Source organism: Mixophyes fleayi, chromosome 1, assembly GCF_038048845.1.
Source record: "Mixophyes fleayi isolate aMixFle1 chromosome 1, aMixFle1.hap1, whole genome shotgun sequence".
Taxonomy (NCBI): Eukaryota; Metazoa; Chordata; class Amphibia; order Anura; family Limnodynastidae; genus Mixophyes; species Mixophyes fleayi.
In genome coordinates, this window is record NC_134402.1 from 393,252,508 (window position 1) to 393,324,596 (window position 72,089).

At 40.6% G+C, this 72,089-nt stretch overlaps 1 protein-coding gene across 1 annotated transcript; it reads right to left on the reverse strand.

Annotated features, from left to right (window-relative positions):
• Positions 1-1,542: 1,542 nt before the first annotated feature.
• On the reverse strand, positions 1,543-12,371 carry ARRDC3 (arrestin domain containing 3). The gene is made up of 8 exons (XM_075180897.1): positions 11,851-12,371; positions 7,722-7,803; positions 7,040-7,187; positions 6,246-6,348; positions 5,835-6,091; positions 5,019-5,178; positions 4,618-4,766; positions 1,543-4,174 (listed from the first exon to the last, which is right to left on the reverse strand). Exons 1-8 carry the CDS (start codon positions 12,128-12,130, stop codon positions 4,118-4,120), a joined length of 1,236 nt encoding a protein of 411 aa, XP_075036998.1. The 5' UTR covers positions 12,131-12,371; the 3' UTR covers positions 1,543-4,117.
• Positions 12,372-72,089: the final 59,718 nt, after the last annotated feature.

Consider the following 72,089-nt stretch of genomic DNA (forward strand, 5'->3'; position numbering starts at 1 on the left):
GGCACTGGCCTGTTACTTTCAGTGTTCACAGGTAACTGTGGGGAGTGGAGAACCCAAAGCAATAAATCAGATTCCTATAATTTGCTAGGACATTTTATAAAAGTAAACCAAACCTTTTATCATCGTAGATTTGTAAGGCGCCACAGTGCTCCGTAAAGTAAGGAAAACAGGGTGGTATATTTACTAAACGCCGGGTGTGAAAAAGTGGAGATGTTGCCTATAGCAACCAATCAGAATCTAGCTGTCATTGTGCAGAATTTACTAAATAACAAGAATCTGATTGGTTGCTATAGGCAATATCTCCACTTTTTCAGACCCGCCATTCAGTAAATATACCTCCTGGGCTTTAAGAGAGCATCTAAAGATTTGAAGACCGTGGGAAATTTGATTGGTCAAGGGAATTCCATAAGTGGGAAGCAGCATGGAAGAAGTCTGTAGATGAGTGAGAGGTGGTTACCAGGGATGAGGGGCAAGTCAGAGGTAGATGGGCTAGAGAGACATTATCATTTATGAAGGTGTGGTGTTGAGGGATTTGTAACCGAGTAATTGGAATATGGAGGACACAGGAAGCCAGTGTAAAGTGGTACGGCAGATGTGGAACGGTGATGAGCCTTGCAGTGGCATTGAAGATGAACTGAAGTGGGGATAGATGGGTGATAACCAGATAGAAGGTTGCAGCAGTAAAGGCAGTAGATGACAGAATGGATATGGTTTTGGTAGCATGTTGGGTAAGAAAAGGATGTATTCTGGCAATATTTGTAATGTGCAGGTGAAAGGACTGGGAGACTAGGGGGTAAATGTATCAAGCTGAGAGTTTTCCGGCGGGTTTGACAAACCAATCAGATTCTAGCTATCATTTATTTAGTACATTCTACAAAATGACAGCTAGAATCTGATTGGTTGCTATAGGCAACATCTCCACTTTTCAAACTGGCCGAAAAACTCTCAGTTTGATACATTTACCCCTAGATGTGAGGAATAAAGCAGAGGGCAGACTCCAATGTGACACTGAGGCAGTGGGGCTTGGGAGATGGAGGAAATTGTGGCATTATTGACTATGAGGGAGATTTGAGGGGAAGAGGGAAGATAAGTTCTGTGTTGGACATGTTGAGATGGTCTCTTAAGTAGTTTAGAGACAAAGGGAAGGAGATATTTAGGGCAGTAGTTGGATTGAGAGATTGTTTATTTAGAGTTGGTAAGCTGAGTTTATGTTTAAAGGAGGATGGAAATGTGCCAGTGGAGACATGTTGGAGAGGTGAGCTAGAGGTGGATGTGTAGTGGGGGAGAGGGAGTGAAGTAGTTGGAAGGGAATAGGGTCGAAGTGACAGACTGTAGGGTGAGATGAGTGTCGAGACTTTGAGTTTCGCTACTGGAGAGAATGAACTAGGGGTAACATTTGACATATACATCATGACCCTTTACAGAAAACGACCATGTGCCATTCAAAGAAAGGGTGTAGTCATTGTGAATGTTTCCTATTGCTAATTTAACTTTCATTGATTTCACAAATTAAAAAAAACAAAAATGAGCTCAACACAGGGCTATAAAAAAATTAAGTTTTTTTATTTATTTTTTTAAAACAAGGAAGAATAGGAAAATTAAACATTTTCCACAATTTTTTTTGAACTGGAGCCTACAATAACATTTTCAGCACCAAAACGAAAAAAAAAAAAAAAAAAGTACAAACAGCCATAGATTAGTATCTATAAGCATACACTTAATATTGCACTTTGTTTTTCTAGAAATTTGGATTTCATTCACGTATTCATATGCCAACTGTTTTATAACAAACTGACCAGTACATGGAAAATGAAACAAAAAAAACAAAATATATAATGCCTTTAAACAGAGAAAATAAATATTTTCACAAAGTTTGCAGAAGTTAAGCTTATTTGATTTACCACATTTCATGCGATACAGTGCCAGTGGCCCTAATAATGCTAAACCTCACATACATTTGCAGTGGCTATTGATATTGGTCAACCCTATGTAGACATAACTTTTGCCTTTAGATCCCTAGGCAAGGCAGGAATTGTTCCCAGTTTTTTAAAATTATGGAAAAAAAAAAAATATATGGAACAATAGTTTTGAACAAGGAAATGAAGGAAAAATAATGTAAAAAAGGAAATGTTTCAATGCCAACTCCTCAGCACTGAAACAAAATCGTGGAGGTATAAAGTCATCCACGTAGAAAACGTGTGTGTGGGGGGAGGGGATTGTCAAAACTACTGTCACTTCCTCAGAATTATGTCATATAGAGAAAACCAAACGTCAGATCAATCACTTAAAACGTGACTAATAAAGTTTTATATCTTCACTCCGGAAGGATTTTTTTTTTTTTTTTTTTTTTTTGTATTTACTGAAACTTTTTACTAAATTAGCTTGAAAAATAAAAAAATAAAATAAAAAAAAGGACACTTGCAAAAAGCATGGATGTTAAGTAATGTCACAATTCTTCACGTTTCATTTCCTTAGTCAGAAGAGCATTTGTACATGTTGGGTGGGATATGCTGTACTTTGATTTTACATTAATCTCAGTGTACATAGCAACTTTCAGATGTGTTATATAGCTTAGAGCAGATTAGGTTGTGTAGATAGGTCATGACGTGGTAAAAACAAACGGCCTATACATTAGCACTCAACATTTTTGTAGGGAAAGGAGCGAATGTACTTATAGCGGCCAATCATTATTCCATGGAAAAACTTTGATTCCCAATCAATGCAATGATAACAATAGTATCTAACCAATGACACAAAGTCCATTAACACTGTTAACAGTAATGCACAAAATGTTACCAGTCCAGATCTTGTGCTACAACACAAACTATATATTGACTTGTTGAGTGCCGTTACATAATTACGGTTATTTCTGTGCATCAACATAGTGTTATACCAGTCCTACAAACTACTGTTCTTGTGATGATGGAACATGAATGGAGCGCACAAGCGACCAAGTGCCTGTTTGTCCTTCATATTCTGAAGGTCAATGTAGTCTGCACAACCTCTGTTCACCACTGGCATGCTAAGCACTGGTAGATAAAAAAAAAATTTTTACCCAACTTTTTGCCACAATTCAGTATTCCTTGAATAAAAAAAAAAAAAAAAAAAAAAAAAATAATTTATATATGAATGCCCTAATTTGACCAAACATTGCTAAATAAAAAAAAATGGGAATAGGAGTTTTTTTTTTTTCTTTTAGCTTCCTTGTGCATGTTATCTGTGAACACCACTCCGTAACCCCCCACAAAATACTGTGCAACACAAAGACACAAATAGCATTCCAAAGTTTGGCAAGTGACGAAATCTCCTGAGATTAAGTGATTTGTAGGAAGTCTGTAACAAAATCCTGCTTGGGGGTGACAGTATAAAGGCAACACGTCTCTGAAAGAAACTAAGTGTACAATCTTGATGAACGCCTTGATTTTCTTTCTTCTGCATTTTTCTCTATCCCACTGGAATTCTTCCTATTCTACAAGAGTAGGCTGCAAAACATAACAGCAGAGTAGATTGGCATGAAGGCATTTGATGGGTGTAAAGAAATCCATTGCTGTATGCAAGCTGAAGATGGTGCATGTGCAGCCGTAGTGGACAGTACGAAGCATGTCAATATGCAGGTAAAGCCCAGGCTACAATAAAACAAAAAAATAACAAAAAATAAAATAAAATAAAAAATATTAGTGCATTTGTCATTGTATAGTTTCTCAAAGCTTTCATTTGCTTCTTGATGTGCACAACACAACCAGTTGAAGAAGGAAAAGAGAAAGCTGTAGTGATCCCAAGCTGCTCTACATACACACTGAAGGTGTGCAAATTTTCAGTGTTACAGTGGAACCCGGATCCTCGTTTCACCATGCCCCGGGCACCTTGTCGCTTGACCATGTACTGTAGGACTGCAGCATCTGTGTGTGCCAACAGCGAGGCGGTCCAACCTCCAGAAAGTATGGAGCACAAGCTTGTTACAAAGCCGTAAGCGCCATAATCATGACCACAGATTGATTCAGTTTGTAGCTTCCAAGGTGAGACTCAAACTGCATTCTGTGAAAGAAGAGTCTCCGTTATGGCTGCCAGGTCTCATTGTCAGCAGTTAAGTCTCATCAGCCGAATATAGCAAATCCTTTCAGCGAGATGGACAGGAGGGATGCTCCTCGATGGGCTGATCTGGGTTTGGATCAACCTAAGGAAATAGAAAGAAATAGATCTAGGTCAGTAAAACCATACAACATTCATGCATCTCTCACATGTGAATAAAGACAGAGGCAGGATGTGGTCAGTGAAGCACAAAAGACACTTGTTATATTAGTAAGGAATAAGTAGGTCACACACACTGTCCAAATTCAATGTGCCGGTTGGTGGATCAGAACATTTCAACAGGCCATTGTAATATATACTTATTGTTCTGATTTACATAGAATACACGGCTGTGTGTTCACAAGACTATTCTGCTACTGTGCTGGATTGTAGCTTAATATAACACTAGATTCTCTCTTTATCTCACTGTAAAGTGAATATAATTAATTATCACGGTTTACATAAGAGATCTAGGAGATACCATTATACTGCACAAAGAAATATCACAAAGACATGACATTCAACTATGTCTAATAAAAATGTACTTACCTCTGAGTAGAGAGGAGGAGGCAGGTAACGAAATTCTTGGATATAAGCAAACAGTGGTCCTTGGAGCGCCATCTCAAAATCGCAAAGGTTTGACGATACCAGGTTTTGTCTTTGCTCTTCGGTGACAATTTCTGCATAGCTTGGAGGTGCTGGAAGGGTAACATGAATGTATATTGTAAAAGGCCATTGCAAAAAAAGATCAAAAGTTAAGACAGACACTATTAGGCACCTGTCAGTTTTAGCTTCTAGCTTTAAGGAATGGTGCCAATTAGGACACTAGCGTTTACACTGCTATGCAATAGTATCGCATGATCATGCACATGCTTGTTGATAGTCACCAGCACGTGGAGACATTGCAACATCTGCCAGAAGGGAAATGTACAAACTGTTAGGAAATTTACCTTCAGGTCGCTCGGGCAGGACCAATCCCAGCCAATTACTGATGCTGTACTGGCTGCTCACACTGGAAGTCCGGCTGCCAAAGGGGTGCAAGGGAATTGTTCCAATAACCAATGGTAAAGTAAGAAATAAATCCATAGCGCCTGGAATATCCACATAGACCTGAAAATTAAAAAGGATAAATCATATAAAAGGTGCTAGACAACACGTACTATAGGAGCAATGACATTATGTTAGTGTCCCTTTAACAAAACTATAATATGTATATTTAAACAAGACATTAAAGGGAATTATTTATTTAATAGTTAGAATATTATATTATATCATTTTGATCAGTTATAACTTTAAATGTCACAATATGTATTTGTATTACCACTAATTAGCTGTTAGTGTGGTCTGTAGACCTGGTAGCCAGATGACATAATTATTATCCCCAGATGAGACACAGGGAATCTATACGCTCTGAGGTTCCAAATCATTAAAACTACTTTAACTTGATTGTTCATGTTGTTCTATTGTTTATAGGATACAGTATTACAATTAGCAGTACAGGACACAAAAAAATAAAAATAAATAAAATGCCCAAAAAAGTCATGTAATGTCCCTTATCACCCGCTACGATTTGAAGAGCTTAAACCAACTAGAAAATACTATTCTAAATGTTATATTAAATGGATGGACAGCATTGCAAAATTACCTATTTTACTCTTGTTGGGTCAGTGATGTCGGTCATGAATAACAACACAATCCATATAAGTAAAGAGACCATTACAAGCATAATATGTAATGTAGGCTGTGCATTATCTGCTCATACATACCATGAGAGAATATTCCACACGGATTATGCTGCAGTCGATGATAGAAGGGGACACAGGTGGGATTTTAAGCAGCTTGCCATTCCACGTCTCTGTCTTTCCGGAACTAAGCGACTCTCCTCTCAAGTTGGCCACAAGTTGCTTAACCTCCTTCATTTTCCCTTTGGCATAGAAAGTCTGTGTCTGATATATGGCTGCCTTAGGTACCACCATTCGGGAAGAGCAATTCTCAATCTCCGCGAAGATTTGAATTGATTCACCTTAAAAAAAAGATAAACACGTTTAATGATTATTGCTTACATTTATCTTGGCTCCAATTAAGCCAAGCTATAAATCAAAGGCATTTCCATCAGTCTGTAAAACAAACATGAGACAGGTGTATTTTATAGGTTTTAAAGCAAAACAACCACTTACCTGGGGTGTAGCCCTTTCTTTCAATTTTGGCACTTAAGGATATTGGACCTGAGGTACAAAACCAGCAACACAGAGTTTTTTCTTTTGTGCCGGCTTGTGGTGACTGAAAAAGAAAATGTGCTGTTTTAATAAAGTGTAACTTGCATTAAACAAACGCTATGCATGACTTAAACAAATGAAAAGAGCGCCTGCAATCCGAGCACACTCGAGGCAGCCATTTTGTGTCCTGAACCCATGTTCATGCGAAAACAGCCTGTTTACTAGAAACCCATGATATCATTGAGGCACTTATAGCTACTGTTCATGAGGCATTGGTTCCTAGTCCATTTATAAGTTGGTTTGTAATAAATATTCAGTTGGTTCACAAAATGGCTGCTTCCATTGTGTGTAGGCGACAGGTAGAAATTGATGATAATTTCAGCAACTCAAAAGTCCTTATTTTCTATTTAAGAACATTTTAGAGGTTTTTAAATGTCATTAATATAGCGAACAGTAGTTGGCCAGTTGATTAATAGTAGATCTTAGGAAATTATTAGTATATCCCATATTTTACTATGATCTTGAAAGCAGTATGCAAAATTACAATTATTACTTTTAATAAAACAGTTTTCACTGTGCCTGCATTGGTTATCCTATGTTAGCTTTATATAGGTAAGAATTTCATTTATTAATTCAAACCCAATATTTTATAGGTAAAATGGCTGAAAATTCAAAGCCCCAACCTTTTAATTATGGTAAAATATTGGAAATTTTTGTGATTAAAAAAATACAAATAAAATCCAAAAATGTCTTACCAGTAATGAAGGAGTGTTGATATCTATATGTTCAAACACGGTGAATTCCTTCTTTAATTTTACTGGTAACAGCCAGGCTCTGTGCAATTCTGCTTTCAACCAATAACGTACACTGCCATGTCTGCCTTCAAATGAGGTAGCAAGTGGTCTGTGCAGGGGAGGAAGGCAAAATTAGTGACAGTGCTTGACTAAAGGCTTATTTCTCTTCACATACAGCTTATTGCTTTTAAAGCACATAAACATCTGCCTATGAGATATAGTAGTTTTCAGCAATAGGTGGGTGAAAATATAAATACATTAAACTGGCCAGTTATATTAAAATAATGGGATTGTGAGATATATGTAGAATAGCTTTCTGCTACAATATCTTATCCCTTGTAGTATCTGTCTAATGTGTTTACAGTAAATGTGTCTTGTAAATACTGCTAGTCAGAACTACAACTATTTCAGGGAGTGGTTGAGTCTATGGGGTTACATTTACTAAACCGTGGGTTTGATAAAGTGGAATTGTTGCCTATAGCAACCAATCAGATTCTAGCTCTCATTTATTTAGTGCATTCTACAAAATGACAGATAGAATATGATTGGTTGCTATAGGCAACATCTCCACTTTTTCAAACCAGCAGTTTAGCAAATATACCCCTAAGTATATGAAAGACACAGAACAAGATGGGACACTTACGTCTGTGGAAGCTCAAAACTAAATGCATATTCATGGCGTCCTGATTGAATAGTGGTCAGTCCTTCTTCTGAATTATCATCATCTAGAAAACAAGAAAAAAAAAAAAATACATTGAAATCTTTCTTTACTACATTAAATTATTTGGTTTATATAACAGATTTACACACAGTATTTTAAAAACTGTACTATTATAGAGACATCTACAAAGTGGCCATGTAAAAATGCTTAGCCATAAAGATGATGCTAAAGGGTTAAGTGTTTAATATTACACTATGGGGCATATTCAATTAGGATTCCGGTCCGCGTTACGTGCGCACTATTGCCGGTAATACGGTACCGCAATAACGCGGATTTGCGTACGCAACCCTATGGGCTGCGAACGAAAATCCACATTATTGCGGTAACGTGGATTAAGGTCGCGGCCTGTTCCGGCGCGATCCCGCGGACCGGAATTGTAATTGAATACGCCCCCATGTATGGGACAATGAGGTTTTTAAGCCATTTCTGGTTTTAGCCTGAAAACAATGGATTTCAATATGTAACAACAACAAGATTTACTGAACTATTGCAAAACATAATTTAAATACATTACTTCCCTATGTAACTATGGATGGAAAGCGAATGAAATATTATGCTCCAAATAATAAAATTGCCTAGCAACTGGCCCAAATAGCTGGAGAGAAAGAACATTACGATAAGCCAACTAACTAGTCCTTTCAGAACAATAAAATCTAGTACATGGCGTTGAGTTCAAACCCCACCCGTATAATCAAGATACTGAGGAGGAGTTTCTATTTGCAGTAAACAACTTGACCTTCCCAATCTACCTTGGCTATTTCACGCCAGACATTTTATCTCATTTTGGGTGTGTGAAGTGCGTGTGTGATGAGTGGGGTTAATTGTACAGCTGCACAAAATGTAACAGACTATGGAAAAAATATAAATTATGATGAGCAAGCCATAGCTACAGGCATTTAATGAACTATACTTTATTAACATGGTGATTTATTAGCAGATGTTAAATGCACACACAAAGAGGACTATATCAAAATGGTTTTCTTTATGCAAGACCACTTGTGGAAGCAATCTGTGTGCTAAGGCAGAAATATGTATTTTTTTATATAAATGCTTCTTATTCTTTATTTTAAAAACATGATTCACTTTTTTTTCTGCTGCAAAGTTGCTTTTTTTAAATGCCAGCTCAGCAATCTCCTGGAAAGCAGAGCACTAGCGGCAGCACAGTGTGGTAAACAAGTACTGAGCTGTCAATCACAGACAGACTCTAGCAGGAGAGGACCGGCCTGAACCGGTGCAAGCAGATCCTCAGCCAGTCTCTAATATGCATAGACATGACGTAGCTCGCTGCAGAGACAGCTGTGCACAACCTAACCCGCTGGTCCTGCCCACACTCTGCTCTGATCCTGCCCACACTCTGCTCCCGTCCGCCCCCTTCTTCCGGGTCTACTGGAGACCATGCTGGATTGTGTGGAGCTAAAGGCAACGTGCTCCCTGTGGCCATGGATTCCTCCATGCGCAGATCATGGTTTACTGGGAAATAGTGATCAACGCTGTCATTCATTTCAACACGTTGAAGGAGGCCCTAAGGGGAACCTCTGAGTACATGTAGAAGTGCAGACATTATAAACCGTAGACTAAATCATCATTTATTTATATAGCGCCAACATATTCCGTAGCGCTTTACAATTGGGGACAAACATAGTAAACGAATAGACAAACTGGGTAACAGACAATGAGGTGAGAGTCCTGCTCGCAGGCTTACAATCTATATACAGATGTCATTCATGCCCCATTTTTTACAGAATAGACCAGTCCTGGTCCAAATCATTATTTCCTTATAAGTCTAATTCCCGATGCACCAAGATCAGGGTTTCCTGATTGATGGTAACTTGTTAAAGCACTTTATCCCATAATGTGTGTAATTCAGAGAACCACCTAATCTGAGTAAATGTATAACCAGCCACTCCTTATTACTGAAATGGTTGTACAGATACCCATTCTGACTGTATGTTTTATCCATTACTTGGTAATGTGATATTTTGAGTTGTGTTTAACAGACTGAATTACCCCTTGCAGCTCCAATACCCCCTTGGGGTGTACACGTAGGACAGGTTAAGAACCTATGTAACAGGATAGGTAAGGAGAGGCTCCTTCCTGATCTCTTATAATATTTCACCCATCTGAAAAGGAACTTTGATTAACTGAAAACTTATGTCAAAGGGGTGTCACAATTTTTTAATAAAAGCAAACTAACGTGACCTTTGGTAGGTGACCCAGTATTGTACATAATATGGTGTCACTATAGGCACTATAATACAATCTGATGGCAGATCAGGTGAAGTTCTGAGGATTTGCTATGGGGACAACAAATCACAGACATACTAGATAATGTTTTATCTCGTTTTCTAAATTATGTCTCATCAAATGACCAGGGATAAAATAGATATATCAGATCCACACGATGACAACACATGCTGGGACTTATAGTTCCACAACAGCTGGAGGGCCCACCTTTCCAGTTCACCTCTGGTTTATAATGCACAACAACTATGACAATGACTGGTAACTCATAGCAACACATTTCATTGGGGGAAATATCCAGCACTTTGTTACACCAGACTGAAGTACATAGATCAGAACGGCCCCACTCTGCCCAGCCCATCGGCTAGTAACCCCACCCACACAACGTCACTGCCACGCCCACCTCTCTCTCCACCTGCTCCCGGGAGCCCTAAGCAACAGAATCAGCCTATCACAGAGAACCGCCATCTCCTTGGCAACAGCCTAACAAAAGCCAGCTGACCAATAAACTGCCTCTTGGGTGCGCCTGTACTCCACGACCCCTCCTCGCACATAACCAGGCTTGTGTGAGAGCCGCCTGCTGAGCTGCACGTAACAGGCGAGCGGCAGAATTAACCCGGTCACTGCCGCAGCGAGCAACTTCACCCTGGATTAATAATACAGCACATACCTCGCCTTGGCTATTATTATATTGCATATTGTAGCCATGCTGCATTATAAGGAGCTATGGCCAATCACTTGCGATCCATCATAATATATATATATATATATATATATATATATATATTCTATGAGATATATATATATACATACAGTCAAAAATGCATTTGAAGATGAGCACATATATAGATATATATTGGTAGTCTTCTATGTATTGTTATCTTATATTTTACGTTTACAGCTGAATAATATATTTTGCATTATACAAGCCATACAGCTTAATATCCATGAGCAATTTACAAGTTCTTCCCAACTACATTGCAGTGTATTGGGAGGCAGATCTCATACAGTATCTGCAAAATGTGGGTCAAATTAGTCCCGCAACTAGTGATGGCAGCACCCACTGCACATCCTCTGCACCCACCAGGCACATCCACTGCCCCTACCAGCACATCTTCTGCAGGACCTGGCAGCCATATATCCCCCAGCAATGCACTTTGTTGGTAGAAATGTTATTTTTGGATACATTTTCTCTTCCACTGACTGACTGAGCCATTCTCTGGAGGAAGACATGAAGTCACTGCCACCACCTGATGGCCGTGCAGCCAATGTGTAGTGAGCTCCCCCTCCCACTCACAGCTCTCTCCCCCTCCCACTCACAGCTCTCTCCACTGACACCACTAGCCCAAAACAGGATTGAACCGCTTCTAACAAAGGCTGCTGGAAACTTCAGAAAAACAAGATGATTCCTTCACCCCCCTCCTTCCTCCCCATGTAATGACTCCTCAACCCTACGAGGTCCCATCCTGCACCCATTCCATGGCCATCACCCCCATATTACTGGGGATTTTCAAGCATTTTGCATTAAACTGCAGAGAACACACCTACAAAAGTTGGGATGGAGATGTGCATGCAGATCAGCTGTTAGCTGGGAGATCTGCATATATATATATATATATACATACTGTACACATGTAACTTTGCAATTATGCCATTTATTTATTCTGTTGGGTTTTGTATAAATAACCATACTAAAGCTCATCACAAAGACCATTTTACATTGCTAGATGATGTACTATGTAACAGCCATGTATTAGTACAATATCTTATAATATGTTGACCATCTTATATTAAGTATAGGGGCACTTACCTCTTTCATGCCCAATCAGGATGTCTTTGTGGCTGAAATACTCCACTTCTTCTGTGTAGTTTTGGGTATAGGCAGTGTTAGATCCAGCATTCCTTGATTCAGTCCACCGTACTTTGGCGTGTCCCCTCGCGTGGATCTTCAGGGATTTCACTCTAATTTCACCAGTAACTTCCAGATTTACCTTTCCTGAGACTGTGTCCCCACTGGAATAAACAGGGACAGGACTGCCATTCAGACAGTCAAAGCTGATAGTTAAACTCTTTACCTTCCCCAGCACCATGATTGTAACAAAAAATGTATAAAAATATATCTATAAATCTGGTTGAGAAAATGAGGGGAAAAAAAAAAAAAAGTTAAGATCTCATATAAAATGTGATCTTAATATTGCACTGATAAATGCTTTGCAGAATGCCCATAGGCAGCTCAGTGCTGGCTGTGCAGGCAGCTCATTGGGGTAACAGCAGTTGGATGCTGCCACAGTGATCAGCTCAGTGGTCTCCTTACAAAGACGGCTGTCTGCAGTGTGCCGGCTCACTTTATGAACAGCCTTGTGAAAAACAACCTCACTGCGCATGCTCCACTTGGCACTTTCTTTTTTTTTTTTTTTTGTTAATATGCTCTCACTCCTTGCCAATTGCCCCATTCTTCCAGACAACTTTATAGGATGTGCCCTTTTTTTTTTTTTTGCTCGTGTTTATTTAACAGCGATTTCGGATTAAACTGCTGCTCATACACTTTCATCAGAATTAATAAATGCGTTTCCTGCTTTAGGATCACCTGTGAAATTGAAGATAGTGAATGCTCCAACAGTAATGCTGCAGAGATACGAGAAAGGGAAAGTGCTGCCATGCTTGGGAAACAGACTCACATTAATAGATTTGGATGAGTCTGTGATAAGGTGTAGCCCATGTATCTGGCATGAAATGTTTGACATTCTCTTAGCTCCAGCTGTAAAATGTCTGTAGACTCCTGCTGAATGCAGAGTCATCTATTCCTGCTGCATTCCTTCTTGCACTGTAACTTACACTGATCACAGGGGTCTATGCATCAATAAGATGCAGTGCTCCTAAATATGTTGCAGCGATGTATATATTTGCACCGCTAAGATGCACTATGTCGGGGCTACTCTTGGAGCCCCTACGAAGTGAACCCTATGCTGCAATCTTTAAATTTCCTATTTAGCGGCAGCCCTTCTGCCGGGTTGGGTACACTTTAACGGTGCGGAAAATTACGACACTGAGGAGTCCTACACCTAAAGTCCGAATGTCTGAAAAAACTACTTTAATATAGGCAGACTTACCGCCAAACCGACGCTGTGGATCTCCGATCGCAGCAGGATGCTGACCGCAAGTTATTCCGAATGACAGGTGTCCGTCACTAGACTTTCACGTCATCGCGACCTCTCACTTTTAATTTTTAGCGGCAATGTCGGGTTATTTGTTTAACCACTTAATCTGCTGGGTCCTGACATTACCGCTTTAAATTATAATTGATAGAGGTCATGATGACGTGAAAGTCTAGTGACGGACACCTGTCTATTCGGAATAACTTGCGGTCAGCATCCTGCTGCGATCAGAGATCTACAGCGTCGCTTTGGAGGCAAGTCTGCTTATATTAAAGTCGTTTTTTCCGACATTCGGATTTTAGGTGTAGGACTCCTCGGTGTCGGAATGGTGGTAATTGTGAAGCTACTGCTGGTGATAGGAAGAAGTGCTGTGCACATCCATTGTATCAGATTCTGTTTCCCATAGGAAAAGACAGATAACACCATCCTGAGCAGGACCATCTTTTCCATTGGGCACGATGGGCAGCTGCCCGGGGGCCCCATGGGCAAGGGGGCCCCATAGGCACGACTCTTAATGAGAATAAATAATCCTGCAAAAGAAAAAAACCTGCAAAAAAACCTTCAAGGGTCACTGAGCAAGTACATCTATCTATCTCTATCTCTATATATCTATATCTGTATCTGTATACATCTATATATCTATATCTATATCTAGGTGCCCCTGTGGACTGCTTTGCCCGGGGGCCCATAATGTTGTTAAGATGGCCCTGATCCTGAGATGGGGTTACCTGTCTGCGCAATGCAAAGCTTCATGTATTGCAGAACATCGCAGTCACCATAGTAATCTATGGAGACTGCAATGCTGCAGGGTATTTGCCTAAACGGAGGAGATATCTGTGAAATCTCCGATAGGCAGTTAATGCATGGCAAACATACTTAAAAGATGAGGATGCAGTAGTTTACGCATCTTTTAAGTGTCAAAAAAGGTTCTTGCATAGACCCCACAGACTGAATCTTAATATCACAAATGTATGGCAATTATTTTAATATTTTAAAGGTGCCATTTTTATGGCTAGTTAGGCTGGTTTAGACCTAATTGACCTCAAATCACCACATGTATTGTCAGAAAAAGTCAACCGATTCCCATCTGCATCTGATGGAGTACCATCAGTTGTTGAGTAGGACACAAGTTCAGTCAGACGATGACCGTATGTGACCTGTATGCAATCATTGTCACATTAATGTAGCTGGAAATTGGGTGTGATTGCAAGTCTGCATTATTAAGATTTGCCCATAAATTTCTATATATCTGCCAGTGTATGAAAATCTTTACTCTTTATTGCATGAATCCAGATTATTTGTATATTCGAATGTAGGATATCACCAGGAAAAAAATCTTTTAAAATAAGCATGTCCACCTTTGTTCCCCACCCTTATAGCTTTGTCAGTCCTTTTATTGCTATTTTTATTGCTATGCTTAGGAGAACTGTTGATTATATATTGGTATATATAAATAAGTGTATTTTTCTCCCAATGTCCTCCTTATTTGCCCATTTGAGGTCCATAAAAAAAGTATATTCTAATATACTACCAAACGAAAGCCCTGTAGGCCTTCAAAAACACAGTACGCAAATTGTGTAGACTAGGAATTAAAATGTTTTTCTCTGTGAAAATGGCAGATCACCAAAATCTAAAAATAGGTCTGGTCATAAAATGATGAAAACCCTCCAAATATGAAGGGTAAAATATTGTATGCCCACACCTATAGGTCAGAAAACAAAGACACAGCGCATCTATGATAAGTTTTTCTTTCCTCCCAGAGACATATCTTGGTAGAGCGACGTAACTCGATGTCAGTATGCAGATGCTTTGAGGCCCACTGGTGAAGATACGTTGACCAGTGGCGGAACTACCATTGGTGCAGCAGGTGCCGTGTACCGGGGCCCATGGAGATAATAGGGCCCGCTGCATGGGGAACTAGTGAGCTGTGGGCCTGGTCCCCTCCTCCCTGCATCTCTGGCCCACAGCTCATTGGTTCCACCTCTGACGTTGACCTCTCACATGCTGAGAAGATTAAAGTGTGGGGCCTCCTGGGTGGTGAGGATCCTGCGACTGGTAGTTAAAGTTTAATTTTTTTATTTCATCCTGCAGAAGGAATTCCTAAGGCAAAAAGGATTTCAAAGTATACATTTATCTGAGTGCAATATTTTCATTTTCTTCTACATATAGAATGCAGTGTCATACTGAGAGAAGTATGCAGCGTCCATCAGTGAACTCCGTTACAAGGGCTCACAGTAAAAATGAAAACTATATATCTTTGATGGCACCACTATTTATACCATTGATGTACAAAAATCTATCTGATTAATTATTTTATGATATCGGAAAGCAGGAAAGTGATTTTACCCATATCTTCCTTATAGCAGCCATTTTGTAGTAGCCCAGTTACATTTTGATTCTCAACAAAGGTTGTTCTGGTAGCTTAAATTTCTAGTCTCAGCCTAGTTTCCACAAATCCTTACGTCACGTTAGAACTGGAAACTGGTCATTTAAAAATAAATTCTTGTAATGAAATAAAAATAATGAGTTCTAGAAGTATCTCATTCCCTTTTTGTATTTTGTAAACTATTTTGTACAAGTCTAAAGTTGGGGACATACCAGGCAATTTGTGAACATGTCCAATCAAATTAGACTATTGTTTGATTGGGCAGTTCTGAAGCACTAAAAAAAAAACTCGACTTGGAAAATGTATTCAATGTTTCAGGTGGACATTCACCAATTTCTCATCTTTAGATTTTTAAATCTTTAAATTTAGATCTTCAGATATATGAAAAAATACTTTTATTACTGCTTAACTGTTTAGATAAAGAAAAAGAGGGTAGTTTGTGCTTTTTCAAATTGCTGCCTAAATTATTGTGTCTTTGTGTCTCCACCAGTGTTCATAAGCATATTACCTCACTCAACGGCCTGCAAAACTCACCCCAAAGGTGTTCTTTCATCTATCTTCTGCACCTGCCTATACTGAAGTTTTTGACTTGCTACAAAATGACCAGAAAACTCTTGAAAGAGCTTTCTTATTCTGTCTCTTTGTTGTATACCAATATGTTTGTTGCTATGACTGCCTATCAAGGGTATTGTGTCTGAGTGAATGCTTTTCTCATATATTTCCCATTGAATATTGTTGTTAGCACTCCCAAAACACTACTTAAAGCTCTTTATAAGGTAGAAGTGTTTTATTTGTCTGTACGTTTTGGAGAAGAAAATATGCAGCTAGACATACATTTATTTTTTTGTAATTGAATTACATTTTTTCCTTTTTAATAAAAAGCCGTGATAAAATGTAATTTAGAAGTTCCACCTCCGCTGTCATTTTTCTGGAAATATGGTGCACAAGATCAATGTTCGGAGTTCAGCTAAGAGGCACTAAGTAAGAAATAAGAAAATTGTACAAGACAAAGCAACTAAGCAATAAAGCAGATTTATGGTCCAGCTTGGTGTTCTATTTTGGTATAGTACGGTAACAGTTTATCCAGATGCGTTATAGTAGTACATGTATGTAATGCTGTTTAAAATTAAAAACTGAGAGAGACCTCGGAGCATATTTACTAAACTGTAGGTTTAAAAAAGTGGAGGTGTTGCCTATAGCAACCAATCAGATTCTAGTTATCATTTATTTAGTACATTCTACAAAATGACAGCTAGAATCTGATTGGTTGCTATGGGCAACATCAACACTTTTTCAAACCCGCAGTTTAGTATATATACTCTGTGGTTTTCTGTTGCAATGCAAAGATTTTACATATATTTAGAAACAATGCAGTTATTGTAGGAATATGTGCAGCATCATGCAGTTTTTGTTGAATTACCCTTAGGCATGCTATATTTGGTGGTCCCAGCTTACAGTTATAAACACTGAGCCACTCTGTACATCCATTTTCAATACCAATGTACATTTTATTGTCATTGTACACAAAAACATACATGTAAGTATCCACTTAAAGCTTGACTTTATAGTGTGTAAAGGCAAACATGTTTTTTCTCATTATGGTTAGTTACTGTGGGTGTGGCTGGAGCATTCCGGGTTAACAGAAATAACTGTGAGCATTCTAAACATACTGCTTCAGAAATGCAAATATAAAGCCATATAATGTTCATATCAGTTCCTAAAATGTACCTGTCACACACTGTGGATGCATCGAGTTTGTAGGCTGGACTAATATTTATGAGAGCCAATTAAATCACTAGGAAGCAGTATCTCATGAATGTTAGTCAGGCAGTGACTGCTCAGTCCACAAAATGGATGTCTGTAAGTGACAAGTCCACTTCAAACATAAACATTAAAAAAAAATAAACAATCCCAGATGAGAACACAGGTTCCAGAGATTCAGTGAGGCTGCCAGGAACCATGTTGCGGTGTTGCCTACTTTACCAATTAGCGTACATTATAATAAGGATTATAAAGGGTCATCATCAACATTTATTCATACTTGCCAACATTTGAAAAGTTAATTCTGTGAGATCCCGGGCAGTGGGCATGGTTTGGTGGGCGCGGTCAAACGCGTCATTTTGGTGCGGGGCAGGGCCAAAATGACGCAATTCACCGCAAATTGCGTCATTTTGACAACTAAGTTCCAGTATGCTGAATACTTGCCTGCTCTCCCAGTAATCATCATTCCAGGAGAGATGGCAAGTATGCATTTATCTATCTAGCACCAGCAAATTCCGTAGCGTTTTCTAATTGGGAACAAACATTAATAAGACAATACTGGGTAATACATACAGACAGAGAGGTAAGAGAACCCTGCTTGCAAGCTTACAATCTATGGGACAATGGGGGGGTTTGATGCACAAGGGAAAGTGCTATATTACATATTGGTCCAGGTAGAAAGCAAAGGTAAAAAGTATTGAGTGGGCTGTTTGATCAATCACACAGCAATGTTGGTCAGAGGGTTCACGTTGGTGATAGTTCCTCTTTAATTATAATAGGTTGCATATTATTCCTTACAGTACATAAGAAAGCCTATTGTGTCTTTTAGGACAGGTGTCTCAGCAAAGTCTTATTTCTTTGCCATTGGACATGTTTTACTTCCAGTGTTTTTTCTCAGTCTGATAAACATGAGTTAAAAATGGGGATAGGTTGTTGTAGCTGATTTACTTAATCTGGGACCCATGAGAACGTAACTTTTATACACTGATTAAACTTTGTCACGTTTGTCCTCGTTTATTTTAGAATGATTAGAGCTCTGTCAGTAACTCTTAATAATGAATAGTGAAATTGTGGCATGACTGAGTGGATTATATGTAATTACATCACTATGGGATACACAGATGTACATATATAATGAGTGATGTCCTTATCGTTCATCAGGTTATATAAGTCTGCATTTCGGGGCATGTTGAGGGAAGGAGACCGACAGCGTCAGCTCTTTGGTTGCCAACTCTGGCATGTTGCAGGTCATGTACGGTATGTTGGTGAGAAACTTCTTCCCTCAAATAGTTTTCCTATGATAGTTATCAGGAGAGACGTTAAACAGTAGGAGAAGTGGCGGGACAGCATACCACCATATAACGGCCCATCTGCGCGTCCATTGCTACTATGTCGGTAGGAGTGTACGTCTTGCTCAAATGAAAACATCCACACTAAGCACGGCTGCTATTACATCTCACCGGCCCCTCTCATTAAGTTAAACCTTCATGCTTAATAAATGCCCTAAAAATAAAGGGACATCAAGGAAACTTTTATTTCAAGTTGCAAATATTTTACTGACCTTATTTGTGGCTTATTTGTTGGGCCTGATTCATGTTTGAACGCAACTTGCACACAACTTGCGTTTTAGAAAGAGCACAAAACTTGTGCGTAGGTCCGACTGTAGTCAAATACAAACGTATCTCTACGTTTCAAATTGAATCTGGGTGTAAGTACACAGCACTGTGCCTACACAGTACTTGCAGTATGCAGATATACACTACAGACTGCAGTACACGCACTAGCGTCCCTTCACTAAGGTCAGAACACACACACAAAAAAATAAGTTATAACGTAAATGAACAACTCTGAACAGTTTAAGAGGGATTTTTAATAGGAATTTTTTTACACTAAAGACATAAATAAAGATGCTTTTAATGTGTACTCAGTCGGCACTCACACCTGCCCTGTTGCTTGTGCTACAGTTGAAAGCAGACGTGATTGCGAGAAATGCAAGGTTAAAACCGGCCACAGCTGTGTAGGCCATACTTACCAACTTTTTGCCATTGCCTTTCGGGAGCTGCTGTGGGGGAGGTGGGTGCGCGGGGCTCCAAAAATCGCGTAATTTTGGACCCTCCCCCGTGACGTAATGATGCAATTGCGTAATTTTACAGTGTGGGGCGGGGCCAAATGCTGCAATTCCCGGAGAATCGCAGTATTTTGGCCCTAATTCTACAGATGCGGGATTTTGCCATACTCTCCCGGGAGTCCGGGATTCTCACCCAAAATGCGGGAGTCTACCGGACATTCCGGGAGAGTTGGCAAGTATGGTGTAGGCACAGCTTTACTTCACATGGTCTACGTTCATCCTCCCATTCCCTTGCCCGTTCCGCCTCCCAAGTTGTAGATGGTCATAAGTGCCATTAGACATGAAATGCATGCAGTTGGGTTCATTGGCGTAATGTATGTTCTGAGCATTGCATCAACTCTAAGAATAGGCATGGTGTCTGCAAGTTCACTCCCTGACGTCACTTGACTGCCCTTTTGTGCTGTGTCTACAGTTTATAAAATGTTATCAGACTCTCAGCCAAATGTAAAAGAGGTTTCTCTCCTCTCGCAAACACACCTAAGGAGAAACATAACAACGATAAAATGTCAGAAGTGATGTGAATCAAAGCTTTGGAAGTTATTGTGTATGAGAAGTCTGTTATTATCTTTAGTTCAGGGGGTTGATAATGGTGGGTGAATGAACACTGGAGTCTGAAGCTCTTAGTAGGCATTACTGTATGCATTTGTCTAGTCTCTACCTGGCCTTATGTAATCTTTAAATAAATCTTTCTCCTTGTTGTATATTGAAATTTTGCATTGCTTGTATCATGATAGTCTCATTAATAATTGTAATAAAAATTTGTCTCTCATTCGCAATTCCTATTTATGACTCATATATTACACACCGAAATTAAACAACCTCTGTTTGCAGTTGAGTCATAGTTTTGCTCTAAGTATTTTTCTTATTTAGTAAAGGTCATATTGCATATTGCATTCTTTCCAGTCTTAAACACCTATTTAACCTGGGGAGAGTGGATAGCTCTTAAATAAAGGGTCAGTGATAATCATCCACTTGTATGAGATAAAATCCTCACTGTTTATATGGAGAATGACAGGATGTGTGTAGACAAACTGAACAAATCCAACCATTTGTCAAACAGGATGTCCCACTAATCACATATACAGCACAGGGCAGCTTCCTCTATTTACAGGTATGTCTGAAAAGAAGATAAGATACTATCTATTCCCCACACATTTTTAAGGCCACAAAAGGGATGGGAAGACACTTTACTGATATTTCTGTGTGTTTGGCCAGCACTTGAGGTAAATGCACTGATAACACTTTGTTGAAGACCCTGCTAACAATGATTTACAGCTTAAGCTGGGTACACACTACAGAAATTTCAACCAACTTTTTATGCCGAGCGATTTTACATGCAACCGATGTTCCGATCGCTCGGACCATGGACTGCATACACACTAGCCTTGTTTAGGACGATAAAGGGAAGAGCGGACGTCCCTTTAGCGACTTTTTACAGCCATGTTGTCTGAGCAATGACTGTAATTTCGTACTCACTGTTGTGGGTCGGTCGGAAGTTTATACACACTACACAGTGGAAACGAGATTGGATTGAAAATATTAAACGGTACGACCAACCAAATGAGGCGACGATCGTCCATTTGGGCAGACTTTCGACCATCGTGTCACTGCACACACTGGCCCGACTTTTGAACGAGTGGTCGTATGTCGGCTGATTGAGCCGATTATTGGACGAAAACCGTGTAGTGTGTACAAAGCTTTAGTAACAGGGAGATGTGAGTGACTCAATCATTCAATATGAAATTACTTTATACAATAGATAATGTCCAAAAACTGTCAGCAAGAAATCTATTCCTGTTTGCTATTGAACAAATTGTCTATACAGGGGTGTATTATGGGAATTCATTCTTATAAGCACGATACATAGAAGGAGATGATATAAATACCTATTACATACTTGCCAACATTAGAAAGTTGACCTTCGGGAGGTCCGGGGTTGAGGTGGGTGTGTGGGGGTAGGGCTTATGAATTGCATCATTTTAGCCCTGTCCACATGACACAGTGATGTCATTTTGACGTTATTCCCTTAGAGTTGCATCATGAAGGCTCCAAATTCTGGGGACCGGGAGACCTACCCGGAATTCGTGAGTCTCCCATACATTCCGGGAGAGTGTGAAAGTATGAATTATAAATTAAAGCAATTTCATTAACTTTCAATAATAAGTTTACCCACTGTTGGACTTTAATAGATATCAACTAAATAATATACCTGAAGCTACTGAAATATTTATACTTATCTATAAACTGAAGTCAGACTTAACAATGCATTTTAGCTTCATCAAATGTAATTTTCAGGTTTCGGTTACTTTAACGCATTAAAAGATTATTGAATCTGAAATACAAGTTGGTTTATACAAAAGAGCTACTAATAATATTTACTGAAGTTATCTAAGGTTAAGTTTGTGACTGTTGATGACAGGGATGTCCCTATAGTGAGACATTTAAGAAATTTACACATAGTACACCAGTGAATAAACAAGACTTTATTGAGAATATGTATTTGTACATGTGTTTACAGTTCATGTTCTATACACTTGGATGCAGGAACAAATAGATGACCTATAGAACGTGTAAAGAATGTTTATTATTGATTCATTATGAAAATAACACTGTAATTCCATGTGCTTACACTGTTCGTTTAGACAATAGAGCACATAGGATACAACACTACAGATTTAAATATACACGCCCATAGGGGGTGTTGGAGGAACTGTCAGCAGAAGTGTTGGACAGATGGTTGTGAGTGCGAATACACTTCCGAATTTGCCCGACATCATTCCATGGTTGATCGTGATATTTAGGAAGAATAGAAACCAAATCAAATGATGCGATGTGTTTTGGTAAGATAAAGCATGATCGTGGGGGCGTACAAACACTCAGGGCCGGATTAACCATAGGGCTAACTGGGCTACAGCCCAGGGGCCTATGGCATCCAGGGGGCCCTTGAAAGTGCTCAGCAGCAGTATTGATCGGTCGGGGGCGGGGGCGCCCCCGGCGCGATCAGTGCTGCTGAGCACTTTTCACTGCGGTCCTTCTCTGGCGCGCTGTAGTCTCCTTACTGAGGAGATCTCGTAAGTCTCACTCTCACGAGATCTCCTCAGTAAAGAGCGTACAGCGCACCGGAGAAGGAGGTAAGTGCCGGGTGGGGGGCGCAGGCAGATCGGATCACGGGGGGGGCCCTCACGGGGGAATGGAGGCCCCCTTAGCCCAGGGGCCTCCATTCCCTTAATCCGGCCCTGCAAACACTTGCAATATCTCAGTCCTTTATCGTGTGATCCACATAATAATTGCATAGGTGTGCAACCAGCAATTGTCTAGCAGGTTGTGTGGAGGGAATTAAATAATAAAATGCTATGTTGTCTGTAAAAGTTTAAATTAGTTGTAGATTCAATAATGAATAAAGTGACCATATCTGCCTCCTATAGTGTATACTAGTCTAAAACAACTATTTATAAAGTAGTTTCTGGAATAGATTAAAGGGGCACTATTTTGGTTGTGGCCTTAGAGGGCACTCCTCTGGTAGAGTTAAGAGTTCCTGTCAGTAAACCCATTAAAGGACACTGCAGGCAGCCTCCTTTAGACTTCATTTGCAGGAAATGATTAAAAAATAAAAATACATTGTTAAAGATGTCATGTTTAACAAATGTATGGGAACGTTTACATATATACAGGCAGTGGACCCTTTATTAGGTACACTTTTCTAGTACTGGGTATGACCCACACCCCCTTTGCCCCCAGAACAGCCTGAATGTTTGTTGCAGGGATTCAACAAGGTGCTGGAAACAATCCTTAGAGATTCTGGTCCATGTCAGTGGTGGATCCAGAGGGCGGGCAGAAAGCCTACCTTTAAAATAGGTCCCAGCCACTGATCAAAATGGTAGGGGGCGGGGCAATCACGAGCGGAAGGCAGGGCTAAAGTGGGCCAGCCAATCAGAGTGGTCCCAGCCACCGATCAAATCGGGAGGGGGTGGAGCTACTCGCATGCCAGCCAATCAGAATAAGGGAGGGGCGTGATTATGCAAAATCGTCCCCCCTAAACATAAAGTCTAGGTCCACCCCATGTCCATGTTGCTGCATATTTGTCAGCTGCACATTCATACTGCAAATCTCTTGTTCCACCATAGACCAAAGGTGTCTATTCGATATTGTTCTGGTGACTGTGGAGGCCATTGAAGTACATTGTACTCATTGTCGTGTTTGTGGACACATCTTCAGATGACGTGTGCTTTGTAACATGACTGTTTTCCTGCTGGAAGTAACCATTAGAAGATGGTTAGACAGTGACAATAAAAGGGATGCATATGGTCAACTCAGGTAGGCTGGGGCATTTAAACAACACTCAGGTGGTATAAAGGGGCTAATGTGAGTGAAGAAAACATCCCCCACACCATTACATCACTACCAGCCTGCACCATTGGTGGATTCATAGATTCATGTTGTTATGCCAATATCTGACCCTACCATCTGCATGACACAGCAGGAATCGAGATTTGTCAGATTAGGTGACTTTTCCAATCTACAGCTGTACAGTTTTGGTGACCCCGTGCCCATTTTAGCCTCATTTTCATGTGGAACCTGCTGTGGTCTTCTGCTCCTGATAATGACCTCTCTCATTAAGTGTTTTTACCCACAGAACTGCTGCTCACTGGATGTTTTTTTGTTTTGCTCATAATTATCTGTAAACTCTAGAGAATTGTGTGTGAAAATCCGATGAGATCAGTAGTTTCTGAGATACTCAAACCACCCTGTCTGACACCAACAGTCATTTCACAATCAAAGTCACTTTTGTTCCCCATTCTGATTTTTGGGTTGAACAAGCAGCTGTACATAATTAAGTGGCCACAATTTTATTAGTAGCTCTTTTATGCAAGACAACTTGTTTTTTAGTTTGTGTCCCTTTAATATTTATATTGTTGGTTTTTTAGTAGAGCAACAGCTTAAGGGAGGCAAATTGGTCATACCAAAATAACAAAATACTAATTTGCATTAAAAGAAGACAGCATACAGACTAAATGATGTAAATGGTTATTGAAATATTGAGTATTTACATTTAATATATACTATATAATATTACTATTTAATTGCAATCAATTTGGCCTTTATTGATCGACTACTAAACATTCCCTTAGCGATGTGAGCATATTTGGTTTCAAATGATCCCTTGGTGTCCGAGAAAATATATGTAAATGGTAAGTAAATGGTTAAGCTGGGTACACCAATAATCGGCTCAACCAGCCGACATATGACCGCTCGTTCAAAAGTCGGGTCAGTGTGTGTAGTGACACGATGGTTGAAAGTCTGCCAAACAGATGATTATCGCCTCATTTGTTTGGTTGTACCGTTCAATATTTTCCGATCAATCAGCTAACGATCATGTAGTGTGTATGCACTCATGCTGACGATCTCCATAGTGTTTACAGAGTCGGGCTCTTTTCAGCCAATGTTAGCACTGAATGTCAGAGTGAATAAATGTAGAGAGTGCTGTAGAAGGAATATTTCATTTGTTCTTTCTGAGACAGAATATTTAGCTTCAGAGTCACAGAAGCTAACGAAATTCGTTAGGACATGTGGATAGCTATAACAAGGCGGTTTTAATCAGTGTGACAATGTGACAGTAGTGAATGAATGAATATTGTGCTGTCATTCTCCGGACTAGAGGAGCAGATAAAGGACCAGATGAAGAGCACAGATCTGAAGTTAAATCGTGTCAGTGTGTATGCATGAATCATCAGACTGATCGGACCTTCAGTCGTAGGTGTAATTATTTGAGATAGCACGTCAGTCTGAACAATTCTTCAGTGTGTACCCAGCTTTAGTGAATGCAGCCAATTCAGGACCAAATGGGACAGTTAGGCAGGACAGTTTGTCCACTCTTCCGATCTGCACAGTGCCCTTTAGATACTGATTATACCAGTACCCTCACACGAATAGACCAGCCAAGCATGCTCAAACAAATATGTACACTTTCCAGCAAAATGGGTATGTCAGCTTACCCACAATGATGGACGTCTGAGTATAAAAATGACATGGAGGTGCTCAGCAGTCCAGTGAACCACTCATTTTCTGGGGATCTCTTGGAGTACCCCTTTGTTGCCCTGTGGACAATCTGGCCTTGCTATTGAATGAGATAGTTTATACCTAGATTTTTTTAGAAAAATGTGATTGTAAAGCCAATACAGAAATCTAATTTCAGAAAAGTAAATGTCTTAATAAGTCGAAATAATTTATGTGCAAATAATTTTCACTATTGGTTGGACAAATTTGTCTCATAAAATAAATAAATGAGTTTTGGATTAGTGTGAATCTAATGGAAATGGTTATGTGACTAACCCCATAAGATTGTGAAGGATATATAACACAACAAGAACAAACTCCACAACCATAAGTGGATTTTCCGGGAATGTGTTTTAAGCTCAAAGAGTATAGAACAGTGGCCTGATATAGACCAGTGAGAGAAGGGTCGTGTGAGTGAGTGATAGTGGAGAGAAGAAGACCATCAGATATGGGGAGAGGTTTAAGTAGAAATTAAGTTAAGTTAAATTTATCAGCAAACTATGTACTAGTATATATGGTAACAATACAGTCCTCAAAATCAAATGGTTATCAATATATTAAAATCCAGTTGGATAATATGGTGATAATTCAGGACGATCATTTTGGGAGACAGGTGTTGTTTGGCCTTCAAAATCAAGGACAATGTGCCTGCTTTATCCTTCACTTACATCTGTGCGACATTGTCACAGTAAATTTGCGGATTAAAACTTATATGTACCTTTTTGTTATTGGGTTGATTGTAACCCAAATTTGTTTATGTATTGAATGCAGATTATTGAGGTGCACAAGATCACTGCCTGAGGAGGTAAACAACAACACGAGTTCATCACTAAACCAAAAAGCTATGGTTCACGGCTTCCTCCTGTCATTCAGTAGTCTTGGAGGATATGAATAATCCCCTTTAACTCTGTCTTTAAAGATAGATGGTGCATTTTTGTGTTGCAAATTGATATATTTGATTGTAGACTAATATACCACATGGGGAGTATTTTCTTTAAGTATTTCATTGTGTAGCATTGAAGCAGATTCTCCTGTCAAGTCTATAAAAACTTGACCTGGCGTCTGACCCTTCAACTATACATGTGGGTTTGGCTCCACCATTATTCAGAATCAGTTTGTCAAGAGCCTCAATACACCTTAAACAAATATTCCACATTCATGCTGCCCAATGTCCGTGAATAACATCTAACGTTCACTAAAATCCACATAATGTCCCACAATGGTATAGTAATTATAGATTAATTAGCTGAATGAACAGTTATATCAAAATATTAAGAAGTCCTTTAAGTAATTGTTTCCAAGCTATCCCCCCTTGTGATTAATCCAGATTAAAATGGGTTTAAAAATCTCAGAAGACTATGGAACATTTCAGTGGGCCATCTGCATATGCCAGTGATGGAAGCTTAGAAAACTAGATATGCTTTAATTACATGATGCAGATGATGGAATTCCACAGCACAAATAAGAGTCATCCAGTTCGTTCCTTCACCAATGCATAGGAACACTAGTAGGACTATTCCTTATTCCCACCATATTTCCCATATACATGCCAACCCTACCAATTTGTGCTGGAGACGCCAATATTTTTCCCCCTATCATCCAACGCCTGTACTAAGTTTTCGCTTGGCCACTGCTCAAGGCAGAGGTTGGGGAGGTTTCCTTAGGGCTCCCCCTTAGGCGCAACTATTGTTGAGATGGTGAAACGCTCTTGCCAGGTCATGGAGATACACCTCTTCCTGTTGAACAATGAAGGTTTGTGTATTACAAGGAACTGAAATCTTTGATATTGTCCTATTATTGCTTCTGACTGATTAGTTTCCTGTCCTGCAATGGATTCTGATTAGGTGCTGGAGTGGAAATGGAGGCTGTCAGAGAGCACAGATACTGATATGTAATATCTCTAGTCACCAGACAAAAGGGCCTGCATTGTTCATTGGGCTACTGTGGACTAGACAATATATTGCACATTGGTCTACCAGAGACTGGGATCTATTGGGCAAAATTGGCCTCCAAGGCACAGGGCAGTATATTAAACATTACACCACCAGGCACTGGGCAGAATATTATACAATACACCACCAGGCACTGGACAGTATATTATACACTAAACCACCAGGCACTGGACAGTATATTATACACTACACTACCAGGCACTGGGCAGTATATTATGCACTACACAACCAGGCACTGGGCAGTATATTATACACTACACAACTAGGCACTGGGCAGTATATTGTACACTTGGTCACCAGGGACAATTCTCTGTATAATACCTGGCTAGCAGGGACTGGGTTTTGTCTTATACACTTAACAACAAGGCACTAAATGTATTATATACTAACTACCAGTGAATGGAGTTTGCATTGTTTAGTGGCCTCTCCTAATTATAAGACACACCCCAAACCAAGTAAGGCACACACATTTTATTATTGCACCTGCAAGCCTCAGCCATACACTAAAATGTTTTCATCATGACCAACTTGTAATGTTGGCATGTCGGCTATATGCATAGAGCCATGGGCATCAGCAGTATGCCAGAAAACTAACTTAATTGTAAGGATTACAGCGACTCAGAAACATCACAGATTTCAAGTCAATGAAATTCTGAAAGCCATACATATTGCCATTCCAAACACTATATACAAAGCATTGTAGAACTATGTGTTTTTTAATCAAAACAATTATCTGGTATTTTTTAGTGGTATATTTAGTGGTTATGCAAATTACTCATCTTATGATGAACTAACAGGTCTCCTTCAAGAGATGATAGTCCATTAAACAAGCGCCTAACCTAAGATATTGGATTTCTTCTGATTTGCTGGTTATGGTACACATGGGATGGTTGAAAAGCTTCTATAGAGTCATCATTCAGCACCACTTTATGATGTTGTAAATTGTAAGGGAAACTCTTCATGCTGAACCTTAAAAAAAATAACATGTAGCAGTGATGCTAACTACAGGTTAATGGTGAGTTAGGGCAGCTTCTTGGAGTGGTTACACATGGAAAGAATTGATGTTTCCTGGGCTGAAATGAATGGTGGGGGGGAGGTAAATGTGGTCTTACTTTTTCCGTTTAAAATAAACACGTGTGGCTAAACTTCTACAACATGGTTCTTGTATGGATCATGACTTAACAAAAGTAAATATAGTACATGATTTGAAGAGTTGGTACATGTTCGTCAGTGTGATATACCTGATGTGTCCACATTTCCAATCAAAGTAGATAGCGTATTAAAAAAAAGGGGAACATTTTCTAAGCTGTAAGCTCATGTTATGTGGTCAGCCATATTTGGAAGTACTTACAGCATTTATTAGCAGTAATCCACTAACCTTGGGTAAGTCCTTTTCTTCCCTGTATCCTAAGGACAAGAAAACAGATGTATCTGGTTAGGGAAATAGCATGAAAATTATATCTTTAGTGCTCTAAAGCATATGAATAAATAAATAAATCCAATGGTTCAGACTATGCTGTTAGCTGTCCTAGAAATCACCAATTATGTAATCTAAAATGACCACAGAACATATATATATATATATATATATATATATAGAACACAAAGTTTTCAAATAAATTGTCATGAACAGGCATAATCTATTGCATTAATGAACAATGGGTGTTGGGTAAGATGACAGATCATTTGTAGTGTCTGGTAGGATTGCATGGGACATACTGTTTATAGCAAAGGGTATATATTTTATATATTTATAATAATTCACTGTATGGGCAGCGCGGTGGCTTAGTGGTTAGCACTTCTGCCTCACAGTGCTGGGGTCATGAGTTCAATTCCCGACCATGGCCTTATCTGTGTGGAGTTTGTATGTTCTCCCTGTGTTTGCGTGGGTTTCCTCTGGGTGCTCTGGTTTCCTCCCACACTCCAAAAACATACTGGTAGATTAATTGGCTGCTATAAAAAAAATACAAAAAAAATTTGACCCTAGTGTGTCTGTCTGTCTCTCTCTCTCTCTCCCTATGTGTGTGTGTATATTAGGGAATTTAGACTGTAAGCTCCAATGGGGCAGGGACTGATGTGAATGAGTTCTCTGTACAGCGCTGCGGAATCAGTGGCGCTATATAAATAAATGGTGATGATGATGATTTTTATATATATATATATATATATATATATATATATATATATATATATATATATACTATATAAATGCCTAGTGGCGTGTGTGGAAAAAAAACCAAGCTGCAGCGCCACCTGCTGGGCAGAGTTATACACTGACCTATATATTTCTTGAAGGAGAAGTGACAGTTGGGAGTGGTTGGTGGTTGCCGGGGGTGACAGTGGGGAGTTTTTAACACCTTAAGTAGCTTGATGAAGGATGTGGCGATGAAGATGAAGGATGAGGTGATGGAGAAAAATGATGAGGTGGTGACATGTGGACAAAACCACGTTAAAGAAAGGCGCTTGCGTCGGGAAGTAACGCTCTTCCCCTGAGGAGGCCTGGGCTAGGCCCAAATGCATGACAAGAACCTTTTTAACACCTTAAGTAGCTTGATTTGACTAGAATGGGTGTTGGGTAAGATGACAGATCGTTTGTAGTGTCTGGTAGGATTGCATGGGAAATACTATTTATAGAAAAGGGAATATATTTTATATATTTATAATAATTCACTGTATGGGCAGCACGGTGGCTTAGTGGTTAGCACTTCTGCCTCACAGTGCTGGGGTCATGAGTTCAATTCCCGACCATGGCCTTATCTGTGTGTAATTTGTATGTTCTCCCTGTGTTTGCGTGGGTTTCCTCTGGGTGCTCCGGTTTCCTCCCACACTCCAAATACATACTGGTAGATTGATTGGCTGCTATAAAAAAAAATACAAAAAAAATTTGACCCTAGTCTGTCTGTCTGTCTGTCTCTCTCTCTCTCCCTATGTGTGTGTGTGTATATTAGGGAATTTAGACTGTAAGCTCCAATGGGGCAGGGACTGATGTGAATGAGTTCTCTGTACAGCGCTGCGGAATCAGTGGCGCTATATAAATAAATGGTGATGATGATGATGATTTATATATATATATATCTACTATATAAATGCCTAGTGGCGTGTGTGGAAAAAAAAAACAAGCTGCAGCGCCACCTGCTGGGCAGAGTTATACACTGACCTATATATTTCTTGAAGGAGAAGTGACAGTTGGGAGTGGTTGGTGGTTGCCGGGGGTGACAGTGGGGAGTTTTTAACACCTTAAGTAGCTTGATGAAGGATGTGGCGATGAAGATGAAGGATGAGGTGATGGAGAAAAATGATGAGGTGGTGACATGTGGACAAAACCACGTTAAAGAAGGGCGCTTGCGTCGGGAAGTAACGCTCTTCCCCTGAGGAGGCCTGGGCTAGGCCCAAATGCATGACAAGAACCTTTTTAACACCTTAAGTAGCTTGATTTGACTAGAATGGGTGTTGGGTAAGATGACAGATCGTTTGTAGTGTCTGGTAGGATTGCATGGGACATACTGTTTATAGCAAAGGGAATATATTGTATGATTTCAAACTTCAGCATGTTCTGGGAAGACTGCAAAAAAATCCCATATGTAAAATTAACAGAAATAAAGTCAAATTAACACCTGCTCAAAATGTTTATACAAATTTGATCAATGCTATCTAAAATGTCAACATGACATAATAAGATGCTTTCATTGTTCTCTCTATATAGATCATAACTATTACCCAATCAAAGGTATTTAAGGTATTTTCTGAGGTACACAATGTGAATGCACATTTCATATGCCTATGTACACCCAATTTTGTAACAGCAATATTACAGTATATCAGTGTTCCTCCTCAGAAATCTGAAACTGAAAGAGTTAAAAATTCTTAAAAAGTCTCAGGAGAATTCCAGCCAGAAGGGCACGTTTTAAAATCTACCATTCAGAACTTTGTGTTTTCCTGAGACATTTAGTTTTTAACATTTTCTTTTCCAGATTTCTGATTTTATAACTGTGGGATGAGTTTGTTCATTACTAAATCCAATAAACTTAATTTTAAAAAATGCCGCTAGAGATATCAGAAATATAACATAGTATATAAATACACAGAAAGAAACCACAGCTTCTTAATAAATAATAAAAAATAAATTTCTGTTTGCAAATTTGCTATCTAAATTTTTTTTTTTAGGGCTTTTGCATTTATACTCAACTGCAAATTCATTTCATAAATGATATCGCCACCCTGTGGTAGAATATGTGTAATATTCTTTCACTGTTGAGTAACACTCATTGTAGGCATCATAACTGCAATTGTGTGTGAAATGTGTGAATTGTCACGCACACCCTCAGATGCATGTGGTTGGATGGAAATAGAAAATAGAGAGTTGTGGCAAATTTTGTCATCAAGTCAAATTGAATCAAATAAAACTCACTGGGAGAGGCCGCAAATAAAATTATTGCTACTTTTTGCTAGGACTTTTAAGACCATTTAATAACTATTATAAAATAATTGCATGCAAATTAAGTTAGTAAAGGTCAATTCTGAAGAATGCAGCTCCCACCTTACATGCTATCATTTGTGTATTTATTAGTATGAATAAAATGTGAATAGATATGTGGGCAAGATGGCATTATCTGATTTGGTGGAGGGGTTTACTTGCTGAGTGTGGGCTAAGCATATGAAAACATCTAGATATGGATCCACGTGCAAAAGCAAGACATCGTTTTGCAGGAGGAGATTATTAAAATTAGATTACATGGTTACAGAAAATGTATTTAGAAGGTAGTGAGAAAATGTGCCCTTTTTGGCACGGGTCTGTAGAGTTTTCTTCTTGCTGCAAAAGGACACACGTCCTCAGAGATGGTGGAAACCAGGGGGTAAATGTTTCAAGCTGCAAATTTCCCGGGGGATATGAAAAGTGATTTTGTGCTTTGTGAGAGTTGGTGAGAGTTGGAGTTTGGTGGATTGGTGAGTGATATCTGATTGAAGTGTGAGTAGTCCTGTGCTATTTTTCTGTTTTGTACATTTATTTTCTCTTTTATTTTCTGTCTTGTATTTTTTGTATTTGACTTGTCCTTTGTCTGTGTTACTTGTGTGTGCCTGTCTGGAGAGTGTGTCTGTAGGTAGTGTAGTTTGTTCTTTGTGTTTGTAAGTCTTTCTGTGTTTTCTGTGTTTGGCATTTATTTGTCATTATGTCCAGAGATAGGAGGGGAGAACAGGCTGAGGAGAGGGAGATGGAGGTTGAGGGGGCAGAGGAGGGAGAGGGAGAGGTTGAGGACTCAGGAGAGGGCAGGAAGACGAAGACAGGGAGAAATGTCCGATTCTCCCACGATGAAAATTGTGTGCTGGTGCACCACATAGTTCCCTGCTATGAGGTCATCCTAGGGAACCTGGCAGCCCGGACTCCTCTAAGGCGGCGTCACCAACTGTGGGGGAGAGTGTGCGATGCTGTGAACGCGGTGGGCCTACTAAAGAGGACAGTGGCACACTTCCGCAAGCGCTTCTCTGATATCAAGAGGAGGCTCAAATAGAAGATGGGCCAGGAAAGGAGGTCCACAAGACGCACGGGTGGTGGCCCCCCTCTTCGCATTGAATACACCAGCTATGAGGAGGAGCTGCGGCAGATAATGCCCCGTGAAATTGTGGAGGGAATTAATGTGCAAGACACAGATTCACCCTCGTTTGCCCAAGGAGTTGGTGAGTTATTTGTCCTTTTTACCATTACAATATTAAAAGTGTTTTGTTTTTTTAAAAGTGCCTTTTTTATTTGCAACATGTTTTATTTTTTAAAAATGTGTGTTTTTTCTTAAAAGTGCCTTTTTTTTGACAATCAGTATTGAAAGGGCAAAAAATGGTTTTTGAACTTTTATTCAATTAGCAAACAAATTTTTTTGAAATACTTTTTATTTGCAAAATGATTTTTGCTGCAAATACATTGTATGCTTTGTCTAATACATGCAGATTAGCCTGGAAGCCAGTTTACTCCCAGTCCAAGGTCTACACCTCCACCTTCAGCAAGATAATCTGGCTCTGAAGAGCAAGCAGGTGCGTAGTCTCTGTTTGGGGAAGAAATAATGGAGTTAGATGTTTTTCTGTGCAAATGTTGGTGTCCATGTTATATTTAGTCATTTTTATATGCTTTCCAATTAGAACATAGGGCTAGATTTACTAAACTGCGTGTTTGAAAACCTTGAGATGTTGCCTATAGCAACCTATCAGATTTTTTTTTTTTTTTTCCAACCATTCAGCAAAATGTCAGCTAAAATCTGATTGTTTGCTATAGGCAACATCTCCACATTTTCAAACACGCAGTTTAGTCTATATCCCCTATCATGTACTACACAGAGGGAGACCTAAAATAGTATTCCTTACCCCAAAGCACGGTCTTGCAGCATTTTGATACAAACACCCTCAATGTTAGCATAATTTTTTTTTTCCCTTTTTTAACCCATCACTGTATCGCATAGGCAAAATGTGATTTTAATCCTAAAACATATGAGTAGCATCCTTCATCAGGTCGCAGAGGACAACTAATCTTGAAGGTAGACATTGGTAACCATTCTTTGGTTGCTAAATGTATTTTTTTTTGGGTACATTGACCAGAATGCAATTTACAAACATGTTATTTCCGATATACTTACCTTTGTTATTTCACCACAGGAACCTCAGCATCGATGCAAGGCCAGCGCCAGTCTGAGCAGATGTCACCTACTGATGACCCACAAGGAGACACAGTCATCACTTTACAGATGGTTGATGTCCCCGTGTCTATGCGCCAGGAACAAGCACCTGGCCCTGCGGAACAGGCATTCGAGCAACAACCTGCAGCTCCTCAGATGGATACAGGGCGAGAAATGGCCCAATCCATTGCTAATTTCCAGTTGCAGCAGTGTCAGTTTATGGACAGCCAAACTCGGCACATGTCCCAAATCGCGGCCCAGTTGAGGCGGATACACCGCTCCACTAGCCAAATCCCTGCTGTAATAAACCGGCTGGCAATCGCTTTGGAGCAAACGAACGTGCAGCTGGCCCAAATGTCTGGGGCTGTGGACGCCATGCATTCCTCCGTTCACGAGGGGAATGTAAATGTTATCCGGCTGGCAGGCCAACTCCAGCAGGAACTCATTGCCCGCTTGCCGACACCTTTTTCATCGGCCTCCACCAGTACTGCTAGTACGCCGAGCAGATCGGCACATAGCACTCCTCCAAGGAGAGGTGCTCGCACCAGGGGTGGGTGAGGGAGGGTAGAGAGTGGGGCTAAACACAGTGATATGCCAGCGAAAAGGCGGCGCTAGGGCAAAAAGTGTATTATTGGGGAATGTTTTGTTATGTATGTGTAAGCGTTATACTTTTTCTTTTATTATGTTGTAATGCAATAAATGCAGTTATATTTCATTGGTATCAGTCTTTCTTTTCTGCACATTAAACAAGAGTATACTGTTTTCTTTAAAACGATGCACTAATTTCACGTACACATTGACCTCTGACTGTCACTTTCCAGGGATTTTAAGAATTACAACATTCAGAGTACACACTATCCTCTGTTTAAAGGGTCCAATTTTATTAAAAAATTCCATAAAAAAAACCATTGCACTGACATAAAAACAAAAACCAATATATGTTTTTATAGTATGCACTTACATTTAAAGTAGTTTGTAATGAGACGGTCTCAAATCTGCCTCCTCCCTCTGTGCTCTGCACATCACCAAATGGGACACGGGCCCCTACTTGTTCACTGTGTACTGCAATAATCGGTGGGGTAAGTTGATGTAAAGCTAGATTATGTATCAGACAGCAAGCCAGGATAATATCAGACACCTTAACAGGTGCATACATAAGCACCCCACCAAATATATCTAGGAACCTGGTTTACATGAGTACAAACATTGGTACTACGTCCACATCAGCCAAAGATTCCAGATTCAAACGCACTTTAAATGCACGTGGAGTGGCCGGTAAACCTTTACATCAGTAAATAGGATGCAATAATACAGGGTGAAAAAAAACCAAAAAACCCCCTCAAATTACATGACAGTTTGCCCATTTCCCATATACAATCCTAAAGGAGGAAACTTTGCACAAAATGGCTCTTTCTCTTATGTTAAAAATGGCTAAATAGTTCAAACAGCACACTGTTTGAACAATCTCGCTGCTCACAAGCAGCGCTTTCATTTTGGTCTATTGAATGGCGGTTTTCCGGCGGCTTTAGAAACCCCCTATCAGTAAATCTGGCTGTTTGTATGTTGAACATTGTTGAAACCGTCATGGCGCTTTACACAGAGGCGGCTTTGGAAACATAATTTCTGGCCGTTTGCGGGGCGGGTTTAGCCTTAGTAAATCCGGCGATGGCTAAACCGCCGCCAAACCCGCCGAAAGTCGGCGGCTTTACAAACACGCCTGATAGTAAATCTAGCCCTAAGCCTAACAGTATTTTAGGAGAAAAATGTAAACATAGAAATTAATAAAGGGGGTGGTCTTATAATTAAAGTAGCATGGCCTTTAAATTGATGTTTTTGCTTTTTCTACCGTGCACATTTCCAGTTGGACTCACAATCCTGCAAAAAAATAGGTGCAGATTGATTTTATGAGGTCAGTTTCCAAAACCTACAAATGTGCATGTTGGCCAAATAGATGCATTTCAGAAAATAGTAAAACACTATGCAGCCTATTTAACAAACTCATAATTCCCCCAAAACTGCAGTTTTCAGGGGACCACTGCAATTTTAAGTATCCCCTCTATTTATGACTAAAGGATATCGGAGATATCTGAAGAATCCTACTGTTTTCGAACGAAAAGCAGTTCCCATAGGTTTTCAAAACTTGTGCCTGATGGCTAACGCCATTGAAGTCTATGGGGAGAGCATTGTGGTAGAGGGATCTTCGAATCCTCACCGCATCTTACCTGCGCTCTTCTCCGATAACTATCACAAAGGTGACCACTTTCTGAGACTGACTGTAGAGGAGATAGGAGATAGGTGTTCGCTGGGACAGCTGTTATTGTCACTGCTGTTCCACCAGAACACTTTTAATTAATGCTCACAATATTTCATTCCATATCATCGTGATAAGGAATGAAAATGATCATGTCAAAAATTCCCTAGTTAATAAATATGCCCCAATGTGCTTGCATGTTTTTCACTCCTTAAGTGGCCTTTATTGCCTTATGATTCCTTCTGCACGGCAGCTTGCAGGAGCTTGAGCACAACAATGGGTGAGGCAGCACGGTGGCGTAGGGGTTAGCACTTCTGCCTTACAGCACTGAGGTCATGAATTAAATTCCCGACCATGGCCTTATCTGTGTGGAGTTTGTATGTTATCCCTGTGTTTGCGTGGGTTTCCTCCGGGTGCTCCGGTTTCCCCCCACACTCCAAAAACATACAGAAAAGCCTGCTGTGTCTGTGCTGTCTAATTCTACGGAAATACTTGTTGTATCTGTAGTTGTTGTTTTCCTTGTAAACCGATGTAACCGATAATCTAAAATCTTTCACTCTTATACTTCTACAGCTTTCAATAGCAATGTGAATAGTAATAGGTGGAACTGACCAGCATATCTTATATTAACCATAGTACGTATTACTGAGAGCATTTTCTGGTTTATAACCTCAAGTTTTCTCCTAATGTTAGTAATTAGTGCCAGTGTAGGGTTGTAAATGCAGTTTTCCTTATACGATAATTCATGTGACTGTTAGAACGTTACCCAAATGTAGCTTTCTCTATCAACAACATGTTTGCCTCCATCCCTAACTATCTAGTGTCCAGAGGAAGGAAAATATGTAAAGATCCATAATAACTTAAGATGCTTTTTCAGTCGAACCATAACCAAATATTTAGTCTCAAGTAATGAACACTAGTTTAAATTAGAGATGCTCAAGCTCGGCTCTCCGAGAACAGAAACCACCTGAGCTTCGCAGATCCGCGTAGTGAGCAGAGACGGCTCAGTATTTACGCGGGCCCTCAGAAGTGAAAACGATGCAAAACTTCATCGCTGCATCGTTGGATCTCGCGAGTTTACGATTCTATAAGTACCGCCCTCCACGGCGATCCAGCGCCATTTCACAGAGAGACACAGAAGGGGTAGCATGGTTCTTGGCAGACTCTAGTGCAGTTGGGCAGCGTCATATCTAAAACAGAAAGAGGAGGGGGTGGCAGTTTTCTCCAGTGACATTCTACTGAGTTATAGCTCACACAGATACTGGAGAGGTCCATTGCTCCATTGCTAATTGTCAATGCTGAAATAGAAATAATAGGGCTGGCAGTGTTGTTCAAAATCTGCAGTCACATTGTACTGTGTTATCAAAATGGATTTACAGCACTACACAGAAGACCAGGAGCACCAAGCTGCTGCTGGCACCAGTCATGATGATAGTAATCCCTCTACGTCATCTGCTAAAGCCTATGTTAAAGTGCATAGTGTTTTTAAGCCAGGGAAACAAAAATGTAAAAAAACACCTTTTACCTTGATAAAGAAAAAAGGACAGGCAATCCAGGCAAAGTTATCTCCAGAAAAAAATAAAATTGCCAACATGCCATTCTGCACATGCAGTGGTAAAGAAAGAATGAGGCTTCACCTTTCTCTATGAGTGCTAGTTCTGCAACTGTCACTGAGGCATCTTCTTGTAAGGTCAGTCATGACCAAGCAAGACCTTGTCATTCGGACTCAAAAAGTGGTGTCCAAATACTTTTATGTGTAAAAGCCTCAGAAGAATTCTTGAGCATTAGTCCCACTGCTGCTGCTGCAACTAGTAGTTTACAACAATTGACTGTTAAACAATCCTTTGCAAGAGGAAGCAAGTATGAAAGCTGTCACCCAGTCGCAAAGCAGATCACAGACGCCATGGTGACTATGCTAGTATTAGATCTGCGTCCAATATCTAGTTACTTGAGGTCTTGTGTCCCCGTTACAAAATTCCACCACACCGGTTCACTGGAGATCACCGCTGGCACCCACTATAAAAGAATGGTTTACATGAATAGACTTTTATATGGCAATGGATGAGATAATCTATTCGGCAGAGAATAAAAATAGAGCTTTCTACGTAATGTGGTCTGAATGGATCGAATTTAAAGCCACAGTGTTGTTTGCTCAGTGGAATATATGAAACTCAACTCCCCCCCTCCCCCATGCCTTTCCTCCCAACATCCCCTTCTATCTTTCTATCCCCCATCCCCCTTACTTTCTTTTATTATTTTCATTTTTATAAGAGAGGTTAAGCAGATATACGCCACTCTAGGTGAACCTGCAATTGTTGATGTGCAACGAAATGCTTGAAGTAATACATTTATATGTTAATACTGTGGCATACATATGTATATGCTGTTTCACTTCAATAAAAAGAGATTGTATAAAAAAAACCAAAAAAAAAACCATCACGACACCATTTTACTAGAGAAGCTATTCCTCACTTCTACCAGAAGGTTCGTAAAAATGTAATTATTGGGCTACAAAATGCCATTCTACCCACTGTACACTTAACCACATGTGGACAAGCGGAACTGGGCAAACTAAAGATTATATGACTGTGACAGCCCACTGGGTTGGTGATTCGCCTTCAACAGCAGGAACAGCAGCAACATATACCCAAGTACGTCACATTTTTCAGAGGCAGGCTACTCTGTGTATCACCGGCTTCACTAAGACGCATACAGCTGACAATCTGTTACAAAAACTAAGGGATGTCATTGCACCATGGCTTATCTCGCTTGGACTCTCCTCAGGATACGTAATTTCTGATAACGACACCAATATTGTGAGAGCGTTACAGCTGGGACTTTTGTGGGGGCCCAAACATACCAAGCACATTAGCCACAAAAGTGGCACTCCATGTCGCTGAAATGCTTAGTTTCTTAAAGTGTGCATGTCCTTTTTAACAACATAAGGGTGGCTGGGAGGGCCAAAGGACAATTCCATCAATTCAATATTTTCCTTTCAGCTACTGCTGTGTGCCAATGTTACCTACATGTGCTATTTACTGTTGTGTGCTTTGCAAAAATCAAAGACACCCATTGATGATGCAGATGACTCAGCACAACATTTTGACATCTGGGGGTTAATGTATCAAGCTGAGAGTTTTCCAGTGGGTTTGAAAAGTAGATATGTTGCCTATAGCAACCAATCAGATTCTACATTGTAGAATGTATTAATTAAATGATAGCTAGAATCTGATTGGTTTCTCAGCTTGATACATTTCCACCCTGGTCTGGTCTACTGTAAAATAATTGACCAAAATTAGCGACACCTCTGCTGTAACTCCCCCTGATCCTACTATCAACTATCAACATCCAAAGAATGGTGGAGGATTATTATTAATTTTTTTTAATGGTATAAAAACAACAGTTTTATTAACAAAGAACAACATTGCTTGCAGAAGTAATGTAAGCATGGATGTCTAAATAGACATGTATATGTATTACTCAAACCTTCCACTTTGCTGCTGTTTCATCAGTATTGCACAAAGTGTTTGTAATCTGCACTTTACGTCAAAGGTACCTAACCATATTATAATTTTTTGGGAATTGGGGCCAATTCGAAGCTCAGTGATGAACTTGCTTTTTGCTGTGCATTTCAATGGCTCTTTTTAGTGCATTGTCTGGAACAAGATCCGATATACTCATGTCAGAGTGATCACAGCAAATTTTTGGGTACCTGGTGGATTCACCCTTCTGAAGTTTGTTTTAAATCAGCCTTTCAATTGCTTCTCTCTCGTATGTGTGACCACGTACTTTGCTTTTCACTGGGTTCACCATCTCCAACCCGCCGGGGCACCCTGGATTGGTCTTGGTCTGATAAATGCCCGCATCCCGGGGGTGTCAGCGCTCGTCGCCATGTTTTAGCTGCATAATTACCACAGTATCCAAGGAACGGGTGGAGCAATCAAATGAACCATAACTGATTTCATGAGCCATTCTCAGTTTCACTGTACTGGCAGTGTGCTCAGGGTGGCGGTGATTTCCTCGTCTTCATCTTCCAAATCTTCGTCTGCAGGGGCCGGTGACACACCCATTTGTTTTCTCAGGTCTCTTAGCTGTTCTTTAAACTGGACATATTTATTATCCTGCCTCAGGGCCTCCTCTGTATTATTCTTCTGAAGCGCAGTGTATCTCTCATGTACAAGCTCTCTTAAATCTGGGATCTTATCCGGCGGGTCACGTTTTAACTTAAGTACAGTCTCCTCAACTGCGTCTATATATCGGTTTAAATCTCTGTTCAATGCAGCGTATTCCAACATGACAGATTCCATGCTGTGTCACAGTCTGTCTGAAGCAGATCTAATGCCATTCCAGTTGTAATATCCATTCCTGTGTTTACATAAGTTTGACAGTTGTTCAGGGTTGAGAGGGAGGTATCCAGAGAGGAGAAGGAGATTAAAGATGCAGCACGAGCAGACATGGTTTAATAATGTAGAGTTCATTGACAGCACTGTTAGGCTTAAGGCAGCTAAGCAATTGGTAGCTTGTTTTGTAGGGGCCCAAACAAACCAAGCACTTCAGCCACAAAAGTGGCAATTCTTGTCACTGGAGTGCTTGCTTTGTTAAACTGTATGTGTCCTTTTCAATATCTTACATAAGGGTGGGTGAGAGGGCCCAAGGACAATTCCATCTTGCACCCCTTTTATTTTATGCCACTGCTGTGTGGCAATGTTTTTTAGATGTGCTATGAACTGCCGTGTGTTTGTGTCGTTGTACTGTTGCTCAGCATCCAGCCAGGTCACTGCAAGCTTTGTCCGAAAGTGGATGAAAATAAAATTGTCAAAATTGACTGGAAATGACTGAAAATTAGTGTTATTGAGGTTAATAATAATGTAGGAACAAAAAAAGAGCAAAATTATGTGATTTTAGCATATTTTAGCTAATTTTGTAAATAGATACAGATCCAAAAGCAAAACCAAAACACATGAGGGCGGTTTTGCCAAAACCAAAACACGAAGTTAATCCAGATCCAAAACCAAAACCAAAACATGGGGGTCAGTGCGCATCTCTAGTTTAAATGTTCTGTAAAAGGAAAATAAGAAATACTGTATTTTTAGTCTATTTACTGTCGTATCTCATGATACTCTCTGACGTCCTCACACTTTCCTGGACTTTATTATAGCTGTCTTGAAGAGCCTTGTTTCCCCTTCCTATGAGACAGGAAGCTAAATTGAGCATCACACAAGGGACAAAGACAGCCTGAGCTCAGTCTACACTGGCTGGAATCAGAGTTTTACATATTATTCTTTTTACATTAAGCACAGGACCACAGTTACCAATTGTCCCTAATCACAAGAGACAATCTTAAGTTTTACAAAATTGTCTGTAGAAGTTATTTTCTCTTTGAAAATGACCATATTTTCCAATATTGACCAACTTCACAATATGGTTCTTATAGTGCATACATATCTCACAAACTTGTAATTTCTGGGCGTTTTAGGTTAAAATCTACTGCATATGAGCATTTATGTGGAAAAAATTACCATGCATGATGTGCCTAAATGACCCTAATGACAACTAGGCATTCTCCTACTCGGCTTTATGGTTTGGCTTCTCTAAGTTAACTAAATATACTATCAGTCACATGCATAAACCACATGATTACCACAGATACAGTTCTCAGTACCTCTTCTTTTGTTTAATAGGCTGGATGTAATTATCACCCTAGCACAGTGTTGGCTAACCTGTGACACTCCAGGTGTTGTGAAACTACACGTCCCAGCATGCTTTGCCAATATATAGCAGCTTATTGCTGGAAGGGTATGCTGGGACTTGTAGTTTCACAACACCTGGAGTGTCACAGGTTAGCCAACACTGCCCTATCAAGTTGAGACTGGAGGGTGCCCTAATATTATGGTTTACTTCAGTGGTGAAAGTGGATATTTAGAAGTGGCGCTGTGAATATTTAGAAGTGACGGTGTGGATAATGTAAGTAATTAGAATTTGATAGTGTTACAATGAAGGCAGTATTAGACATGGCGTTATGGCGTACCACTGTACACCAGCCTACTTCCACCATTGATTTACCTAATAGCTAGGTTTTTGCATTATATCCAGGATAACCTTTAGTCCTGATATGTTAAGGATTCCCGGGATAGATCTTTGTTATTGCATTATTTACTTTAGTTTCCTGTAGCTTAGTCATGTATTATTTGAGATACTTGACCACTAAATCCCCCAAATTTTTAGATCTGAGCCACGGAGATAAAATAATTTATTTGGTGTTGTTCCCCACTGCAACTATGATAATAAGTAAAAAATTACTCAACTACCCCATTCACTATAGATAGCTGAAGCTCCTCCCTCATCACATCTTTAGAACAGTGTCCTACTGGGGTCTAGTTTTACTAAATGTAATTATTGGTCCTGCCCCAGTGTATGAATCCACCAATCCACACCATGCATCAAGTCCGTAGTGCAGTCTCTCATACTCCGCCTGCTTTGCTAGAGAAGCCCCACCCTTCTAGTATGACAGCCTGCTGCCGGGAAGGGGAAGAACGCACGCTGGATATATTTATGCATAAACACTCGTTATTTTAAGAATGTTATTCAGCTCAGTAACACATAACATTTGCTATATAGGAATTTTAAATTGTTTATGATTTACATCACCTGTTTTGTAGGTGTTCTAATACGGCACAACAGTCAAATTCACCTGTTTTTGTAATAGGAATTCTATTTTTTTGTTTGAATTCAGCCTCAACAGTAACAATAAATAAAAACAAATTAATGATAGAATAGCTAATAGCAATGCCTGTCTTGGGTTCTTTATGGAGTTTCTCACTCTCATAAGGAAAACATACTAACGATGTATTATATATTTATTATATAATACTGTCATTTTTAGGGTACTTTGGACAAAAGTAAAACGGTCTGATAATTGCCCCTTTGAGAAGAGATAGACACGCTTTATATTTAATACTCAAATCACAGCTTGGGAATTGGGAATTACAGTTGAATACAAAATGTGCTGTTCTGTACAGTAAATATGTAGCAGCAGGTCCTGGCAGCAATTGGTGTGTTAGAGCTTGTAGTACCAACCATTTAAAGGTAATAAGGGCTTGCTGAGATCAGTAGTGCACCACAGAACCATGATCTACTTTCTCTTTAATTTTATTTATTAACCCACTGCATAGACATAGGACTTTTTAATGGGGAAAATAATCTGCTATTATCTGGGGCCTTGGGCAATAATGAGGTCTCGTGAGGACCAGAGAGAAGAGGACGATATTTATACATATATATGTAAGGAGTCAAAGGAAGGCCTCTAACAATTATACTATACTAACGGTGTATTCGTCATTCTGTATAAATCAAGGCAGCTTTACTTGAACTTTCATATATCTCAGCACCCCGTGATTCAATGCTACACCAGTTACAACAGTGCTATGATTCACACCATCCCAGCAAGGGTACCATTTGTGGTCCACTAGAACTGAACTTTCATGATTATATAAGTTGATGTGTTTAGGTACATTAGCCTAGAGTGTCAATGGTGTTGTTGCTATACAAAGCGCATTGTTGCTAAGTAAATAAGTATATACAGGTGCGTCTGGTTTGGGGAGCAGTACAGAAATGGAATTTCAGTTTACAGAGCGAGATTATTGAAATGCAATAAAAGGGTTTAGAGGACACATTTTTGGGGGCATTCAGTTACATTTCCACTCCACAAAGGGCTTGAATTTTGCTACAGCTATGAGCTGGTAAAGAATGTGTTTCATGCTTTACTTTCTAAGGGAATGTTTCACTTGGTTTGGTGAAACATTTCCACACACAAAATTGTTACCTGTAATAAAGATTTTCGCCATGTCCCCACACTCAATATAAACTTTATATGAGGTGTGACAGAGAGGGTTATTTGTCACACCTCTCCTGCATAGGGAAAGGTGAGGTCCCGGGGAGTCTGCAGGTTCAGGCTGCAGACAGGGTTAAGTTCTTAGAAACATAGAATTTGACGGCAGATAAGACCGCTTGGCCCATCTAGTCTGCCTAATTTTTACCTATGGTAACCTCAAACAGTATTTGAGCCTTTATTATTTGTATGGATATCCTTATGTCTATCCTAAGCATGTTTAAATTGCTCTACTATATTAGCCTCAACCACCTCTGATGGGAGGGATAGAGTAAGACTCCTAGGCTTAACATATACAGGTGGAGGACAGGATCTAATGAAGTAATTAGACTAAAGGGAGGGGTATATTGTATTTAAACCTGCATTTGTGCAGGGTAACTAATGCCACTTAGTTGGCAGGCCCGGCGCTCCCATTAGGCAAGGTTAGGCACCTGCCTAGGGCGCCGGGATCTGGAGGGCGCCACAGAATGGTAAATGACTTTAAAACTGTGCGGCGACCGCTGACCATACCTGTCACGGCCGCCGCACAGCATCAGATGCATGGGGAGGAGGGGGGGGGGGGGGAGGCTATTGCTCACCACTGCCGCCTCTCTGCTCCGTCTCCTCCCCTCCACTCACTAGTGTCAGTGAGTGGAGGGGAGGAGACGGAGCAGAAAGGCGGCGGTGGTGAGACAAGGTAAGGAAAGATGGGGTGAGGAGGGAGGAGGGAGCCGATTTTTGCGGGGGGGGGGGGGGGCTGGCGGCACCGATTTTTGCGGGGGAAGGGGGGGGGCGCCGATTTTGTAAAAAATGCCTATGGCGCCATGGACCCTAGCACCGGCCCTGTTAGTTGGCCAGTGACTAGGCAGGAGGTCTGTGTCTAGCCAGCTAGGGTCACCAGGTGTCATCCTGACAAGAGTATGCTGTGAATTATTGGTGAAGTGTACAATAAATGCACCGCTTATGCAAACAAGAAGTTGATGTGTTTGTCATCTGCCGGGTGTCAGTGTCACAAAGGCTAAACAAAGGAGTATTTTAGGAGACAAAGTTAAACATTTATTTGATTGAAAGGTGCAGTTCTAAATAGCAGGAGGCATTGATGTGAAATTTACAGTATTGCACAGTGCGCCTTTAGAGACTTCAGAATTTCCTTACTTTGAGGTGCACTTTCACTTTGTGGATGAGGCTCCTGAGAGCAGATGTCAAGCACCAAGTACGCTGGGTAGACAATTGAGATGCAAAACCGAGGTCCAATGCTCTGAATGTCAAAAGAAGAACTTTAATGAACCGCGGGTAAACAGCCGGAGTAACTCTATCAAGGTAGCCAAATGTCTCGTAAGCTAATTAGTGATGCACATGGATTGATTCAACGATTCTCGTTGTCCTTACCTCTTAACTAGCGCAAACACAGTCAAAGCAACAGTTTTGGTAAGAAGATTATTTTGCCTATCCTTACATTGAAGTGTTCTTTTACTTTGTGGAAGAGTCTCCTGAGAACCGAGAGGAGTCATACATCTACATAAGGGCGGCATGGTGGCGTAGTGGTTAGCACTTCTGCCTTACAGCACTGGGGTCATGAGTTCAATTCCCGACCATGGCCTTATCTGTGTGGAGTTTGTATGTTCTCCCTGTGTTTGCGTGGGTTTCCTCCGGGTGCTCCAGTTTCCTCCCACACTCCAAAAAACATACTGGTAGGTTAATTGGCTGCTAACAAATTGACCCTAGTCTGTCTGTCTGTCTGTGTGTGTTAGGGAATGTAGACTGTAAGCTCCAATGGGGGCAGGGACTGCTGTGAGCGAGTTCTCTGTACAGCACTGTGGAATTAGCGGCGCTATATAAATAAATGGTGATGATGATGATGATAAAAGCCGGTTGTACCAAGAAAGGCATTTTGCTGTGCAAATCAGGTTTACGTCATAATTGACCTCCAGTAGATTTCCTGTATATTTTTCCAAACACTCAAGACCTTGGTATAATGGGACAAAATAGCTACATTAGTATAAATAGCCTATTGTCACTTGTGTATGCATATCTTTCTTAAAGTATATTAAAATTATATTAAATTATAAATTAAATTATAGTTAAATTAAATTATAATATTATAATTATTTACTTTAAGTAACAAATGAAGTGGAAAACTGGGTACCCTTCTAAAGACAATGAGTTTCAATTAAGACTAATCAATATATATGGCTATTAATAATCAAAAGATACCGTGCATAATAAAACTATAGTATATTGAACACAAAAAAGGAATGTAAATCTTACAACAATTCAGGAAATTGTATGTGTGAAATTCAAGTGCTGGTAACACTACAAACGTGTAGGTGATTCAGCAACAGGGGGCAAAACTAGGAGAGACCAGATTCTGTAACATAAACAAAGAGACAAATAAGGATACAGCACATTTGAATAATTCTTGGTATAAGAGTTATAAATTCTAACACAAACTCAGGAGCTATATAAATCTAAGGTCTTCACTGCATATTAGACATTGTAAAGCATATAGGAATCATGGGGGAATAACTAAACTGCTCTAACCACATGCGAGAAACAGTCTATCAGGAAGTAAGAATAGATATTTCCTGTAGTTATATATTATCTGGAACGCTCAGCACTTGGGGTTTTCCCAGATAAGGTTTATTCTGTCAACTGGAGCACCAGGTCTAAAATCTACTAAAACACATATACAAGCTATCCTTTTCATTCCCCAATCTGCCCCCTATCTCATTAAATTAGCAGAGCTCCTTATAGTAGACATAGGGAACAACACAATCACATTTGTGTATGTTAAAAAAAAATCAATAGCAATACTTTTCTTTTTTGAAACTTTATGGATAACAAGTTTACGGATAGGAGATCCCATACTTGTATACATGGATGTGGGTGAATTTGACATAGTAGATAAGAAGATGCTATCATATAATACACACAGATCAGTAAATTTAAGTACTGAAATTGTATTACATAGGTTACTAGCTGAAGTACCTGCCGTTGCCTGGGTTTACATCTTCAAGTTATTTAGTTATCAATTAGTTAGATGTAACTGTCAACATTTTAAAAATAATTAGCAGGTAAGATGTCATCCAAATTCATACCATTGAAGCCCAGAACAGACTTCCTGTGTCAAAGTCCTGCCAATGGGAGGTCCGACCAAGACCCCTACCATTCCATTAGGCATCCCAGACCAATTGTGACCCCTCTGTGAAGTTTTCATCCAAATCCATCCAGTGGAATGCCCAGAACAGGCTCCCTGGGCCAAAGATCTACCCACCGTACACCAACGGGAGGTCCGACTGGGACCTCAACCCCCTAGTATGCCTTCTAAAATCCAATGTTACCACTCTGTGAAGTTTTCATCTAAATCCATTCAGTGGAAGGTTCAGAACAGGCTTTCCGGGTCAAAGATTTGCCCAACATACACCAACGGGAGGTCCGACCGGGACCTCAACCCCCTAGTATGTCTTCTGGAATCCAATGTTACCACTCTGTTAAGTTTTTTTTATCTAAATCCTTCCAGTGGAGGGCTCAGAAGTGGCTCCCCGGGTCAAAGTTCTGCCCAACATACACCAATGGGAGGTCCGACCGGGACCCTAACCCCTCTAAAACCGGGCCAGGATCCAACTGGACCACCTCACGTTGGTTTCATCCCAATCGGCGCATGGGTGTCCGACTGCATAACTGGACAGACGAACAAACAAACAGACCAATGTTTTTTATATATAAGATAGAATTATACAGAATGCTTTGCTCTTTGGGTTCTTTCGGATAAGAGATTTTTATGTGATTTGGAGCACAATGTATACAATGATATTTAAAAATGTCCCTCATCTTTGCCCACAGCTGCCCCTGGCATTACCCTTCTCATTAAATCATTTAGCAATGCTCCTCACAGTTAGTGTAAGAGGAAATGTAATACCAAACATCAGTAATTATTTATTTTTTGCCTTTCTGGCTTTTGGAAATATTGAATAATGATTTGCAGGTATTTGTGCCCAATTTGATTTTGCTGCAAGACGAAACTAGAGCATACTTGCCAACTCTCCCGGAATCGGAATGTCCGGGAGACTCCCGCATTTTGTGAGAGTCTCCCGGACTCCCAGGCGAGTGTGGCAATCTCCCGAATTATGCCCACTTCACTAGGAAGCGCCCACTTCCTAGTGAAGTGGGCAGAATTAGAACCCAAACGCCGCGATTCTCGACGAATCGCAGCGTTTAGCCCCGCCCCCGCTGTCAAATGACGCAATTTGCGTCATGACGTCACAAGGGGGCGGGGCCGAAATGACGCGTCATTTTGGCCGCCCCGCCCCCTCACGCCCCGCTCCACTGGCTGGCTCCCGGAAGGGAGCTGAAGAAAGTAGCTAAGTATGAACTAGAGTTGGATGCAGATAGTGAGATTGTATAGTGCAGTGTATTCTTATTTGCCAAATGTAGTCTTTAATCTCTCAAAGGTTATCTGTCTCATCTCTCCAAATGTCTATAGAGGGATCCTAAGAAATTTGTTTTAGACACATTCTGGAACTTTTAAATTTAAATGATCATTGATCATAATTTATTATACACAAAGCACAAATAGCAGCATACAATAGATACTGTAGAACTTCAGTTTGAGAGTATTTCTTAACTTACGCAACATTTCACTTCAACTGTTAGTCAGCAGCTTGTCTGAGAAGGAAGTTATGAAACTGCCAGTCATCTAATTATTTGTCACATGCAGTAATTTTACCAAGAAGGGGTGTCAAGAGGAAATATTATATATATATATATGTGTATATGCAGCTTTTGTTGACTCTGCTTTTCTGTAAATGTTCCCTAAAAAATATAACCATCATACAGCACAAAGCACATTACTTTCTGAATATTTCCTTACACCATCATGAGTGGGCCTATAATATAAAATGAAATATCACCCATTGACTTTCATTGAACATAGTCACTAAAGGCCAAATCATAAATTAACTTTAGGACTGAAAATTTATTTGTGTGCCAAGGAATAACTTTAAAAAAAAGTATTATAGACATGGAACTAGCCTTGTTTTATTCAGCAACAGCTTTGTAATATGTATGATCCTTCTGAAGGCTACATGTATCTTGTGTCCCATTACAGTACATTAGGAAAAGCCTATAATTCAATGGAAGCTGGCACATAGAAATGTCTGGAAAGTGGGAAATAAATGTAAACTTTTACTGCCTATAAAGCATATACTGAAATGGGTATTTGACACAAAACTAGGCGGGACTAATAGGATTCTTCACTGCAATCTGCGTGGTTTGACTCCACCCTCCTCGGAGGCGCAGAGTCTAACTAGGTGAAGGGACCAGGGACTTGTGCAACTCCGCAGGTCATGGTTCCGAGGATGGGTACCAGGTGAGACCGACAGGAGAGGATGAATTGCCAACAAAGGACAGTTCTGAATATAAAGGAACTGCTGTATAGAAGAGGCTGATTGATACCAGGATACCAGATTAGCTCTGAAGCATATGACGCTGGATACCAGGATCAATAGAAGAGATATGGATACAGGATACCAGGATAAGTTCGGAAGCCTATGACACTGGATACCAGGGTCAATAGAAGAGATATGGATACAGGATACCAGGATTAGCTTGGAAGCATATGACACTGGATACCAGGATCAATAGAAAAGATATGATACAGGATACCATGATTAGCTCGGAAACATATGACACTGGATACCAGGATCAATAGAAGAGATATGGATACAGGATACCAGGATTAACTGGGAAGCATGTGACACTGGATACCAGGATCAATAGAAGATATATGGATACAGGATACCAGGATAAGCTCGGAAGTATAGGGGTCTGGATACCAGGATCAACAGAACAGATATGGATACAGGATACAAAGATTAACTCGGAAGCATGTGACACTGGATACCAGGATCAATAGAAGATATATGGATACAGGATACCAGGATTAACTCGGAAGCATGTGACACTGGATACCAGGATCAATAGAAGATATATGGATACAGGATACCAGGATAAGCTCGGAAGTATAGGGGTCTGGATACCAGGATCAACAGAACAGATATGGATACAGGATACAAAGATTAACTCGGAAGCATATGATGCTGGATACCAGGATCAATAGAAGAGATATGGATACAGGATACCAGGATTAGCTCGGAAGCTTATGACACTGAAAACCAGGATCAATAAAAAAGATATGGATACAGGATACCAGGATTAACTCGGAAGCATGTGACACTGGATACCAGGATCAATAGAAGATATATGGATACAGGATACCAGGATAAGCTCGGAAGTATAGGGGGCTGGATACCAGGATCAACAGAACAGATACGGATACAGGATACAAAGATTAGCTCGGAAGCATATGATGCTGGATACCAGGATCAATAGAGAAGATACGGATACAGGATACCACGATTAGCTCGGAAGCATATGACACTGGATACCAGGATCAATAGAAGAGATATGGATACAGGATACCAGGATTAGCTCGGAATCTTATGACACTGAAAACCAGGATCAATAGAAAAGATATGGATACACAATACCAGGATTAACTCGGAAGCATGTGACACTGGATACCAGGATCAATAGAAGATATATGGATACAGGATACCAGGATTAACTCGGAAGCATGTGACACTGGATACCAGGATCAATAGAAGATATATAGATACAGGATACCAAGATAAGCTCGGAACTATAGGGGTCTGGATACCAGGATCAACAGAACAGATATGGATACAGGATACAAAGATTAACTCGGAAGCATATGACGCTGGATACCAGGATCAATAGAAGAGATATGGATACAAGATACCAGGATTAGCTCGGAAGTTTATGACACTGAAAACCAGGATCAATAGAAAAGATATGGATACAGGATACCAGGATTAACTCGGAAGCATGTGACACTGGATACCAGGATCAATAGAAGATATATGAATACAGGATACCAGGATTAGCTCGGAAGTATAGGGGGCTGGATACCAGGATCAACAGCACAGATACGGGATACAGGATACAAAGATTAGCTCGGAAGCATATGATGCTGGATACCAGAATCAATAGAGAAGATACGGATACAGGATACCAAGTTACCAGGATCAATAGCAGCGATACAGATACAGGAAACTGGCTGCACACACCAATATGCAGTCAATTTATCTGCAGCTGCACCTGTTTTAACCTGCACTTCTATCTAATGTACAGATATCACTATTCTATGCACTTTCTTCCCACAGTTGCTCTTTGCTGATGATGTTTTTCCCCTCAGACAGCATTACTCATGAAATACTGCAAGTTAAGCTGTCTTGGTCACTGAATCTGCTGCCAAATGTGCTCCACGAACCACCAAAGTCATGGAGGTCTCATCTTGCAGTCATAATTGTAGGACATTAGGACAGTTGAGCATTTTTGTATATAACCCAAGTCATGCTGGGATGTTAATTGATTATGTGTGTTGATGTTTAACAATGCTGACTCCTATAATCTAAGCAGTAATCACAGTAAACAAAAAGTGTATTTTGACAACACCTAAATCCCTACTTATGACATGCAAAAACTGGTTCTTACAGCACTGGAGCTTGCTGATACCGTACTAATAAAGCTTGATTGACAGCTAAGATTGCTACATACAAGGGATGAACCCACTAGGACAGTTGTAGTTAAAATGCCATATAAACCGGTAGTCTAAAAGAAATATCTTGATCTGATATATGTTAATGTAGCAATGTATTGTTTACACATGGTATTATTACACAATATATTTATATTGGTGTGATTTTTGATCTCTCCCTAAAACAACAGAGGAGGACGGTGATGCAGACTATCCTCCTGTGGCCCAACACTCTTATGAGCATGGGTCTGTACATGTACAGTGAACCACGGGTTCGGCTTCACTGATCACAGGGGTGCACGCAGGATTGTCAGGGGGGGTTTCCCCCCCCCCCACCCAAAAAAAGGCAGCGCTGTCCTATACAGCAGCCGCGGCGCTGTCAAAGAAGCGTCTGCGGCGGTGCTGTATACAATACAGCACCGCCGCGGACGCTTCTTTGACAGCGCCGCGGCTGCTGTATAGGACAGTGCCGCTATGGTGGGCACTTAGTTAGCGCAGGGGGGTTCTGGAGACTCAGAAACCCCCCCCTGCGTGCGCCACTGGATCATGCTCTCAACTGCAGGTGCAAGGGCTATGATTAGGGGCCCCCTCACCTCCAGGTCCTGTATCCACTGCAACAACGGCAGTCCTGCCACTGGACTGTGCACTTTCGTCCATTCCAGCCTATCCTGTTATACCTAAAACAATAATTCCATTAAAAGTTTAATTCAAAACCTCTGATAATATATCAGAAATAAATAGCACGATTTTCATTACCAATGTGAAAGTAACCTGCAGACATATTTCATTACCTGCAAGTATTGGAGAATTTGGCATGGACAATGCAAGTAAAGTTAGAAACTAAGAGGTTCTCACATCTGTGGAACCTTCTCCAAATAGCATAAGTCCATTCATTAAACATCGATCTAGAATATGACGTACCTATGTTCCGGCAGTTCAGCGGGCCCCTCAATGTCTGCCGTAATGCAGTAATGTTCTCCCTGCTCCTGCAAACAGACTTCAATGATGGATGGTATGCTACTCATCCGTGAAACACCATCTATGGCTGAAGTGAGGAGAGACCACCAATGTCTGCCACAATGCTCTTCTGGCTTTTCATACAGGAAGCATGTTGTTCGCTGGCGGCGGGAGTGATTAGATCGCCGCCGGACTATGACAGATGTTGCAGGATCTGATTGATCAGGTGAATTGCTATAGACCAGGTGTAATATTTTAAACTAATGTCTAACTTATGGAATTTCACCCCAAATTTTGTAATTTTTGGATGAAAGCATCCTTTAATTAGGAGGAGACCTTAATTACTTTCCCTGCAGTTTTTGTGTTGTTTAGAACTAATTTACTTTTCCTAAATTGTGATTGAGAGCAATCACTGTAACTGTCGCCACCCAGTGGCCAGCTGGATACAAATATGTTTATTAGAATCATTTTCAAAAGAGGACACAGTCTTTTTCCGAGAAAATCTGCAGTAACATAGACGCAGCCTCACTCAGCTAATATTGTACAATAGCAGTGACACTATTATCATGAACAACTATCAACATTTTCTCATCTCAGCTTACGCAAACAATTCTCCCCAAGGCATTAGTCAGCTGATTGAGACAGACGGCGTTATGAAATGACCAGTGGTGAGATCTTTCACCTAGTACCTTATATATAAACCTAAAATACAAGGAGTTCATTATGATAAGACATCTTGATACACTCAGATATGCATATGTTTTATATTACCGTCCAGATGTTAGCATTAGAATAGTCTGTACATTTTATACAATTTCTTTGTTTTTTCAGTTACTGGCTGACTTTTTAGTAACATATAATAATAATGATAATAATAATAATAATAATAATAATAATAATAATAATAAATTTAATGGCGGAACAAAATAACATTTATATTGGGACTGTACCTGCAGACTCAATCAGACTACACCTTACCTGTATAAGTTACATATTGTTAGCTGTATATTATAATTTCAGACACTTTTTAGGTGCACTTTCTATGCTTGATTAATCCATCTGTTTGTCCATGTGTTGTCAGTAAGTAAGCCCAGCCCACCTATGGGATGTTTTATTTTGAAAGTGTTCTATGATGGAATGTATAATAATTACAAAAGAGAAACCATCCAGTCTGGATAGGAGTATTATCTCCCATATATGTGCTTAAAGAAAAAGTCCACCATTGTACACTTTTTTATCGGTTAAATGTGCAGATATCTTGTATCCTATGTCTGATTGTTTGCTAGATACATTCTAGAAGTATCTAACACTTACTTTCCCTGCAGATCATTATACAGTCCTTTGTATATTGGTGGTGTGGCAGTGGGGGCATGGCGTAGACAGTGGATTGCCCGGACCACTGAAGGAAAGATGAGTGCTAGTGTAAATACTGACTGTTTTTTCATGTAACACACAAATACTTGATATCTTATTTGTACACTGAAATTTAAAGTTGATATTTGTGTGCTACATGAAAAAACAGTCAGTATTTAACTTATGTGCAAAACAGAAAACTAATGTGCACCCCTTGTATTGTAACATGGTTTTGTCCAGGAGACTGAAATAAGAAACTTCTTAATTTAAGTTCCTTAATGAATCAGGCCCCTAATGCGTATCTTGATGCACTTTACATGTATCGTCATGTGGAAGCACTTACATTTATTTTGAATTGCACATATAAATGCACTTCTTTCACAGCAGGCTTTTAATGCTTGTGCCCCTATATTGTGAATGTGACTGGATAAATCCACTAAAGACATGACCGTGGTTACTGTTTCTTGTCTAATGTCTAAAGGTTGCCCACACATGCTGCAATATCTGCATTAATATTGGGAACTGGTCTGATATTACAGCTTGTATGACCCCAAAATTACCCCCATGTCTGATAATAATTACACCGAAATTGATCAGATTATTACTGGCATCCTAAAAATCAATGACAATAATAATAATAATAGGTAGCAGAAACTTCTACTTATGCTCATAGTGAGCTTTATGTCTGTCTTGCCCATTGATCACAGACAATCCAGTCACATCACAATAGTGACATCATTGGGGATTTCTCTGTGGCTAGGGAAGCCCATGTAGCTGCAGTCATACCTCCCCCTGCCTGTCAGCACCGATAGAGCCACGTTTGCTGGTTCTAACAGTCTCTGATATGTCAGCTGCTGCCAGATACAGTTTACACTGGTTCTAGAAGTGCCAGCAATAGGTGAGGCCTGAGACATACTCCTTTAGTTAATGGAAAATACAAGTAAAAAAATAATATAAAAAACATGAAAAACAAACAAACACGTTTGTTCTGGGCCATAGTTCTCCATCATACCTTACAAATCATACACATATTGGATATCACTATTTTCAGGTGAACTAGCTGTTAGGTGCGGTGACCTATATTATTTCTCTAATTGGCTTAACTTAACTATTGAAAGAATAATGAAATATTGTTTTTTGATCTATAGTTTCATTGTTTAATGTAACTGGTATAATGCGCTTAAAAATAAACATACATATTTCACTATGGTATAATAGACGCCATGGGGTAAATGTATCAAACTGCGAGTTTGCAACTCCAGCGATTTTCTTGGGAGAGTTGAAACTAGCCGATGTATGAAGCTGAGTTTTCATACAAAATCGCCAGAGTTCTGCTTCTGTCAAAATTGCTACTTGCAAAATAGCCAGAGATCAAACTCACCACTGTTTGCCACTGCAGCTATACAAGTCTCCAATGTATGAAGCTGCGAGTTAGCAAACTCAGGAGAGTTTGCTTCTAAACACGCCAGATACAACACGCTGCTTGATAGCAGCGTGTTGTATCAACACATCACTGTTACACTGCCCTGGCAGTGTTAAAAATTTAAAGAATAGATAAAAAATTTTTTATAAAAAAGCGTGAGGTCCCCCCACTATTTATGCTTAACCCTAGTGCTGCCTGACTAGTGCTGGTCCCGTGAAAATCGGGGAAAAATTTTGCGTGGGGTCCCCCCGATTTTCACTTTACCAGCACTAGGCAAACCAGCCAGGGTTGGCGGCACTATAGCAGGGGGACGCGCGGCAGGGGTTCCCCTGCCATAATGACTAACCAACCCTAGACTGTTCAGCGCTGGGCTGGATTCCCTAAGGAGTGGGGTCCGCCGAAAAAAACGAGCGGGCCCCCCCCCCCCTAGAAAGAACCAGCCCAGTGCTGATAGCACTAGGGCTCTTCCTACTACCCCTGGGCTGTGGGTAGTAGGGTAATATGGCGATAAAATATTAAAAAAACAAACTGACACCAATTTTGTTTGTGGAACTACATGTCCCAGCCAGCCAGGTTGCCAAAAACAGTGTGGCCATGCTGGTGCTTGTATAACTACAAGCACCAGCATACCCACGGCAGCCAGGGCATGTTGGCACTTGGAGAACCACAAGTGCCAACATGCCCTGACATCCCTGGCTTGCTGGACCCTGTAGTTCCACAAAGAAAAAAGTTTACAAAACAACAATTCCCTCATAAACACCACATATATTTATTAAAAATAAAAACCCCACAATAAATACACTACCCACCCTCTTTTTTACCACATCTATTTAATAAAAATAAAAAAAAACAAATACTTACCAATGATGTCTTCTTTCTTCTTACCAAGGTCCTGGCTTGCCCCAGTCCCTTAATATTTATACTTCCATCTTGACGACTTGCCCCAGTCCCATCCATTTTATACCTCCATCAACGATTCTTGAGAAACTGGAACACTTCGCCCAGAAGGGGCCCATATTTGTACATCCCGAATCTGTGTGCTTGATTGCAGAAAAAAAAAAAAAGTTCTTGAGCCGCCGCAAACACCTCCTACCTAGTAGGAGGTCCGTTTCGCAATGATCTTCCGTTGTTTGCGTAACAGCAAAGTACAGTATTATGGCATTTTCCCACGCTAGTGGGGAAATCACATATTACTGTACTTAGCGCTTACGCAAGTAACGTAGCGCATTGCGCATGCGCTACGCTACTTGCGTAAGCTGTGATACAGTAAATACAGCTTATGCAAGTAGCGTAGCGCATGTGCAATGAGCTACGTTACTTGCGTAAGCGGTAATACAGTAATATATGATTTCCCCACTAGGGCCAGTGTAATAGTGATGTGTTGACAACTCACTGTTACAACACAGGAGATTTTGCCAAACACAGGAGAGTTAGCTAAACTCGGGAGTGTTTACATCGCTCAAAATCGCCAGAGATGACCAGCGATTTTGAACATGAGTGTCAAAATCGCAGCTTGATACATTTCCAGTTTTTTTTTTAAAACTCGTGGGTAAACAGCCGCGATTTGCCGCGATTTAAACACGCTGGCAAACTCGCACTTTGATACATTTACCCCCATATCTGTTCCAAAATATCACCTTTAGTAAGGCACACAAAGCAGTTAAAGACTATTTCTCAGTTAAACAAAGACATAAAAACACTGTAAAATGAGGTCTGGTCACAAACATATAAAATACATCAGGCAATGGAGGAGTTAATACTGGTGATAAAGAACAGCAAGTGAAAATACAAAGCAGCGATTGCATTTTAAGTCTAGCAAATCCAAAGTACAAGAGACATGGATACACCTTGAGAAAGATCCAAGTGAAGGGATCGAAACACATTGGTGATTAGACTGTGTTCCTGCTGTTGGAGTGTTGTGAGATCTATACATGCTGGAATGATGGATAGTGATATTATTACTTCCCTATATACATGCTGTATCTCCTGCACCATCTGGTAGGGGCAATTGCTACATTTGTTTCTTCTATTTTTATTTGATTTAATAAATTGATTTTAAGGTAATGCACCTAGATTGAGCTTTTGTCTTTTGAGTGTGACCTGTCCCAGAAAGAGGGATATTGAGAAGGTGTAATAAGAGAGATGTGATAAGGCCTTTACTATCCATGATTGATGTAATCATAATACCATTAGGGGCCTTAACAACCCATGGTGATTGAACTCACATTTATTTTTACACTGGGACTTGAGCTTTGGGTGATAATCCCCCCTTCTGGTGAGGTATCCCATTGGATGTTGTGGAGTATTCGTGATGTGATTTACTTCACCATTATATATATATTTCTTTCCTTTGTTGGTCCTTACACTGATGATTATGAGACGGTGAAGAAAAAGGAGAAGAAAGTTAGAAAGACATCCATTTGGACTGTTGATATTTATTTGGACTATTTATTTGGACTATCATATTCTATGTAACGTATATCTTTCGCTTAGTGATCCATATTTTTGTTGCATATATTTATTTAGGAGGGTGGTCTCCTTTTGATGAGATTTAGGCTGCTGTGATATATTGAAGCGATCTGGGAAATATTTTTTTATTTTATATCATCCCATTAATGTCTATCTTTTACACTATAGTATATACATAACGTACAGATCAGTTATTGGTGTGATACTTAGAATTAAGGTCTTCATCCTGTGCACACAAACTTGTAACCAGTGGACTGTCACTGACCTACAATACACTGCATGATACATCCATTACATATGAAGAATATAAAGTTATAAAAAAAACTTACAGAAAAACATAAAATAATAATTTAATATCACCTGTTAACAATTAGAGATGTTCACTGACCCCAGTGTTCTGGTTTTGGTTTTAGTTTTGGATCTGGATTAACTTCGTGTTTTGGTTTTGACTTTGGCAAAACCGCCCTTGCGTGTTTTGGTTTTGGTTTTGGATCCCTATTTTTTTCTACAATCCCTATTTTTTTTTTTGCTAAAATCACATAATTTTGCTTTTTTTTCCCCTATGGGCCTGATCATTAAGGATCTTAACTTAAGAAACTTCTTATTTAAGTCTCCTGGACAAAACCAAGTTAATAAATTGATTTTAAGGTAATGCACCTAGATTGAGCTTTTGTCTTTTGAGTGTGACCTGTCCCAGAAAGAGGGATATTGAGAAGGTGTAAATTATTATTCTGTTTTGCACATAAGTTAAATACTGACGGTATTTTCATGTAGCACACAAATATCAACTTTAAATTTCAGTGTACAAATAAGTTATCAAGTATTTGTGTGCCCATTCTGATTTACTGGCATTGAAGGTATGTATATATTTATATTCAAAGTAGGGATGTACACCGGCGACTTTTGGTGTCTCGTGTTTTGGATTCGGATTTGCTTTAGGTTTTGGGTTCAGATTTGTCTCGCAAAACACCTGCCGAAAAGTTTTGGTTCGGATTTAAGGTTTTGGATTCGGATGTTTTTTGAAAAAAGCATAAAAAGTTCAAAAATCAAGTTTTTGGGCTTATTTTCACTCCTACGCTATTATTAACCTCAATAACATTCAATAACAATCATTTCCACTAATTTACAGTGTATTCTGAACACCTCACAATATTTTTATTAGTCCAAAACGTTGCAACGAGGTATCTTTCTGGACTGCGTAGTGGAGTGGTCCCCACAATATAATAAGAAAACCATCAACTGGTCTTAATCGCACCAAAAAATGTACCTGGACTGCGTAGAGGAGTGGTCACCACAAAATAATTTAAAAACCCTGAACTGGTATGAATCGCACCAAAAAATGTACCTGGACTGCGTAGAGGAGTGGTCACCACAATATAATTTAAAAACCCTGAACTGGTATGAATCGCACCAAATAATGTACCTGGACTGCGTAGAGGAGTGGGTCACCGCAATATAATTTAAAAACCCTGAACTGGTATGAATCGCACCAAATAATGTACCTGGACTGCGTAGAGGAGTGGTCACCACAATATAATTTAAAAACCCTGAACTTGTATGAATCGCACCAAAAAATGTACCTGGACTGCGTAGAGGAGTGGTCACCACAATATAATTTAAAAACCCTGAACTGGTATGAATCGCTCCAAATAATGTACCTGGACTGCGTAGAGGAGTGGTCACCGCAATATTATTTAAAAACCCTGAACTTGTATGAATCGCACCAAATAATGTACCTGGACAGCGTAGAGGAATGGTCACCACAATATAATAAGAAAACCATCAACTGGTCTGAATCGCACCAAAAATGTATATGGACTGCGTAGAGGAGTGGTCACCACAATATAATTAATAAAAAACCCTCCACGGGTCTGAATTCCCCAAAAAAAAATTCTGGACTGCGTAGTGGGGTGGCCCCGGTACCCAATTTGATACCGGGGCCACAATATAATTAATACACCCTCAACTGGTCAGAATTCCACCAAACAAGTATCTGGACTGCGTAGTGGGGTGGCCCCGGTACTAAATTTGGTACCGGGGCCACAATACCTCCTCCAAGTTCCAAGTGTAGTGTTTATAACATATTAACACTACACTAATTCTAGCACGTCAATACCTCTTGTTTTAAATAATGACAGGGCATTTAACTTTTGATTTAATTTTTTGAATTTGTTGACATTTTGTTTTACTTTTTGAACATGGCAAACGACTGTTGAATGGTCACATAATGCCAAAAAAAGAGTTGCAAGATGGAATTGTCCTTGGGCCCTCCCACCCACCCTTATGTTGTTGAAATAGGACATACACACTTTAACAAACCAATCATTTCAGCGACAGGGCCTACCAAACAACTGTGGCTGAAATGATTGGTTTGTTTGGGCCCCCACACCAAAAAAACAATTCATCTCTCCCTGTACAAACTAAACAGGCTCTACTGAGGAAAGATGTCGTCCTCATCCTCAACCTCTGATTCCTCTCCCCCTACAGTGTGTACTTCCTCCTCCTCACACATTATCAATTCGTCCCCACTGGACTCCACAACCACAGGTCCCTCTGTACTATCTGGAGGGCAGTGCTGTACTTCATTGAGGAATTGATTATTCATTTTTATAAACATCATTTTTTCAACGTTGTGAGGAAGCAACCTCCTTCGCCGCTCACTGACCAGGTTCCCCGCTGCACTAAAAACTCTTTCCGAGTACACACTGGAGGGGGGACAACTCAGGTAAAATAGAGCCAGTTTGTACAGGGGCTTCCAAACTGCCTTTTTTTCCTGCTAGTAACAATATGGACTGTCTGACATGTCTATTTGGATGGTGTCAGCAAAATAATCCTCCACCATTTTTTCAATTGTGACAGCATCCAATGCAGCAACAGTAGACATGTCTGCAATGATTGGCAGGTCCTTCAGTCCGGACCAGATTTTATCAGCATCCCCGCCAGCGGGTCTTTTAGGAAAACTGAGCTTTTTCCTCGCAGCTTTATCCTCCAAATTTTTGTTTTCCATTATATGTAGCACAAGAGAGCGTACCCCTAAGCCACACACACTCGGCAAAGCCTTTAAAAATTATATGCGGCACAGGAGAGTACCACTGGACTTATACTGCAGAATCAGTGAACTTTGTAATATTGCAGTACCACTGGACTTATACTGCAGAATCAGTGAACTTTGTAATATTGCAGTACCACTGGTGGACTTATACTGCAGAATCAGTGAACTTTGTAATATTGCAGTACCAATGGACTTATACTGCAGGATTGTTTTTGGATATTTTTTTTTAATTTCTTTTTTTTTATAATTTTTTTTTTTTTTTTTTATAACTTTTTTTTTCATTTTTTATAACTTGGGAATAATGGGGAAATAACAATGCCCTTAGAAGGACAGAGCACAGGACACAGCACCACTGGACTGAACAGGACACAGCACAGGACCCAGCAGCACCACTGAACTCAGAAGGACAGAGCACAGGACACAGCACCACTGGACTGAGCACAGCATAGCACAGCACAGGATATAGCAGGGCAAAGGACCACCTAACACAACCTCCCTCTACCCTGATCAATGCCTGAGTGAAGATGGCAGCGGCCAGCGGGGAATTTATAGAATCCGAGTATCGCGAGATCCGACAACGGGATTATGACTCGGAGCCTCGCTTTCAGTTTTGCAATTGGCGGGAATTCCCGGATCTGTCTCGGATCCGGCTCGGATCGGCAAGGTTCGGGTGGGCTCGGATTTCAGATATCCGAGCCCGCTCATCCCTAATTCAAAGACACTGTGTTGGGGACAATAGGACTTAGGCAAAGGAGAGCCAGCTTCACACACACACAAAACACAGTCCTGAAATCAATTCACTCTCATAACTTATTTAAGTCCTAAAGAAGTCTAAATTGAGCAGTATTTTAGCACAAAATCAGAAACCTTTATTTAATAGAATTTGCTAGTGAAGTGGTAGGAGGTTGACCTGTGATGGTAAGTGCACCTCATAAAGATTTTTCCACTTCTTCGCTAAGTGGTATGTACTGTTAGTTTCCAAAGACTGCCCCTGAGGGTGAAGGTGAGGTGCAATGTCTGAACCATCCAGGAGCACTGGAGCAATACCAAGAGGTATGCTTTGTAAATGTGTTTTCATCTTTGGTGACATGCTGCCATCTTGTGGCTAACAACAGTAATTATCATTTTTGTTTATTATCTGATCACTTTGCATTGTGTTATCACTTGAAAGGTAATATATACAACATGATGATTAGTATATACAGCTTTTATCACAGGGGTTCTTATTTTATCACAGGGTCATTATTTTAGGAATCTGAACCGTTTTTTTTTTTTTTTTTAAATTCTTTATTTTGGATGGTCAGACAGGAAAAGGTATATACAATACGAAGTCAAACGTTTACAAAGTATACATAGAAGGGCATTAACATTGTAATGGAGTCTAAAGAAAACGTTTTTTCGACAACATGAGAGATACATTGACCATATTTTCCTTTTATACTTTTGTATAAATGTAGGATACAATAATGGAAAAAGTAGAATGGAAGGGGGAGGGGTGAAGGAGAATTAGGAGGGAAGGGAAAGGGAAGACCACAAAGGTTGATGCATGAGTGTAATCGGAAAGAAGGTGAAATTATGAATGTTAGAGGATCAGGGGATGGTGGGACGGGGGCCGAATCCTGCCCGCCGCACACGGGTCACAACGGAGTCGTTAAGGGCCAGAGGGGAACGAGCGTTCTGCGAACTGCCAGGGAGAGCACACTTGGATGAAAGCGTAACCTCTATCATGTAAATAGTACGTAATTTCTTCCATGGCTGCTACGTGCCAAGGAATCTGAACTTTTATCTTTTTAAACCTGGTATGGTGCTACCAGAGGTAGAGGTTATCAGCAACTGGGTTTTAGTCCTTAATACCATCAATCCCCAAAGTATCTAGACACAGCAGCTGCGTGAACAGTGTACACTTAGTAGTACTGCACTAGATAGCAACAAGTGGAACCAAACACGGCCAATACAGGAACAGAGGAGCACAGCAATAGTTTAGTAAGTATAGACTTCAGCCTTAGATAGTACACAGCTCTGTGCAGTAACAAGAAGCCTAAGTGTACACAGACTACATGCAAAAAATTTAAATCATAGTCAAATAATACATGGTCAGGCAGTTAGCAGCAAGATTAGGATACAGGTAACAGGATTGCTGGACACTGGTCTGAGAGACTAAATATTCTGGTAAGGGATCCTTGCACTGATTGGATCTTAGCACACTAACTAATAAGGATGAGCGGGCTCGGATTCCGCAAATCCGAGCCCACCCGAACAGTGCGGATCCGACGGTATCCGAGCACTGTTCGGGAAGTTCCGGGCGCCAAACGGAGCCAAACCGAGGCTATAACATCCAAGTCTCGCGTCGGATCTCGCGAGACTCGGATGTCATAAATACTCACCTTGCGGGCGCCATCTTCATTCTGGCTGTGATCACTCGTGAGGGAGGTTGTAGTTAGGGAGCTCCTGATCAGTTTAGTGGTTCTTTGTGCTTTGTCCAATGCTCTGTCCTGCTGAGTCAAGTGGTGCTTTGTCCAGTGCTCTGTCCTGCTGAGTCCAGTGGTGCTTTTGTCCTGTGTTCTGTCCTGCTGAATCCAGTGGTGCTGTGTCCTGTGCTCTGTCCTGCTGAGTCCAGTGGTGCTGCCTGTGTCCTGTGCTCTGTTCTGCTAAGGGCATTGTTATTTCAAAATTATTCAAAAGTTATAAAAAATTTAATTTTTTTTTATAAAAAACCTATACAAAAATAATTTTAAAAAAATATAAAAAAATTATAAAAAAATTATACAAAAATAATTGAAAAAAAATATAAAAAAATTAGTTAAAAAATACTAGGTACTGATATTTCAAAGTCAAACTACGTTCACTGTTGCTGCTGTACCAAAAAATAATAGGTACTGCTATTTAAAAGTCAAACTACATTCACTGTTGTTGCTGTACCAAAAAATACTAGGTACTGCTATTTAAAAGTCAAACTACGTTCACTGTTGCTGCTGTACCCAAAAAAACTAGGGACTGCTATTTAAAAGTCAAACTACGTTCTCTGTTGCTGCTGTACCCAAAAATACTAGGTACTGCTGTTTAAAAGTCAAACTACGTTCTCTGTTGCTGCTGTACCCAAAAATACTAGGCACTGCTATTTAAAAGTCAAACTACGTTTACTGTTGCTGCTGTACCAAAAAAATACTAGGTACTGCTATTTCAAAGTCAAACTACGTTCACTGTTGCTGCTGTACCAAAAAAAATTAGGTACTGCTATTTAAAAGTCAAACTACGTTCACTGTTGCTGCTGTACCAAAAAATAACTGCGGCATTAACAGCTATGTTGGTGTTAGACGTGCATCTGGTGTCCGCCATCTATGCAGTGGAATTCAGACCAGTTGGAGGATGTAGGAGCAGCCATCTGTGCAGTGGAATTCAGACCAGTTGGAGGAGGTATTGTGGCCCCGGTACCAAATTGGGTACCGGGGCCACTCCACTATGCAGTCCAGATAGATGCGTATCAGATATTAAAATACGTTGACTGTTGCTGCCAAATCAAAAATTATCGAAAATGACCTGTCATCGTCAAAAACAAGAGGTAGTGACGCGCTTGAACTACACCCTCTATATGCTGCAGAGGATGTAGGAGCAGCCATCTGTGCAGTGGAATTCAGACCAGTTGGAGGAGGTATTGTGGCCCCAGTACCAAATTGGGTACCGGGGCCACTCCACTACGCAGTCCAGATAGCTGTGAGGTGTTCAGAATAGACTGGAAATTAGTGGAAATGATTCTTATTGAATGTTATTGAGGTTAATAATAGCGTAGGAGTGAAAAAAAAACCCAAAAACCGAGATTTTAGCACTTTTTATGCTTTTTTAAAAATAAATCAGAACCCAAAACCCTAAATCAGAACCAAAACCTTTCGTCTGGTGTTTTGGCAAAACAAATCAGAACCCAAAACCTCAAGCTAATCAGAACCCAAAACACAAAACACAAAACACTAAAAGTGGCCGGTGCACAATCCTAGTAACTAAGCACAGTTAGTGTGTACCTAAACAGCATCAATATTCATCAAGACATCATCACATTAACCCTTGCTATGTTTCTTTATGCTTAAAGCAGCTGCCAATCTGGAAAAGGTCTGTGAATCACAATTCCTAGCAAGTCTCTTGTATTAGGATTTCCTTATAGCAAACATTGCTCTAAGCCTCTGTACTTCGGATGACACCAAGCTGAAACACTATGTGAGAATATCGTCGCTGTTGCCCTACCCAATATTTGCTATGGGGTCCAGAGATGCACAGTTCCAGGGTTTCCCAAATCCAGTCCTCAGGGATCCCTAACAGTGCAGGTTTTCCAGGTTACAAGGGATATAATTACCTGTGGATCTTTTAAAATGTATCAGTCAGTAATGAATACACCTGTGCTCCAGCAAAGAGATCTGGAAAACCTGCACTGTTAGCACTACCTGAGGACTGGATTTGGGAAACCCTGCGTTGTTCCATTGTGAGTATACAAACTGTGCCTTCAAGCCCTGTCCACGTCAGTGAACACTGTAGGCCTCATTTAGAGTTGCATGTAAAGGTGAGCCATTTGCAGATGAACCAAGATCTGCCTGCACACTTGTGTTTTTAGGCCTTCCTATTGTTTGCATGGGTCTCAGTATATGTGCAATCTAACGTAGAGAGCACAGATGCGTCTGAAGCAAAGATTAAAAATTGTATTTAAACATAGGTGAAACAAGGAAACAGGACACATCTAGAAGAGGCGTGGTTAGCTCTCTGGGCTTATGTGTAACTTAAAATATGGGCATGTGCATTGTACCAAATGCACTTGACTGAAACTGCAATACGGTATTTTCTGGTCACATCTTTTGCAAACTATGCTATTATTATTATTATTATTATTATTATTATTATTACATGGTACAGTAAAATTTCATTTTTTATTTCATTTGGGAAATGTATTTCTTAAATTCCTCAGTATCTATTTATCATGATACATAAACTATATTAGCAACTACTGCCACCCTGTGGTCACTTTCATGAACTGTCAAATGCAGCTAAAATATCTTGACAATATTGCTTATGTGTTTTCCCTGTTTTCACTTCTCCATCTTGTAATATTTCAGAATTGTTTTGATTAATTGTAAAAACTGAAATTGTAATAAATAAAGGTCATAACTACCACAGATATCATAGTTAATTATTTGTAAAGTACAAGTGACAATAAAAGCTGAGTAAAATCCTGTATATCATTTATGATAGTAGTAATGACATCCATTAAATATTAATTATAAACAAATATAAATAGAGATGAACAGTTTGCATTCAGAGATCTAAATTTTGGGGTACTAAGTCGAACCAAGTCATGACTCGGTTTCATGCACTGAATTCGGATCTGAAAACAAGGCAAAACATAATTTACGGTAAAATGTTGAAACTTGCAACTTTTGGATGAGTATATTTTATGTATAGCGGGTGCTGTTTGACTCTGAGCAGCACACCCTAAAAGCAAACAGACTTCTTGCTTTTAAAATCGCAAGTGTTTCAAGCTTATTGAAATAGTGTCAAAACAGGGTGTTCGTTGACTCTGAGCAGTACACCCCCAAAAAAGAAATAAATATATTTTTAAGATAATTTTCACAATTCCTAAACATAAATATTCCAGTCCTTATTGGAATTAAAGTCTATGTTCAATATGGGCCTCAATTACAGTTGGACGCGTTTTGTACCCAGAGCTTATGTGTAAAAATTCTGTTTAAAAAAAAACACATATTTACATGTGTATAGTTAGTTGAACATATCTCAAGATAAGTTAATTGAAAATACTGCAGTATTTTTGCATCAGGTGTATAACAAGCGTACAAATGCATATTATTATTATTATTATTATTAATTTTTATTTATAGGGCGCCACTAGGCGTCCGTAGCGCCGTACAGGGACAAACAAAGTTACAATACAAGGTGAGACAGCACAGTACAGTAAACAATAAGCACAGTAACTCGGTGAGCTCAAAGCACAGCTAGAGGGGCGGGGGAGGGGAGAGGGGAAGGTCCTGCATACGGCTGACAGGGAAACCCCCAGAGGGGAGAGGAAGGAGCGAGAGGGGACGGGGGGGGGGGGGGAAGAGGGTCCTCGAGGAGGAGGGCTAGGTAGCTGGAGAGCAGAGTTAGAAGTGGTGAGGACAGGAGGAGAGATGACCCTGCTCAGAGGAGCGTACAATCTAAGGGCATATACTATGCCCCACGATAGCCCAGAGATGCTACTTGTCATTTTCCATAACAAACACACCCACCTCAATTGTTTACTGCTCTATAAATAAAATAGGAATCTTCTTTCCTGCAGTAGTCCGAATCGAAATAACAAATAAGTGAACCAAATAGGCAGCCAATCAGAAGAAATATTTGTAACAAATTATAATGAAGCAGAAATGCTTTTGCACAGGGATATGTGGACTATTCGAAAATATTTGCTTTGTACAGAATAAAATGTTCAAACTTGCGTAGCGCAGATAGACCTGATTTTAAATTTGAAAAATTACATTATATGTTACTGCAAGCAATTCCGTGTCTCCACCAGATAACTTACCTTGTTATACTCAGTAATTAATCCTTCTTTTTTATCGTTTCAAATAGTCCTCTCTTCTTAAAGATGGATTTCAGGCAAGGGTCCTGTAAGCTGTTATATTCTGATGCCAAATATTTACATTGTGGGCCACTGGCATCAAAATCAGTTCCTGGCAGATGAAGCTGAAATGCAAAATGAATTCTTTATAAAATATCAATGTAAGGAATTTTTATGTTGCTTACGAAATACAAGCAACAGTCTTATCCCATGAAAGCAAAACAAACAAAAAATAATTTTTAAATAATGGCTGAGAGGTCTAGCATTGCCAAGTATAGAGGCTTGTTTCTTATAAGCAAACTTAACACAAGTTTATAAAATCAGTCTCTCTGACCATAGTAAGTGTATTGTATTATTTACTGTAATATTTGGATAGTCCTCTGTACTGCCTCCATCCACCTGTGTATTTGCGGATAAAAGTTCCCCTCTTTAATTAATAATGCACAGCTAGAGGGTGCCTGGTAAGGATGGAATAAGTCTGGGGAAGAGGAATGGTCATTGAGGAGCTTGCTAGGCCAAAGGAATGCCACTCAAGGTCAGAGCTGCTTTAACACATTAATAGGTCCAGAACAAAGCTGCATGTTAACGATGTGCTAGTTATATGTGTATGTTCAGAATGTTAGGGCTATGTAAGGATTTAGACTAAGGGCTAGATTCACTAAGCTGCGGGTTTGAAAAAGTGGGGATGTTGCCTATAGCAACCAATCATATTCTAGCTGTTATTTTGTAGAAGGTACTAAATAAATGAAAGCTAGAATCTGATTGGTTGCTATAGGCAGAAGAGCAAATCTAGCCCTAAGACTATTAAATGTAGGTTAGCTTTTTTATTTGACCCAGGGGATCTTAGATCCGACACTTACTTGAAAAAGGAATCTCATCTCTTTGAATTGAGGATTCTCTGTTCTTCGTAGGGAACCAGGGGCTGAGATAGATAGATGTCCTTTTATGGACTCTTCCATTCAGCCCCCATTACTAGAAAATCTAGTGTACTTGTGGGCCAAGTGTAAATACTCCTATTGCCCTGCTACTAAAATGTCCTTCATCAAGGTGACTAGGAGTTTGGGAGACTGAGAAATAGACATGCCTAGGCCTTTGAGATTCCATTTTATTATGACACATTTTGACCAACATTTTGCACAGCAGTCACTGACATAACTGGCTTAGTTCTTTTTATAAATATTGCAGTGATTTCAAGGGTGTCAATGCAGATGGCCATGCAGTATTTTCCTGCCTGGCTGTAGGGACCTATGTGTGTGTCTCAGCAAGTATAATTTATACATAGAAAATGCCATTTTAGTTACTTAGTAGGAGTTCTTAACAGTAGGTTTGTAGCTGGAGTTCATATTGTGAGGGCGGTACTCCCGAAGAACGTCTCGAAGAGTCCCCTGTAATGAGGAAAGGTTCTCACCTGATCCCGAGGGTCGCTATGGGCGGAACCCGTCAAGTGCAGGAGGCTTCTGCTGCAGTCACGGTCCCTCCTGCGTGCGAGAGGAACAGAGGCACGAAAACAATGGGGGAAGAGGAAGGGGGTGTCCGGAATGCCGCCCAGGACTAGAGGGTTACTCAGCCCCGCTTGGCGACTCTCCGTTTTATTCTGGCCAAGCCACGCGGCTCCAAGAGTTCGGGGTAGAGAATGTTCTCGCCCGAACTCCCTACTCCCCTCTGGGGAGGGCCACCAAGTGTGGGGACAAGACTCACTCCGCCGGCGGTGCGCCTCGAGGTATCACAGTCCCCACCCGGAACCGTCAGTCTCCTGCCGGCGTGCGGGCGGACTCCGTCTTACCCCTCGAGACACCGTCTGCCCTGGGACCGTCAGGCTACCTTGCCGGAGCCCAGGCCAGACACCCCAATGGAACCGTGGACGGCCGTGACCAACCCCGAAACTCACAAGGGCAGGGCTGCACTGCCCCAGTGGAACCGCTGAACGCCCGGACCGCCCTGGGAACTCAGAAGGGCTGTGCTACACTACCTCCAAGGCACCGAGGGAGACCTTGATCTCCCCCAGCCCGCGAAGAAGTCGTGCCACACCGCCGCCCAAGGATCTGCCCCACCAGAGTCTACACGGAAGGGGGAAGGGAAAGGGGATAGACAACACTTACCGGCTCGGGAGACCCTCCTTGGTCCTTCTCCCTGGGGTGGAACATAGCTCGCCTACTTGCCCTTCCCAGGCCGTACGCACGGCCCGGGGACGAGTTGCGTCCACCCGGCGATCAGTCCCAACGCACCACCTTCCGACCCCTGCAGGGAGACACAACACACCCCAACCACCCACTACACCGTACAAGCCCACCTGCCACAGTACAATACCCCCAATACAATACTCAAATGCACAGTACAATACCCAGGACACTATTAACGGCAAAGTACAATATCAATACAGAGTGTGTGAGTTCCTGCCCTACTCTGCCCCAAGGGTAATACGGATAGGAAAAGGGAGAGGGGGAACAAAGGCAGGCTTCCAAAGATGGGGCCTAAAGCCTGGGGGTGACCTGAGGGCCTCGCGCCCTATGGGATCTACTCAGGGCCTGGTGCCCTATTGGGTCTAACAAGAGCTACCAAACGGAAAGGCGGACTTAATGGACGCCGGCAGAAGGCCCTGGGCCCGAGTAAATAGTGACCGATAGCCTGCGGGCGTGGGCCCGGGAGAGGTGGTCCCCACTGGGGTCTTACCTGGTCTAGGTCCTCCGCTCGCGACGTCAGCGTAGCTCCTCTTCGGTCCTGCTAATGCTGTCCGCCCGGGCTCCCTGCCGTGCTCTGGCTCCGTGACTATCTGCTCTGCTCTGCCTTCACCAGATTAGCTCCTCTGTCTGGACTGGTCTTGGTGATGTCCACCGCTGTGGCTGCTGTTGTGGGTGCTGCTGCTGCTGCTGCTGTGGGTGCTGCTGCTGCTGCTGTGGGTGCTGCTGCTACTGTGGGTGCTGCTGCTGCTACTGTGGGTGCTGCTGCTGCTGCTGTGGGTGCTGCTGCTGCTGCTCTCTCCGGACGTCCTCTCTCCAGCTTCACTTCCCGCCAAACAGACTGGCCTCCACGTGGCCGCCGACCATATCTCCGGGCCGGGCGCTTCCCTATGACCTCATCACGGCCGGGAGCCGTGATTGGTCCGTGGCCGGGCGCCGTGATTGGCCCGCGGCCCATCTGTGGAGCCGGCGTCTCCACAATACAAGCAGATTTGTATTTGTGAAGGGGCACAAAAGCCGAAGCCTAAATTAAACTTATCACATAGTTTTAGAGAGTATTTCCGGCCCTGAGCATACTTGTTAAATTCCACCAGTAAGTGCCGCTAAAAACAAACAATTTTTCAATATAAATGAGATGTGTAAATAGTGGTCTATCTAAATTCAGATCTACCATCTGATAATATGTTGATCTGGAAACATTGATAGTAATTTTTCTGATACCTTACAGCTGGAAACATAATTTAAAGGTTTCATATTCTCTGCAGCATGAAGGGTTGTTTGCAGAGAGCTGTAGTAGTAACCTTGGCTTTCTGCACAGTTTTATTGTAGTGAATATGGAAGGGAGAGGGATGTAAGAGCTTTGACTATAAATTTTTTCAATTTAAATTGATACTGCTGAACTCTCCGACTCAGTAGTAGATAGGTTACGATACATTTTTATACAGAGGTCGAAGTGGAATTTTAGATTTGGTGGTATGCTTTAGGGAATTTGATACATTTAAATTAATTTTAGCAATAATTTTAGAGCTTTTTAATATAAAGACATAGTGATGTAAAGCATACAACCTCTCCACAACCTCTTCCATGTCTCTCTCACACACAGACACACACACACACATACACACACTATGGGACACATGGACACATACACAAGAGACACACAGAGATCTGTCTCTATCACTAAAGTAGTAAATGTTTTCTGTAAGGCCAATCCTGCTTGTCTCATTAGATGAACAATCAATGGTATTGAGTAGCATAAAGGAAAAAAGATTTTGTTCACTCTGCTGAGAAGTTCCTAAATATAAATTTACAGAAGCAGAGCTGGATTAATGATAGCAATGGGGAAAGAGGTTAGCTGCCACAAGAACAATGGGGGAGGAGGGGCGCTGCAATAAAAGCTATGGGGATGGAGGGGGTTGCAATAAAAACTATGGTAGAGGAGGAGGGCTGCAATAAAAGCTATGAGGAAGGTGGTGGGCTGCAATGTAAGCTATGGAGAAGTAGGTGGGCTGCAATGAGAGCTATGGAGAAGGAGGTGGGCTGCAATGAGAGCTATGGGGGGAGGAGGAGGGTCTGCTATGAGAGCTATGAGGAAGGAGGTGGGCTGCAATGAGAGCTATTGGGAAGGAGGTGGGCTGGAATGATGGTTATGTGGGAGGATGTGGGCTGCAATGATAGCTATTGGGGAGGAGGAGGGGCTG

What these genes read in the sequence shown, in the direction of transcription:
- ARRDC3 (XM_075180897.1), bottom strand. Translation starts at nt 12,130, where the DNA reads ATGGTGCTGGGGAAGGTAAAGAGTTTAACTATCAGCTTTGACTGTCTG. An exon ending in CCTGATTGGGCATGAAAGAG is followed by an intron (nt 7,804 to 11,850) that starts GTAAGTGCCCCT and finishes CTTGTTTTCTAG; the next exon opens with ATGATGATAATTCAGAAGAA. An exon ending in AGTTTTGAGCTTCCACAGAC is followed by an intron (nt 7,188 to 7,721) that starts GTAAGTGTCCCA and finishes TCCCCTGCACAG; the next exon opens with ACCACTTGCTACCTCATTTG.